Raw genomic sequence first — 72,089 nt, forward strand, 5'->3', positions numbered from 1 at the left:
CAAATCTACCATGTACAACTTGCCATTCCTTCCAAATACACAACAAATGATCATGAAAATTTCTTTTTTTTCCCTTATTTTTTCTTCCCTCCCCCCTTACTTTGCTATGAGATGAAGTGTGAATAATCTGTAAATGGTTATAACGTAAAACCAAAACACATTAATAAAGATTACATACATGTGTATGTATATGCACATGTCTATATACATGCATATAGTATATATGTATGTGTATATGTGTTTGTGCATGAATTTGACTTTTCCCTATTTAAAATAAAAGCAACAGAATCCAGCTCAGGGAAAGGGCAGAAATAATGAGTACTAAAGCAATTCAAATGAGTACAAGGATAGCGGCCGCCCGCCCCCCCCCCCCGCCCCCCATGGTTCCCTTTGGTTTCTAGTAGGGGCCTCTGGCTTCAGAGTGCAAGTGAAAAGTGAGAGGCTCCCAGCACCTTTCCCTCCACCCCACCACTACACACACACACATACACACACACACACAAACCCTTTTTCACCCAGAGCCTCTCATCCTCGTACAGCATAAGAGGCTCTCCACATAGAATTTAAAGAGACTGCTCTGGGCTTTGTTTGAAATTTTTCCCTTGCTATTTGCTTTGGAGGAGATAAAGCATCATCCTACAGCTTTTTTTTCAAAGGTGGGGATGGGGAGAGTACCTCCTACCCCTTACTAAAAGCCTGTGGAATCTCTGGCCTCTGGCAGCATCTCAGTCTCTAGCCCTTTGCTGGTATCTTTGGTTCCAGGGCAGCCTGACAGTCTTCCCCTTTTGGACGGACTCAGCATCCTAAGGCCCTGACCTGGAGGTACCTCAGAGGTCATGTAGTCTAACCCTGTCACTTTACAGAAGAGGAAAGTAAGACTCATCCAGTTTGGGTGACTTGCCCAACGTCCCCTAAAGGAAGGAGGAAAGCTGGGATTGGAAGCCAAGTCATCTGACTCTGCATCTAATGTTTTGCCAAATAAGTTTGCTTATCTCCTCCCTCAGAGTCATAGGGAAATAGGAGCACAGCTGTGGAGCCAGAAGGAATTTTATGGGCTATATAAGTCAACCCTCTAATATTATAGGGGTGGGGGAGAAATACTGAAGCTCGAAAGGCTAATTGACTTTTCCCAGGTTGCATAGACACCAAGTATCAGAGAGAAGGTTCATAGCAATCAGAACTGGAAGGGTAATCCAAATAATCCAATATCTTAATTTTAATAGAGGAGAAAAGTGAGACCTTGAAAGGAGAAAGCTTTTGCCTAAAATCACAGATGTGACAGAACTGGGGTTTAATCGCAACTCCTCTGGCTCTAAAACCAACAGTTTTCCATGAATGCTGATGCCTCCACAAGCTTTTTGCTTCCTGCTGACAGTTGACCATGTGGTATAGTGGAAGGAGTACCAGATTGGGTGTTAAAGGACCTGATTTCAATCCTGGTGTGTGAATTTAGACAGTGAACATCCCCTCTCGCCTTCTCCATTTTTTCCCTCCTTCAAAATGGATTGGGGGAGTTCTTCTCTGAGTTCCCATCTTTCCGGCTCTAAATGTTAGGAGACCTTTCTCACCTCTCAATTACCTGTGCTTAGATGCTATTTAGCCAAATTTGAGGCAACTCAGGGCTCTATGTCATGGAACCCAGAGTCCAGGGACAGGCCCCCATATCAATGGGTGAAGCAAGGTGGCTCCTCACCATTCCAAAGGCAGCTTGAATCTAATTGAAGGAGTTTTGGACATAGAACCAAGAGTTAAGCTGAGGCATTGCTGACTGACACTTACTAGGGGCTGGATCCCAGGAAAGTCTCTGCTGCCTCTTCTGAGCTTTTGTTTTATGGATGTGCTTATGTGTGTGCATGCATGTGTAAATGTGCGTATTTTTTTTAATTTCCATTGCCATTTGGGTCACCTGTAATCATAATTTTTTCTTTTCTTTTTAATTTATAGAATAAAACAAACATTTTCATATCAAAGTACAATAAAAAAGATGATTGTACATGAAATTGCAAATCTACTGTGCACAACTTGCTATTTCTTTCAAATATACAACAAAATTATCACATGAATTTTTTCCTTTGGTTTTTCTCCCCTCCTGCCTTAGAGATGGCTACCATTAGATACAATACACATATACACATACATATATGTGTATGTATTTGTAAAATTATTCTATACATAGTTCCATTTATCAGTTCTTTCTCTGGATGCAGATAGTGTCTTTCTTCCTAAGTCCTTTAAAGTTAATTTGGGTATTTTTACTAGACAAAATAACTTATTCCCTCAAAATCATTCTTAAAAAATATGGCTGTTACTGTATACAATGTTCTCTCGGTTCTGCTCATTTCACTCTTCATGATTTTGTGCAAATCTTTTCATGTCTTTTTCTAAAATCATTGAGTTTATCATTTCTTATGGCATAGTAGTATTCCATCATAATCATACACCACAGCTTGTTCAGTAATTCCCCAATTGATAGGCATCCCTTCAATTTCTAGTTCTTTGCCACCACAAAGAGAGCTACTATAAACATTTTAGAACCTATAGATTCTTTTCTTTTTTCCTTACTCATCTCTGGAAATAGATCAAGCAGTGATACTGCTGCATCAAAGAGTAAAGGTAGTTTAATAAATCTTTGAGCATAATTCCAGATTGCTCTCCAAAATGATTGGATCATTTCACAATTCTACAAATAATGAATTAGTATCCCATTTTTTCCTACATCCTCTCTAACATCCGTTGCTTTTCCCTTCTATCATTTTAGCCAATCTAGTAGGAGTAAAATGACATTTCAAGGTGGCTTTTAATCTACATTTCTCTAACCAATAATGACTTAGAGCATTTTTATGATTATAAGTTGTTAAGATTTCTTCATTGGAAAACTGCCTGTCATATCCCTTGACCATTTATCAATTGGGGAATGACTCATATTCTTATAGATTTGACAAAGTTCTAATTACTATTTTTGAATTTCCCTCCATCTCATTTTTACTATTTTCCTTCTCAGCCTCTCTTTTTATTCAATCCCTGTTACCTTATCTTTTCTCCTTATTCTCTTATTCCTTATTTTACTCACCCCTCTAAAATTCTCTCCCTTATCTCCTCACCCTTCTAATCTTATTCTATTCTTTTAAAAGGCCCTTCCTCACCCCATCCCCTAGTTTTCTCACCTCTCTAGAATTTCAGAAGACTTTCAGACCTCTTCAGATGTACATCATTTCTTCTTCAACCCTGATGAGAGTAAGTTTCCAACCTTATCAGCCCTCCACCCCATCTGTTTCCTCTGTATTAGTTCTTCCTTTCCCTCCCCTTTTTTTAATAATTTGTTTGTTTTTAGCTTTCAACATTCACTTCCATAAGATTCTGAGTTTTAGATTTTCTCTCCCTCCCTCTCCTCCCTCCTCCACAAGATAGCATGCAATCTGATATAGGCTGTACATACACATTCATATTAAACACATTTTCACATTAGTCATGATGTAAAAAATAATTAGAACTAATGGGAGGAACCATGAGAATTAAGAAACAAAAGAAAAGAAAAGGAGAGCAAATAGTATGTTTCCATCTGCATTCAGACTCCACAGTTCTTTCTCTGGATGTGGATAGCGTTTTCCATCATGAGTCTTTTGGAATTGTCTTAGATCAGTGCATTGCTGAGAAGAGCTAAATCTATCAAAGTTGGTCATTGCACAATGTGGCTGTTGCTGTGTAAAATGTTCTCCTGGTTCTGCTCATTTCACTCAGCATCAGCTCTTCACACCTTATTTTTATAAGATAATTGCTCCTTTATACCTTTTCTTGCTCAATTTTGTTTTTTAGAATTACCTCATCATACACAACTTGGCCAAAACCTTTCTTTCAAACCACCTTAAGAATGATAAAAGTTTTAAGAATACTGATAACATTTTCATATTATCATAAGTAAAATGTTTGACCTTTATTAGTATCTTGTAATTAGTCTTTAATGATTTCTTTATATTTCTTCTGGATCTTTTATATCAAATTTTTCATTGAGTTCTGGTCTTCTTGTTACAGATACCTGATTGTGTGTGTGTGTGTGTGTGTGTGTGTGTGTGTGTGTGTGTGTGTGTGCGCGTGCACATGGCAGTGAGTGGACTAGGAAGTTATTTCAAGATTTCAGCACTTAGTAGATCTATGATTTCCTCTGTGTGGGAATACCCTCCTCCATTAGAGCATGGGACGGCAATCTCTAGGTAAATGGTAGATACACTGACAACATTTGTTAAGTCCTTACTGTATGCCAGGTACCACACCAAAGTGCAGAGAATACAAATGCATGCAAACAGAACAGTTCCTGACTTCAGGAAGCTTACACTCTAATTGGAGACAACACAGAAAGGGAAGCTGGGAAAGGGAGAGGTAGGAGAGGGTCCTTGTGTGGGGACAAGCTACTGTTGAGAAGGAGAAATACTGAGCTTCAACTGAGCTGAGAGTGAAATGAGCAAGGTCTGGGGCCCCTCATAAAATGACAGTCCCGCCAGGCTGGGAGCCCTGTACTGAGCTGAGAGTGAAGTGAGTATGGCTATGGCTAAACAATTCTCTCTCCTATGGCTAACCTGCAGATGAACCCCTCTGAACTACCCTGGGTTGACTCTTGAACAACAAAGACATCAGACATATACTCTGAACCTCTGCAGTTTGGTCTTCAGCTTCTGGATCTTCAGCTCTGTTGGCATTGCCTTCCAGCACCCAAAGTCACCTTGACACTATGACACATCAGAGGAGGCTTTTGTGGAGTTGGGATCCTAAATGCTTGGACAATTCAGAAGCAGGAAGGAAATAAACTTTTATTTGGCATCTACTATATGCCAGGCACTGGGCTGAGCACTTTACAAATATTATCTCATTTGAGCCTTACAACAACCCTGGGAAGTAGGTGCTATTATTATCTTATTTAAAATGAGGCAAACAGAGGTTAAGTGGCTTTCCCAGTATCATCCAACTAGTAAATATCTGAGGCTGGATTTGAACTCAGGTCTTCCTGACTCCGGTTCTGACATTCATCCATTGAGCCACCTGGCTGCCTTTCATCCAGTCTTATTTTGTGACCAAATCCTCATTTTACAATGGAGAAAACTGAGGCAGTTAGAGGTGAAATAATTTGCTCAGAGTCACATGGCAACTAAATATCTGAGGCCAGAACTGAACTCAGATCTGCCTAATCCCAGGCATAGTACTCTATTCGCTAATCACCTAGATGTTTCTAAGCAGTGACCCTCTCAGTCTGACGGACACCACCCAGGTCAGAGAAGTGAGGTGTGTATTCATAGACCATAATGATAATTACTCCTCTTTTTATAGCATTTTAGGGTCTAATGCTTAATTCCCTTTAGTCCTGGGAGGGAGGTAATATAAGTGTGTTCTTCATTTTACAGATGAGAACATTGAAGCCCCAAGAGTAAGATACCTTGCCCAAGGTCACAAAGCTAGTTTATCTGAGAGCCAGGGAGCACCACAGTGGACAAGCTGACTCCTTGTATCTTCCTGTTCTTTCCCATTGCGCGTTGGTTGTTCTCCTCATGAGCCTTATTACACTCTCCCTTGTATCATTGTGGTATGTGCTTTATTTAGCAGTTTTTCAGTCATGACCTATTCTTTGTGACCCCTTTTGGAGTTTTCTTAAAAAAAGATACTGGAGTGGTTTGCCATTTCTTTTTCCAGATCTTTTTGCAGATGAGAAAACTGAGGCAAATAGGGTTAAGTGACTTGACCAGGGTCACGCAGCTAGTAAGTGTCTGAGACCAGATTTCAACTCATCCCGGCCTGGCCCTCTATCCTAGCTGCCACTAGCTGCCCTCATGAGGTCCTTAATTGTCTTACTTCAACTAGACTGTGAGTTTTTCAATCAATTAATTAATCAATCGACATTTACTAAGAACCTACTATGTGTCAAGCACTGTGCTAAGCTCTGGGGTTACCAAAAGAGGAAAAAGAGACCTTGACCTCAAGGAGCTTACAAATCTAATGGGTGAATAGAGTACAATCTTTGAGGGGATCCATGCCTTATCCATACTTATATCTCTAGTTCTTGCATGAGCTAGTGTCTACCCTAGATATTCAATAAATATATGTTGAAATATAAATATAAAACCCAAGTCAAATGCAGTCTACTCCAGAAAGCTTTCTTTGCTTTGATTCTCCTGGGCAGTTAACAACCTTAACTATTATATCTTACATAGTACATTTTTTAACCTTTCTTTTTCACACTTACTATATAATACTGTGTAGCATAACTATATTGGACTATGAGCTCCTTACTGTCCATGGGGTTTTCTTGGCAAAGATACAGCAGTGGTTTGCCACTTCCTTCTCCAATGAATTAAAGCAAACAGTGGTTAAGTAAATTGCCCAGGGTCATAAAGCTAGTAAGTCTCTGAGGCTGGATTTGAACTTGACCCCAGGTAAGTCACTTAACCCTATTTCCCTCAGTTTCCTCATCTATAAAATGACCTGGAGAAGGAAATGGCAAACCACTCCTCAATCTTTATCAAGAAAACTACAAATGAGGTCGCAGAGTTGTACTCGACTGAAAACTACTGAACAACTTCCTGACTCCAAGCCCAGTGCTCAATCCACTGGGTCATCTAGCTGCCTCATAGTAGTAGTAGTAGTAGTGGTGGTGGTGGTGGTGGTGGTGGTGGTAGTGTTCTTATTTTTCAAATAATGACAATGAGGCTTACAGAAATAGAAAAGGTGAAAAAAGATACAGTGACAGAAAGTGGTTATAGTCACATTTCTCTAATGATAGAAGTGAAACCTCAGAGCCTAAGGTTAGAGACCCTCTGGGCATAAGAACAGCACTGAGCTGTACCCATGACCCCTCAGATTCTTACTTTCAAGTTCTTACTTTGCTAAGGGAGTGGCAGAAATGAAAGATCAATTTTAGCTGGGCCAGTTTTTCCCCCCCAGATGTGGTGGACAGAGAGGTGCCAACTCGGACTTTTATCAACATAAGCAATAATCTGGTGGCTGAATATCAGTATTCTTTTCTAAGTAGTCCTTGGAAAAAGTAGGAAAAGAAAGGTAGTCCAGAATCAGTGTATTTCATTGAGTCATGTAATGAAAGAACAAGAAGAAAATGGCATTCACTAGCTTACTTTTATCACAGTATCTTGGGCAGACCAGAAAACAATGAATTTTATCTGCATTTCAGAAATAGTGAATATCTAAGGTACCTAAACTGTCTAGACATTAAGATCCCTGCTCTGAAGCTGTCTCGAAGTCATAGTGCTGACACATGTTATTGGCCCCATTCACAGCCTAAGGCTCCTGGGGAAGCATTTTGACAACAACCGAAGTGCTAAGACATTTCATAGGATCATAGATTTTGAGCTGGCAGAAACCTTGAAGGTCATTACATCCAACCTCATTTTCTGGATGAGGAAACTGAATCTTAGAGAGGTTACATTATTTGCCCAGTCACATAGCTCATGAGTGTCTGAGTTGAGATTTGAACCCAAGGCTTCTTCACTCCAGATTAGCCACTGTGCCCCCCTATTCCATGCTGGGCCTCTAGCAGCTCAAAGGAAAGCAGGCAAGCCTAAGGGGTTGTATTGCTATTCAGAAAATCCAGCATTTACCTGTCAGTTTGCTGTGAGAGCTTTGCCAGTCTCATCATCTTTTCTTCCTTGCAAAGTGTGTTTCATCTCTATAAAGGGAATTGGTGAGGAAGTCTTCCACTGAAACGTTCCTGAAATATCTTTTCATGGAGTACAGAGGACTCTGAATTCTATAATGCTATATGCCCTTTGTACTGAGCTTGGGCAAGTCCCCTTAAAATGGAGAGGCTTTGAATATGGAGCTAATAATGAACTAGTATCCAAGAACTAAATTAGCTAAAAGCATAGGGCTTTATCCCTGGAAGGTTGGACAAGAGGAACTTCATCATCATCATCATCATCATCATCATCATCATCATCATCATCATTGCTGTTGTTATTATTGCGTTGTTTTGCCATGGAAGCTACACACTAAGTCAACTCAGGCTTAAGTGAACTCACAAATAACAGTATGACTTGGCAGTCAAACAATGTCTAATGAGTTCTTAGGCTGCATTAAGAGAGGGATGGTGTCCAGTACAAAGGAGGTGATGGTCCTGTTGAACTCTGCCCTTGTTATATGAAATATTGTGTGCAGTTCTGAGCATTAGCACATCTAGAAGAAGACATTTATGATGATAAAGAGTCTTAGCACCATATTTCAAATGAATTAATTAGCAGATAGAGCACCAGCCCTGGAGTCAAGAGGACCTGAATTCAAGTCCAACCTCAGACACTTACTAGCTATGTGACCAGGCAAGTCACGTACCCATGTGTTTGCCTCAGAAAAAAGGGGGGGGGGAGTGGAGAGAATGAGTTGAAGGAAGTAGGGCTGTTTAACTTGGAGAAGAGGAGTTTTGATTGGGAGGGAGTCATCACAGGGGAGTCGTGGTTACTGGCTTTGGGTTCTTAAAGGGCTTTCTTCTGGAAGAAGAATGAATGAATGAATGAATGAATGAATGAATGAATGAATGAATGAAGAGATATTTATTACATGCTTATGACATATCCAGCACTGTATTAAGTACTAAAGATATAAAAAGACAAAGCAAGATGGTCCCTGTACTCAAGGAGCTCATGCTCTAATTGGAGAAGGAAACATATAAAAGAATATTCCACTGCAATGCTGGCAGAAAGGTCTAGAAGTCCCAAAGGATCAGAAGTAGGGTAGATGGCAAGTCCAAAGTCATTAGGTTACATGAGTAGGTTGGAAGTTAGGGTCAGAGGATGGCAAAGCATGGAGGCAACGTAAATAGGAAGACATGGTGGTACCACATCTTATCCAAAGGAATGGAATTTTTGATTTTCATCTTGTTCAAGGAGTATAAACAGTCAAGTGACCAGGTTGAAGGAAAGAGGTAGGGAAGGAAAGTATCCTTATAGTGCCACGTCTTCCCACTGCCCAGCTGACTCATATGGATTCTGAGATGACAGTAGGCCATGGGAGATATGAGAGGAGAAGGTAAGTGCGTGAGGGCACTCATGGTGGGGATAGATCATTCCACTATTCAGCTATTTCACTTGGTCCCATAGCAACTGAACTAGGAGTAATAGTGAGAAGGCACAGAGAAGCAATTTCAAGCTTGAAATAAAGAAAACCCTCTTTACAATAAGAGCTAGAGCAAAGAAGAATGGGTTGCCTTGGGGGGGAATGGGTTGTCCCTCACTTGGGATCTTCATGTGAAGGCTGAGCATTCCTCAGGTGATATTGTCAAGAAAATTTCTGTTTAGGTTCAAGTTGGATGAGAAGCCCTCCAAATTCCACACCCTCCTCTATCTTGTTTTTCTTCTATGTCCTCTGGAACCCATGTCTATTTAAAAAAAAAAATTCCATCTTGTCCTGGATCTCTTGATATACCATTTTTCCCACCTGCTTTTTAAAATAGGAATCTGGATTTTCCCAGGAAACCCTGTAACCTTGGCCACTCTCTCCGGTTCTGATTGCTTCTCTCATACCCCTGAAAACCAGAATGAGAAGGCATACTACATGCCTGTCACTTTTGTTTCCAGACTGTCACTTTGCCATTGTATTCAGGAACCTCTTTTCTTTCGAGGTTTACTCCACCCTTCTATGTCACTTGGTCCAAATCCTTATTGCAGTTATGTACCAGTCTCTAGGTCATTCTTCCTCTTTTCTCAAGGAGTTTAGCACCTGACTCCTAAACTCCATCTCCAACCCAACCCCAACTCCATCCTTGAATACTCCACCAGGCATACGGTTGGTTTTTCCAACACCCTGCACTTGTTCCAGGGAGAAATGGTTAAACACAGCTTGATCAATGGGGAGGCACACAAGATGCCTAGCTCTGTGACCTTTCAGTAAAGGCTGAGGAGGGCTTGCCTGCCTGTCTCCCATGATGACCTACCCACTTACCTGGTGGATGATTTTACCAATGACAATATGGCAACAGCCATCTCATCCAAGGGCTTAAACTTCACAAAATCATAGACGCTCCAAGCTGAAAGACACTTCAAAGGTTATCTAACCCCTTTTTTTCTTGAGCCAGAATCCCCTTTTTAACATTCAGGACACATGACTATTTAGTCTCTACTTGGAAGTGACTTCAAGCAATCCCTTGCATTACTACCTCAGGCCATGTTTAGACAACTCCCATTCCTTTCTCAATGGGAATCTTTGCAAAATATTCAAGTTCTAGGCTCTATATGCTGTCCTCTTTTCCTTCAGTGGTAACTATAGGATGGCATTTTCGTGAGCCAAGAGACTAAACTAGATTACAGAGACCTCAAACTTTCAGTCTGGGTGTGGCTAAAGTGCCAGGAGAATCCATCCTAGATGGGCTGGAGTGAACTGGCAGGTATAATAAAATCTGATCCTGGGTGGGCCAAGCTTGAATTTCAAAAAACCCCAACATGTTTTGTAATAGGAAAGCTTGAATCAGAAGCCCAAGGTCCTTGCTGTGTTATTATGTTAAGGCTAGGGGATCCCACAGTTGAGTCCTCCTATAATCTTTCTCTTTTGCCCTTTCTCTCACCCCCGCCCAGCTGGCTTGGCCCTGGCCCCAGTCCCTGATTCTGTTTAAGAGCTGCCTCATCAAATGTGAATCATGGCATTAGGCAAACTGCAGCAGTGCCCTTCTCCTGAAATTTATGGCAACAGGACCATGGATAGCACAAATAGGACTTTCCAAAGAGATGGGGAAAGGTTGTGAAGGAAATCCCTGCTTGGATATAGACAGTGTCCATGGCTGGATGGCCCAGGAGATTTCTGTTTAATTTCAGGCAGTTTAGAAACTTCTGGGAACTTAGTGTATTCCCCTGAGTTCTTAGAAGATTTATTTGCAATAGACTTATGTAAATAAAATTCTTTTTATCTTTTGTTTTTTGAGAGAATACTATGTTCTTCATATGTTTTGGTAAAATAAAATAAAAGTAAGGAATGGGGAGAAGAGGAAGCAAGATAAAGAATGAGGGGAAAGAAGAAGGAGGGAGGGAAGGAGAAAGGGGGGAGAAAGAAAAGGAGAAAAAAGGAAGGGAGGATAAAGAAAAGGAAAAAAGTGAAAGAAAAAAGGGAGAGGAGGAGAAAGAGGGAGAGAGGAGGGAAAGAATGGTCAAGAAGGAAGAGGAGAAAAAGGAAAGGAGGGAAAGAATTAGGAGGAAGAAGTAAATGGGGGGAAAGGGGAGAGAGACTAGACATTCTACAAATTTTGGAAGGATTTCCTGGAATTCTCACTCTCTTTGCTCCTCAGCTAGTACTGAACATTAACCTTAGGTGATGATATACATGGCTAGGCCATGTAAGACAACTTTAATGTTCCATATTGTTGTTAACCACAAATATTTGGGGCTTGTACAATCTAAATTATAAGGAGAGGCTGCCAAGTTAAAAAAAAAATCAGACATACAAATCTCTGAGTAAACTACCTTAAGAATCCTAAGCTGAAAAAGCCAGAGCTGTTTTCAAAGCAATCCCTCACTGAGGCTGTGGGTCTTTCCATGTTCTGGAACAGAATTCCACTAGGGCTTAAATTTTCCTACAGAGAGTATGAGCCAAGCTCGCTGCATGCCACACTTTTCATGGGTCATGCCTTTGAATAGAGTAAAGCTTGTGTTCCCTAAGAGAATATGAGCTCCTCAATGGCAGGTCTTTTCATTTTTTTTTTTTGCATCTCCAGTGCCTGGCACATAGTAGACACAGAGTACATTTGTTGTCATTCAATTATTCAGTCATGCCCAACTCTATGTGACCCCAAAGATATTGTCCATAGAGTTTTCTTAGCAAAGTCTTGAGGGGTTTGCCATTTCTTTCTCCAGTGTTTCCCTACTTTACAGATGAGGAACTAAGACAAATAAGGGTTAAATGACTTACCCAGCATCACACTCAGATCTTCCTGCCTTTAGGTCTATCCACTGCACCCTCCAGGAGCCCACTGAATATCTACTTATTGAATTGATTTGACTTGCATTGAAATGAATGAATACTGTAATGGTTAAATTAAATTCTTGTGTTTCTCTGTCTTTTCCACAGCCCAAAAGTAGTTCATTAAAAATCATAGTTACTTTGCTGTGTATTCTGTGATTGCTCCAGAAAAAAAAAATATGTACACACACACAGTCTGTTGATGATGATAAATGATTTTCCCTGTTCATTGGTGGGAAGACCAAGAACATCAAGTAAATGGAACCCTTCTGTAAGCAATGACCCCCCCCCCAAAAAAAAAAGTCTTCGGGATTAGGCTAATGGAAGGAAACCTTAGTAGCTGATTGATACATATGTGTGTGTGTGTGTGTGTGTGTGTGTAAATATGTATATATATATATGTACATATATACACATATATACATATACACACATAATATCATATACATATACATAAACATATACATATACAGTATAAACATACACACATACACAATACATCTATTCGCACACTCTCAGGAGGGTCCCTGACTCTTAAAAGCACCAAGAAGCTGTTGCCTCCCAGTATGTTTTCCCTTCAGGCAGGCTTAGCAGTCAGTGTAGGATCGTAGATGTAGAACTGGAATGAGCCATTGGAGCCACATTTAGTTCAACCACTCACTTTATAGAAAAGGCAACTGAGGTCCATAGAGGTTAAATCACTTGTCCAACCAGGGTCACACAAATATTAAATAACAAAGGGAGGATTTGGATTCCAGTTCTCTGACCTCAAAGTCTACCTTTCCAGTCTTTGGATACCACATACCAGTCTCCCTTCAGTCTGATTACTCTGGCAAATAAAACCCTCCACCTCTCCATTTGGGGTATTTTCCTGGACTCTCCTCCATGCCTAGAATGCTCTCTCTTCATCTCCCACTTTTGCTTCCCTGGCTTCCTTCAAGGCCCAGTTAAAACCTCACCTTCTACAGGAATCCTTTCACAATCCTTCTTAATTCTAATGCCTTTCCTGTGTTCATTATTTTCTAGTTAGCCTGCATATAGATTATTTGGGTAAGCTAGGTGGCACAGTAGATAGAGTGCCAGACCTGGAGTCAAGAAGACTCATCTTCCTGAGTTCAAATCTGGCCTCAACACTTACTATCTGTGTGACCCTGGGCAAGTCACTTAACCTCTGTCTGCTTCCGTTTCCTCATTGGAGTAAATTGGAGGAGAAAATGGCAAACCTCTTTAGTAGCTTTGCCAAGAAAACGCCAAAAGAAGTTATGAAGAATCAGAAATGACTGAACAGCAACAGCAGCTTATTTGTACATGTTTTTGCTTGTTGTCTCCTCATTAGATTGTGAGGTCCTTGAGGGCAGGGACTACCATTTGCCTTACTCCGTTTCCACAGTACTTAGCACAGTGCCTAGCACATAATTGGAGCTTAATTAATGCTTATTGACTGACTGATTATTCCTTGTGAGTAGTATTATTTTAACAACTAGACTGGTCCGATTGAGTTTATATCAGGAACACAGGTTAGTTCAATATAAGGAAGACTATAAAAATAATTAACAATGCTAATGATGTAAATGGCCATGGTTATCTAGTCATAAGGAAGGCAGCTGATATATACATTTGCCATGTGCTTTCTTAAGAGTCACAATTTAGAAGTGTGTGTGTGTGTCTCTCTATGTTGGGCTACCATATGCTTGGGGGACACTCATGTAGAACAGTGTGGAGTAGTGGATAGAGAGCTGAATTTGGTGTCAATAAAAACTGGATTCAAAACTTGTTCCAGAAGGAGAGACAAAGCAGAGAAAGAAGTCTTTTGTTCAATATTCCTGGTAAATATTGATGCAAGAATTGAAAATAAAATATAAGCAACAACATATTAGAAAGATTATACACTATGATCAAGATGATAGTAAAAATATATTAAAAATCAGAACCCAATAATACACTGTTTACAAGAAACAAACAAAATGAAAATTCAAGCAGAGTTGAAATGAAGAGTTTGGAGAGAATCTATTATCTGTCTATGATCTAAGACAAGGTAACAATAAAAATTGTTCAGTCATGTCCAGCTCTTTGTGGTCCCATTTGGGGTTTCTTGGCAAAGATGCTGGAGTGGTTTGCCATTTCCTTCTCCATATCATTTTACATATGAAGAGACTGAGGTAAACAGGGTTAAGTGACTTGCCCAGGGTCACATAGTTAGTACGTGTCTGAGGCCAGATTTGAACTGAAGTCTTCCTGACTCTAGGCCCAGTGCTCTATCCATAGTATCACCAACTTGCCTGGCCACAATAAAAACAGACATGGCTAAAAGAGATAAATACGAAAGCTACATTATACTCAACAGCACTCTAAGTAATGATATAAATATTAAATATGTATGCACTCAATAGCATCCTACCTAAGTATTTAAGGTAAACTCAATTGGATTATAGGAGAAATAGAAACTGTTGGAGATTTTAGTTTGACCCTTTTAGGCCTAAACAATTCATCAGAAATTCAAGTAAGAAGTTAAGGGCCTAAATAATTTTTTTAGGAGTAGATATTACAGAACTTCAGTGATAACTAAATGAACATCATAGGGAGCATACACATTTTTCTCTGACACTTTTATAAAAACTGATCATGTTTAGGGCATAAAGAACTTATAAATAAATACAGAGAAGCTGAAATATGAAATAAATACCTTACAGGCCAAAACATCGTCAAAATTAGAATAGAAAATGACTATTTGAAGTAAGGGTTCAGATTTTAATAGGTACTGTAGTAGTAGGTATTGGGGATATAATGACAAAAATGGTAGTCTTTACTCTCAAAAAACTTACATTCTATCAGGGAAAACAACATTTATACATATGGATGTATGTATAAATATGCTATATTACAATAAATAAATATCAATATATTCAAGGTAAATACAAAACAGTTTCTGTCAGGGAGAATTAATGGCTGCGGAAATCAGGAAAAGAATTCTTGCAAGATGTAGTACTTGAGATAAACTTTCATGGGGGCTAAGGATTTTAATAGGAAAAGGCAAGGAGAGAATGAACTCAATGAAAGGACAGCCAGGGAAAAGGCACAGAGATGGGAAATGGAGCCCTGTGTTCTAGTCACAGCAACTAGGCCAGTGTGCTTGGGAGGCAGAATGCATGGAAAAGAGTAAAATGTAATAAGCCTGTCAAAGGAAAGCAGGTTCAGCCAGATTAAGAAGGGTTTTAGATGCCAGAAAAGTACAGATCCCCTGGAGATTGTGAGCAGGGTGCTTGGCATATAGTAGGTAATTAATAAATGCTAGTCAACTTGAAGATGAATGATCTGATCAGAGCTGTGCTTTAGGAATATCACTTTTAAAACTTAGAAGTATGGATTGAAGAAGGAAGATACTTGAGGCAGAGAGACTCATTAGGCTATTGAGGAAGTTCAGATAGAAGGTTATGAGTGTCAGAATCATATAGAATAAGAGAAAAGGGGGAATTAGGGGAGACATGCTATGGAAATGGAATCAACAAGGCTTGGAAACTAATTTTATACTGGGGTTGAGAGAGAAAAAAGATTATATGCCTGGCTCTGAGACTGCCAAAGGCAGTGACTAGAAAGATGATGGTGTCCTCAACCAAATTAGGAATAGTAGGGAAAAATCATAGAAATCAATTATTTCGTTTTTAAAAATGAGAGACTATTCCAAATCTTTATTGACACATACAAATCAGTCCTTAAAGAAACATTTATACCACTAAACACTTGTCCAAAAATAGAAAAAAATAGCCATCAATAAATTGAGCACCAAAACTAAAAAAGGAAAACAAAAAAAAATGCTACAATCAATTTAATAATAAAAATCTGGAAAATAAAAGAAGAGATTAAACAAAACTGAAAACAATGGAAAAATTTTTGAGTTGATAAAAGCCAATAATTGTTATTTTTGAAAAAGCTAATGAGATAGACAAACCATTAGCCAATTTGATTAAAGAGAGAGAAAGCTAAATCAAATTACCAAAATCAAAAGTTAAAAGTGGGAATTTACAATTGATAAAAAGGAAATAAAGGAAATTGTTAGGAACTATTCAACCTAATTATATGGAAATAAAACTTAAAATTTTAATGATGTGGATAAGTATCTACAAAAATAAAACATTGAGATTAATAGAATAAAAATAGAAACTTTAAAAATTCAATTTCAGAAACTTAAGTACTTTGTAAATGAATTTTCAAAAGAGAAAAAAAATCTTGGGTCCATATGGATTTACAAGTATATATTGTCAAACATTTTAGGAACTATTTAACAGTTTTACTTTTTTGGGGGGGTGATATAAGATGGAAGATAACTTAGAATATACTTTTGGGGGGAGAGATAGAATACACCTTAGTAGATTCTTTCTATAAAAGTAATAACAACAATAGTAGTTTTTGGATACCGCTTTTTACAGTCATGTCCATATGTTATCTCATTTGAGCCTCACAACAATCCTTGAGACAAATATGATCCTGGGACCCAAACCAGGGGGAGATAAAATATCGAAAGAAAACTGTAGGCTAATTTGATTACTCAATATCTATGCAAAATACTTAATGAAATATTAGCAAAGAGGCTTCAGCAGCATTTCCAAAAGATTATTCATTTGACCTGACTAGTTTTATAACAGGAATTGTTAGAATTGTTGAACATTTGTAACACTATATACTTTTCTGATCTTAACACAAAAAGAGCATCTCCATACACAGTAGAACAAAAAAAGCCCAACTGAAACTGTGAATATTCCCTACATTCTGTTTACTTTTCAAAAGAGTATATGATAAATTCTACATGTTACTTTACAAACTATCCTGTTTATCTTTGCTTTTAAAGAAGGAGGAGGAGGAGGAGGAGGAGGAAAAGGAGAAGAAACAGAAGAAGAAGAAGAAGAAGAAGAAGAAGAAGAAGAAGAAGAAGAAGAAGAAGAAGAAGAAGAAGAAGAAGAAGAAGAAGAGTACTTTGTAACAAATAAGCATAGTCAAGCAAAATGAATCCATATAATGGTCATGTACATATTTGTATGTCTCTTTTTTACCTTGTGTCAATCACTTCTCTGTCAAGAGGTGGGTAATATGTTTCATCATAAGTCCTCTGGAGACATGGTGGGTCACTGCATTGATCAGAGTTATTATAGCTTTTAAAGTTTGTGTTTCTTTACAACATTGTTAACCTTATTTAAACTTTTTTTCATAGTTCTGCTCGTTTCACTATGTGTCAGTTCGTAATATACAGGATTCTCTGAAATCATCTTTCATCATTCTTCATGATACAGTAGGGAACACTATAACCTTATAGAGCACATAAATAACAAAATAAATAAAAACATGTGATTATATTAATAAATACAAAACAGCTTTGAGAAAACACATCACTCATTTATATTAAAAGAACAAAAAATTGAAAGAATTGGACATTTGCTGAGCATGATTAATAGCATCTGTAATTGAGAAACACCAACAACCATTGCAATAAGATAATAGGTCAAGTAAAGGTGTCCATCGTCATCACTGTTGTTTGATATATATCTAAAAAATGTTAAGTGTAGCAATATGATGAGAAGAAGAAATTGAGGAAATAAACAAAACAAAGAGGAGGCAATGCTATCTCTATTCCCTGATGATATATGATTCTTCACTTAGAGAAGCATAAAGATCAATGAAAAATTAATAAAAGCAATTAATAAAAAGCAAATTAATAAACAAAAAACCATTTATTAAGCTCCTACTGTGTGTTAAGCACTGGAGAAAGACAAAAATAAAAGAGTTCCTGCCCTCAGTGAGCTACACTCTATCAGGGAGGCAACCTGTACATATCTAAGTAAGTAAATACAAAATAAATAAAAGGTAAGTTGGGGGTAGAAGGCACTAGTAACTAGGCAGATGAGGAATGGTGAAGGTGGTATTTAGAGTTTTGAGGGAAACAAATGATCACAGCAGAAGTAATGAAGGGATGCATCCAGGATTGGAGTACAGCTGGTGTGAAAACAGGGATGGAAGTTAGAGTACCATGTGAGGAACAGCTCAGGAACTTGGCTGAATTGTAGAGTGTGCAAAGGGGAGTAATGCATAATAAAAGAAATGTAAGTTGGAGCCAGCTTGGGAAGGGTTTTAAAAGCCAAATAGAGATGTTAATATTGTTTGCTAGAACAATGGGGAGTCACCAGAGTTTATTGAGTAGGAAGGTAATATAATCAGACCCACACAGACCTATGTAAAGTACTTAGAAAGTCAGATAGAAAATTATAACTTATTAAAAATAGCTACAAAGTGAATTGAACATAGTGAAGGCAACCTACCAAGACCCAGTGAGGACTTGTATGAATACAACTATAAGATATTCTTCAGAGAAATAAAGGAAGATGAATAATTAGAGAAGCATTTGTTATTCACATTTGATCTGTGCCAAAATACTAAAATGATGATACTATCTTCCTTAATTTAGCAATTTAGTGTCTCTCACTATTTAAATTACATTGGGTTATTGTTCAATTGTTTCTGACTCCTTGGTACCCCATTTGGAGTTTTCTTGGCAAAGATGCTGGAATGGTTTGCCATTTACTTCCCCAATTCATTTAACAGATGAAGAAAATGAGGCAAACAGGGTTAAGTGACTTGCCCAGGGTCATACAGCTAGTAAGTGTCTGGGGCTTGATTTGAACTCTGGTCTTCTTGACCCTATGCCTGTCACTATATCCACTAACATCCCCTCACTGTCCAGTATTACTTTATAGAATGAGACCAAACAATAAAAGTTAGTGAAACAAAAGTTCAAAGATCTCAAGAGAAATTATAGGGAAAAAAAGAGAATGGAAGAGGAGGACAAGCATGAAAATTCTTGAGGAACTGTGGGTAGAACTAAATTAGAGAAATATGATGTAATGTAATGTAATCTACAGTGCAGGAAGCACTGGAATTGTACCCTATCTGTGGTATATTTGAGTTTTAGAGACTAAAGGACAGAAACCCAAAAAGATAGAAACCCCAATTCATTGGGAGGGAGTTGGCAGCCCAACTAGATTTGGGATAAATCTAGCCTCAAGAATTTGTAATAGATCTTCAGGCTGACCATGAATAGAATGTCAAAAAGAAATAAGTAGACAAAAAGCTGCCCCACTCCCATGTGAGTTTTTCCCAAGAGTTCTCCCTGTCTCCCCATCCCTCCACCTACTTGGGAGACATAGAAGATTGCATTAATGTATATATGGAACACCAAGACTTGTTCTATTTGTGATTCATTTGTAACACCAACTTCACATGGTTGTTGTGAAGATCAGTTGAGATAATATTGGTAAAGCACTTAGCATATTGCCTGACACATAGCTGGCATTACATAAATATTTATTCCTTTCTCGCCCCCCACTCTATCTCATTCAGGGTGGAGTTCACTGGTGGGAACTCCATCTGTTATTTGCAAAACTGATTTTTCACAAATGGAACACATGGAACCTTGGGGAAAGTAGCACCCACTTCCAGAGCTTGAGATCTCCTGAGATCTTCAAGAAAATCTTATTATTTTATAATAACAAAAGTAGTCATTAATATTATAAGTGTCATTGTTTTATTGCAGTCATAGAAAAATTGGATCAGGTGTCTATATAGATTACTTGGTGAATGTAGTAAAACCTTGGCAATCAGTCAGAATAATTATGATTCCGAAGACCCAGATCTCCTTTTCCTCTTGTTTTTTTTTCTCTTTTCCTTCTCCTGTTTCTCTTGACATCCCCCCCACCCCTGCCAATTTCCTCCTCCATTTTCTCTTTTCTCTCCACTTCTACCACTTCTTCAGACAATCCCGGGATATTACAGTCAAAAAGGAAGGGGTCCAATATCCTCGTTTTAGAGCTAAGAAAACTAAAGTCAAATGAGACAGAGTGACCTACCTCAGGTCACACAGGGATGTATGTCTTCTAATGCCAAGTTCAGTTCTCTTCCTATTGTGTCTCCTTTTTCATTCTCCCCCTCTTCCTCCTTTATAAAGAAGCCCTAAAAATAATAATGGAGAACCTCTATAAGTATTTACTTTATACCACCCACCCACCTCGCCCCCAGACATACACCTGTCCAACAATCTCCACTTCCTCTGAAACCAGATGAGTTCTGGTAGACATGCTTGAGAAAGGCTAATTAAATTACAAAAATGGCCCAAACAAATGATTTGTCCACCCAAAGGGTGCATTTGTTTGGCTGCATACAGACGACCTCTGTAGCTTATAGATATTTCAGACAGGAAAGCCCCTTACAGATCATTGACTCCAATCATCGTCCCTTATTTTCTAGGTGAAGAAAGTAAAGCCCATTAGGTTAAATGACTGGCTCAAGGCTGTGCTGGTAGTAAACAGGCATCCTTGTGGACCCTGAGTTGGTATACAGTGTCTGAGATGGTTTTCTTGAAAAGACCTGAAAGTTGTTATTTTGCTGATGGGTACGCAATTAGAGTCCTTTGCACTCTACTGTTTTCCAGGGTGTACTTCTATTTTCTTATTTATTTATTTGAACCGCTAAATTATCTAATTAGCGACATAGATTGTTGACACATGAGCAACTATGAATATTTACTGCATACTTGTTCAGGCATTTATCTAAATAGGTGGCATGCCAGAGCCATGTAATAAGGAATAATGATTCTTCAGAAGAGTTACAGGAAATTACAGAAGGGGGAAAAGTTTTGCACAGGAGGCCCTAGCTTCCAACCACAGACATCAATTCTTCCCACGATAGAGCAATTGCCAAGTGATGACAAAAAATTTATCGTAATGAATAAATCAATACTCAGCTCAACGGCAGTTTCAGATGTTACTTTTATAGGTCTTCCCATGTCTATTATATATCCCTTAGTGCAGTGGCTGAGCGAGTGGGGTGAATGCCAACTGCAGAGGGGAAAGCAGGAGCCACTGTGCCTTCTAAGGTCTCCTACCATTAATCACCATCCCATTGCGTGGGGATCCATTTGTATCACTGTAGCTGTGGAGTCGAGTGGCTCACATTGATCAACTACACCACACACAAAGTGTTTGTTTTAAGGACGGCCACTGTCACCAAGTGTTGAGCAAAATGGAAACTCCAAAAGCATATAGAGGGAGAGGGAGAGGGAAAAGGAAAAGGAAAAGGAAGAGGAAAAGGAAAAGGAAAAGGAAAAGGAAAAAGAAAAAAATACAGTGAAAGGAAATCCACAGTATGCCTTTCAAGGCCAGGCACTGTTCTATATAATCATTTCTGCATGGTCATGTTAAAAAAAAAAGTCAGTATCTTGGGCCTTTTATGAGGTGGTCACAGGAGCTGTATTTTTAATGTCCAGTTAAATCCCTCTCATTTTATGGATGAAAACAAAGAAACATAGGAAGTTAGGTGACTTTTCCAAGGTCATCTAGGTAGTGAGTAGTCATAGAATGATTGGTTTAAGGGAATAGCAATGTTTAGACTAGACAAGAGTTGGATTAGTGGGGCCAGAACAGCTGCCTTCACAGCCCTGAAGGGCTATATGTGGTTAATCATAGTAATTCCTTCACATAACACCTGAAAGTTTGAGAAGCCCTCTGCATGTATCACCTCATCTGGTCCTCACTACAACCCTGTGTGGGAGATATTAGTATTATCTTACATGTTACAGATTGAGGAAAATTCATGAGAGAATGACTTCTTCTGCTCCAGCTCCAGAAAACAAAACTAGGAGCAATTATTAGAAATTATGGGAGGCAGTGTTAGAAAGGAAGGGGGAAAATAAGCATTTATCAAGAGCTTACTGTGTGCTAGGTGCTGTGCTAAGCACTTTATAGATCTTATCTCATTTGATCCTCAAAATTCTGGGAAGTAGGTGCTGTTATTATCCTCAATTTACAGTTGAGGAAACTGAGGCAGATAGCGGTTAAATGACTTGCCTAGGATCACACAGCTATTAAGTGTCTAAAGCTGGATTTGAACTCAGGTCCAGGCCCAATGATCTCTATGCATTTTGCCTCCTAGGTCCATTGATCCATTCTACATTAGCATAAGGAAAAGTAAAACAAAACAAATTCTTACAGACTGTTAGAGCTCTGGGTTGATTTGGCAGGTAATATGTTTTCCCCTCACTGAAGAGTTTTAGCCAGAGTCAAATCAAAATTGATCAACAAGCATTTATTAAGCTCCTACTATGTGCCTAGGAGTGTTGCTAAGCACTAGGTATACAAAGAAAAGCAAAAACAGTCCCTGCTCTCCAGGAGCTCACACATCAGTGGGGAAGACGGCATGCAAACAACTATGTGCAGATAAGAATTATATCCAGGCTAAAATGGAGATAATCAGCAGAGGCTGACTGCCTGCTGGCTAATGGTGCAGAGAGCATTGCTGCTCCAGGCCAGGTTGGACTTGCTAACCAGAGAACCCTTTCCATTCGGGATTCTCCAGCAGAACCAGGGCAAAACAAGCTCCTCTGCCTGAATCCAATGCTCTTTGCACTGTCCTTTGCCATACATTCCCCTTCCCCCCACCCCAACTCCTTCTCAGTCTTTTTGAATTTGGAGGACTTTTCACTGGACACTAGACAGGAATGCCTCCCAACGCTTCACCTAGACTGTTCCCTAGGTATACTAACTGCATTTACCTTTGGCTTTTAGTGTATATTCTGAATTCTGAAGTTGGTCTGGCTTTAAGAAAGGCTTACAGTGATAAATAGCCAAGCTAGCATATCGATGGGCATCCTTTTCCCTAATATTTTAATTCATAAGCCAGATGATTTAAAATCACTTACCTACTTCCTAGCATACATAAAGATGAGAATGGTATGGCCAGTCATCTAGATAAGGTGAGCACGACCACTCTCCCACTCTCCTTTATGGGAGAAGAGGCTATATGGCATTCTGCCTACTTAGAAGCCCATTCAATAAATAGACAGCAAGTATTTATTAAGCACCTGCTATATACAAAACACAGTTCTGGGTTGTTCTTAGTAGACCTTGGCTCTTTTACTGACTTACTGTGAGGTCTTAGGCAAATCATAGTGCTAGTAAGTATTACTTATTAACCAACTGATTGGTTGGTACTTCCTCTCTCTGCGACTTGGTTTCCCCATCTATACAGCAGAAAGTAAGAGTGATCTCTTATCCTGATGAGGCAAGCAACTAGATCAAAGTGGCTTCAAGGATTCTGAAAGACAGAGTGATATCAAATCTAGAAATGGCTGGAACAGGGAAGAGTGAACCGAGGACACGCATTTTCCATCACAGTGGCTAAGTGAGATAAGGGATAAGAGAACACTCATATAGTATCTACTATGTGACAGGCACTGTGCTAAACACTTGCAAATATCTAATCTGATCCTTACTCCAATCCTGAGAGATAGGTACCATTATTATTTCCATTGTATAGTTGAGAAAACTGAGACAGAGATGAGGTAACTTGCCCAGGGTGACCCAGCTAGGAAGTGTCTGAGGCTGGATTTGAACCTAGATCTTCCTTACTCTAAGTGCAACATTCTTATCCACTGACCAGCTATTTCTCCCAAGAGCTTGGTGTACTAAAGGCAGGTTCATAATCAGCTTATTACTCGGTTTTCAATTAGGAGCAAATCAATAAAAATTGAAGTTGGAAATTGTCAGGGTACTACATTCTACTTAGGTGTTATATTTACTGAAGTTCTTAAACTATAGAGAGAACATTGAGATTGTAGTTAGCAGATTTCAGTTCTGTTCTGCTCTTCTACTAATTGGCTAAGTGACCTTGAGCAAGTCATTTAATTTTTGTACGCCCATTTTCTCGCCAGAATGAAAGGATTGAGTGAGACGATGCTTTACAAAAGAAGAAAATGACTCTCCTGTTTTATTAATGGAAGTAACATATATAATGTGCTTTATAAACCTTAGTTATACAGATGCTAGCTATCATTAATGGCAGCAATGTTGGTCAGTGAATAGAAAGTTGGATTTAAGAGTCAGAAAGACTTGTGCTTGAATGCTGTCTAAGACACTTGCTAGTGGGGTGACACCAAGCCATGCATTTAATCTTGCTTGGCCTCCATTTCCTCATCTGTAAAATGGGGATAATAATAACACCTAGCTCTCAATGTTGTCATAAGAAATAAATGAGATGAGATGATATGTGGAAAGTCTTTCTAAACCTTAAAGCACTTATACATGAATGATGGCTCTAATTATTTCACAGAGATGAAAACTGAGGGCCAGAGCAGAAAAAAGGAGTTTCTGAAGTTCACACACTACTTATTAGGAGAAAAACCAACCTTACAAACACCACCCAAGTCCAGGTCTGAGGCTCTTTCCACTAAGACCTGTCAATGCAACTCAAATGTATGGAAAGGTTGCATTTTCTTTTAATACTGCTGGCAAAAACAAACAAACAAATAAACAAATGGACACACACAAAAATAAATAAATAAATAAACAAACAACAAACTAAATAAATAAATAAATGGATGGATGAGTGAGTGAGTAAGTAAATAAATAAATGAATAAATAAATAAATGAGAATAAGAATAAAAATAAAAAGTTCTCTGATTCAGGCCTGAATTGGGGGGAAGGGGGGGGCAGGGGGAAGGAAAACACAGGCCTTCAAGCCAGTGATTTATTCTAGAGCAGGAATGCATTTACCTGCCTTATTTTGCTGAACAGAAAGCCCTCCAGTTCACTTATTCAATCTGAATATTTCCATAAAGATTAGTTGTACATGGCCTGAAGTGGAAACAGCCTGGCTTGGCTTCTAAGTTCTATAGCAAAAGAAAGAGCCCGTGAGAGGTGGATCTCTATTTAAAGCTCTTTCATGGTTCAGAAGCTGCTGCCGAGAGTTCTAAAGGTGCAAACAACAAAAAGAAAAAGTTTATTGATTAGTTTACAAATAACTTTTGTATGAAGAGATATTGAATCAGAGGCAAGTTTACTGATGGCTTGTCTCCTATAGACCCTTTCATTTTGGAACATTTGGAAACAGCCTCAGAGAGAAGGGGGAAAAAAGAAGCAAATGTGTTATCTGAGTAAATAGGATTTGTACCCAGGAGAAGACAGAAGCCCTTCTGTTGTTATTGGGTGACAAACAAGCTTTTTGAGGAATAGTTCTGTTCTTACTGAAGAACTTTGTTTCTAGCCTGAAAGTTGAAAGTTTAACTACACTGGAATTCATGCTGTACATAACATGAGATTTGGACAACAGAGACTGATGCCCCAAACCTGGACCTTATTGATAGGTCTCCCAGTTCATTCATCTTTGAATCTGTCATCCCTTTGCTCAACTGAAAAAGATCCAAGGTCACCTAGCATCAAACAAGATGATTGTCCACTCACCTTGTCCATCTTTGTCCAAACTTCCAGCATATTGGCTTGTCTTCCTGAGTTTTTTGTCTTCTAACTGGCCACAGGATCTAATTTGTTGGTCAGATGCATTCTTTGTCCATAGTCTGTGCTATATACATATCCACCAGGATGTAGTAGAAGGAGCAGTATTGTCCTTCTAAAAAGAAGGGGATTGATGTAGATCAGAAGTTATTAACCTCAGGATGGATTTCAGGGAGAAGTGTGAATTTGAATAGGAAAAAAAAGTCATGTCTTTATTTTTGTTAACCTCTGAATAAAATTGAGCATTTCCTCAAATTATGAAATAAAGATTAGTTTGAGAAAGTGTCCACAGATTTTCCTTGTCATACTTGCTTGTATTTTTATCTCCAGCATTCAGCACAGTGCCTGGCACTTAGAAAGTTCTTAATAATACTTTATCATCATTCTGATCACCATCATCACTCTTCAGTTCCACCCACTAGCTTGAAAATGCCTGGGGATTGGCTATAGTCTAATACATCTTCCTTCATGAATAACCCTCTCCCTCTGATTCAGAAATGACTTTGTACCTATCTAATGCATTTATTATGATATCACACATTATAATTAGCAGTGTATGTATCTTGTAATGTTCTAATGCTTCAACATAGGATATTCTGAGTAGTCAAGGTCTATGCCCCTAGATAGCAAAAGATGTGACAATTTCTACCATACCAAAAAGACTTCGAGTGTGGTTCTGGTGATAGGAATGTTTGCTTTTCATGACCCAGCCTTCATAAGGATACAAAGGCTCATAAGCCTGTCCACTAGGTAGTGAATACATTGGGATGTCAACTTAAGTAACAAAAAAAAAATTCTCTCAGTTCTGTGAATCCTCCCTTCTTTTTATCTAGTGATGATAAGTAGAGTGGTAGAAAATGGAGTGTGAAGAGTCACAATAGATTAGATGGTCTATAAATGTGAACTTAAATGTTGTTATCCTAAATTTTATATCCTTCTCCAATGACCAACAAATCACTGGAGGAACTAAATCATATCAATATTAACATTTGTATTACAAATGAAACCAGAAGACAGAAGGAAGATGTATCTAAATGAAAGGTTGGCTCAGGCAATCTCTTTGCATAGGCAAACAAAGGAATTGATAGTATTGGTTTTATCAAAGAAGCATCATTGCATGGGATGGTTGGTCATTGAAAATTATTATGATCTAGATAAACATCAAGAAACAAGAACATTTCCCTGTTCAAAAAAGATCAGGAAAAGTGGATTGAATATGAAATCATGACTGTTACATATAGCTTGTTTGTTTGTGTGTGTGTGTGTGTGTGTGTTTGTGTGTATGGTTCTAAAAGTCTTAATGTAGTTAAAGCTTTAAGAACTCTGTGTGTGAAGCAGGGAAGGGTGGGGGGAAGGGTAGTACTTTTTTATAATGTTTCATTCATCATCTTTTCTCTTTACTAGGTCATCTTCATTGGTGTTCTAATGATTAATATAAGCAAAAAGTCCACCTTGAAGGTAACTACCCTAATGTATCAATACTTGCTGTAGAATTCTATGAAGAACTTGATAAACCTTTTGAGGTTCAATAAACATATATATTTATTATTTAGTGATTTTAATTTAAAAGTAGATAAAAGGGAGATGCCCTTTACAACCCTCAAATTTGGAAAATGTGGTTCAAGATCAAGAAATGAAAACAAGCAAAGCATAGCCCAGAAGTTTCACGTTCACATTCCACTAATTTTTTGTTTTTGTTTTTTAAAGGAAAGAATTGGAGCAGCAAAGATCATTATAAATGAAATTGGACATATCTTGATAGGCAGAAAACAACTGACTTCCAGTGTGGGTGTTTTTTCAAAATCAGCCGTCTTTATAGGCAGGACGTTGACAATCAAAACACCAAATTATGGGAAATAATAGAAACGGAATGATAAGATATGCAATCAGAACCACTTCAATTTGACATAATTAAGTGAACTATTGATGCAGAAAGAAAATTTTCATACATAAGAGAAATTGATATGGATCATCACTTTTTCCTATAGAGGTACAGCACATGTAAGGAAATCACCAAAAGAAGAAAGCCAAAAGACCTTAGAATTCACTTGAGTCAGCAAATACTTAATCTTCCTTACAAAATGAGAACTATAACAGTAAAAAGCAACACAGGTTTACAATATAAAATCATTTGTAGAGTAATATAGTGGAGGATAATGGAAAATTATGAATACTATTGCTTCATTAAAACAGTATGAAACCATGGAAAGAAAAGTGAGCTTTCTACAATCTTGGTGTGAGACCTAATTAAATCATGACATTCTGAGTTCATTTAAGTATGAAACTGGAAGGATAACAAACAGGTGAAACATGAATGAGATCTGCCAACATTTCTAGGACATCCCATTTTTCTTCTGAATGATAGCAGAAGCAGTAAATTTGGACTCTACCATCACAGTCACAACATGATCTTAGGGATAAAGAGAAAAGGGAATGAAAAGGAAATGAAGGTAAGAAAAATAATTAAAGATCAAAGAGTTCAGTGATGCAGGGGGCAAAACTTTAAGGACATAATCAGCTTTCAAGCTACCTGAGAGTAAAGGATACTAGATGATACTGAAAAAGCAATTCAGTTTTTCAATGAATGCTTACTCATGCCTAATTTCTCCCCTCTACCAAGTTTTTATGAGAATAGTTTGCATAATCACTAAAGGTATCCTTGATGAAAATATTATAAGAGAACAGGTAGGCTTTTTCAGAGACACTGTATTATTGCAGATGCTATTATAGTGGCATAATTGACTGGAAGGTTTGGGAATCATTCCACTATTGTTTGTTGACTGTACAAAAACACTTTATTTGGCAAAGTAAAACACTGCATTAAAGACTCTCTTTCTACTAGCTAGCTTTCATCTATTTTTGGATCTCCCTTAGAAGCCTTTGCAGTGCTACTCAGCTTGATGTCCTCAGCAAAATGTCATCATTGAGCCAGAGCACTGGGTGGATTTCAATATCCCTAGTTAATCCCTCTTCAATTTGGACTCTCTGCTGGACATCCTCTGCTATAGTGATTGAACACACACATATGTAACATATGTGTATATATATATATACACACACACACACACACATATAGAAATATATATAACACATATATTTTTACATATTATTACATTGTTATAATATGTTATTTCCTAGCAAGATAGCATATATACATGTGTGTATACATATTTTTTTCCTTGAGAAAGGAGTCATATTCTGACAGAAGGTTTCCCCAGCATCCCAGGAAAGTTCAACATCCAACTATGTAGTGCTTAGAACATGGTCACAAAGATGCCAAAGTCATCTCCCTCATCCCAGGCTACCACCAGTTATCCTGACTTTCATTCTACCCCTGGAATTGGATGACTGTGGAAGAGAGCATGAGGTTGATAACTTCATGCAACTCTGCCTCACTTATATCACAACTCTGCCTCACTTATATCACAGCTCTGCCTCACTTATATCACAGCTCTGCCTCACTTGTATCACAGCTCTGCCTCACTTATATCCAATTCACTCATGAGTCAAGACATCACCCTATGGTATCTTTGTCCACTTTGAAAAGAAGGACAAACAACAACAACTATTTGCCAGGCACTGTGCTAGGTGCTTTACAATTATTATTTCATTTGATCCTTACAAAAACCCTGGGAGGGAGGTGCTATTATTATCCCTATTTTGCAGATGAGGAAACTAAGGCAAATGGAGTGGAATTAAGTGGCTTACCCAAGACCACACAACTAGTAAGTGTCTGAGGCTGGATTGAATTCAAGTCTTTCTGATGCCAGGCCTAGCACTCTATCCATTATGTCACCTGGAGCTACTGATGCAAACAATGGGAAGTTGGATTCAGACCCTTGCTCATTTTTTAAGAAAGCCTGCATCTTCACAGTATCATAGAATTCAAGAGGAATTTCAGAGCTGGAAGGGATCTCAGAGGTCTCTTGAACCACATGAGCCTTTCTCTTAAAATATGAATGCCCTGATGGAAAAAGTCACTACTTACAAAAAAAATCTCATTCCACTTATGGACAGCTTCAATGGTTAGGAACTGATTTCTTAGACTGTTCCTAAGTCTAATGGTCTTCAAATTCCAGTTATTCTGCCTAGTTCTATAGTTGGGGCTCCAAATGAACCAGCCTAATGCCTCTTCCACATGAGATACTTTGGAGCATGTGAAGACAGCTATGGGGGAAGCAGAGATGTCCTCTGGATTGCTGAAGAACACATTACACTGAGCATTGTGAAGGTAGGATGCCTCAGCTTTCAGAGATACTTCCTGGTGCTATCGCTCTAAGGAAGGGCATTTGAGCTGAGGATACAGAAAAGTAACTCCTTCTATTGTCAGTAGCCCTGGAAAAGGCATCAACATTGACCCAGCTTTCACCCATTACAATCAAATCAGAAAGAAGTAGTACTATATTGCTAGTGTTTAAAGGCTAGAAAAATGTGTGTGTGTGTGTGTGTGAGAGAGAGAGAGAGAGACAGACAGACAGACAGACAGACAGACAGAGGAGAGTCACCAGAACTCCCTAGTTTCACTGCAACAATTTGCTACCTTTTCCTCTTTCTCTCTCCCTCTCCCTCTCCTTCTCTGTCTCTCTTTCTATCCCTTTATGTGCATTTCTGTCTCTCTCTCTCTGTGTGTCTCTCTCTGTCTCCCTGTCTCTCTCTGTACCATACCCCTGCCTTTTTTCAAGTTCATGTTGTCCAATATAATTTTCCATATTCTGTGCCAGGCTTCTTGGGAGAGTCCCTCATCTTGAATTTTTCTCCACTGAAGAGCAATCCCCTTGAATCATAACAATGGATAGCCGAAACCTGTTTGAGAACATTCATTAAGGGTAGAGGTCATCTCTGCCCATGTTACATTAGTTCAGAATTCACACCAACCTGAAACATGGTTTTATGATCCTCTCTTTATCCAACAAATATCTAGTAAGTGTTTGATATGGTCAACACACTGGCCTCTGAACAACATGGTACAAGGTAGATGTCCAGAGGTTGATCCTGACTGAGAACTCTGAACGCAAGGCAGCTATGAGGGCCCCCATCACTAGGGAGGGCAATTTTTCCAAAGGCCAGGAGGTGAGTGACAGGATGCACATCCATAAACTGACTCTGGAAATAAATGTCCAGAATACCACAGCTCCCCAGAGTGAAGCTGCCACCTCTGGCTTATAGAGTTCATGCTAGATAATCAAACACCACATGAAATTGAGTTCCTCAGCATTCTTACTGGGTCCATTTCTGGTTCTAGTAACATCTGGTGTTTTAGTTCCATCTCCCCTTGCACCTGGATGGGAACAGAGCCCATTATCTCCAGCTGTTCTCACAGATGTACTCCTTGCTACTGATTCCTGTGAGAAAGGCTTCTCTCCCATCTCCCCAGTCTCCCTCCTCCTCTTCCTCATTCCCATCCTCGGCTGTTAGGGATGGGGCTAGCAAACACCTGGAAACCATAAATAGGGCAACAGACACAGAACTCAAAGATAGGAGAGAACAAAATTGTGACAAAGAAATCCCATTGGAATATGCATACACTTGGGAATCTTAACTATTTTATTCCATGGTTAAAATTTCTATGTGCTGGATATGGTAACAAGAATGTATGGAAACAAGAAAGTGTAGGATAGTGTTCAAAAGTAAGAATATAGTTAAATGGATTTGACAAACTGATCTTTGCTCTTCTTCCAGAGGCATTCTCCCCTAATCAAGCAACAAATAATCAAGAGGCACATCTTTGTTTTAGGCAATCCAGGTTAAGTGATTTGCCCCAGGTCACATAGCTAGCAAGTGTCTGAGGCCATATTTGAACTCAGGTCCCCCTGACTCCAAGTCTGGTGCTTTATCCACTGCACCACCTAGCTGCCTCCCAAGAGGTATTTATTAACCACTGCCTATGTTCTTGTGACTACTGGGTGCTTCAGATACAGATGCAAAAGTAATACAGTGCCTAACCTCAAAGAACTGCCATTTTTCCCGAGAGAACATTTTTATAGATAAGCAAACACAAGATTGCCTAACATAAAGATAAAGTAATTTGACAGGTGCTAACAACTGGGGGGATTAAGAATGGACTTGAAGAAGGTAATGGTCAAACTGAGCCTTTTATGGGTGCCAATCAATCACACAATCAAAAATGAACAAGCATTTGTTCAAAGTCTACTATATACCATGCTCTGGAGAAGATAATGGCATGCCACTCCAGTGTCTTTGCCAAGAAAACCCAAAATGAGGTCACAAAGAGTCAGACAGGATTGAAATGACTGAACAACAATAACAACAAATATACCATGCTGGTGCTAGATGCTGGGTATACAAGGATAAAGATGAAACAGTCCCTGCCTTCAATGGGCTTACATTTTATGAATTCATTAATGAATGTATCATTTATTAAGAGCTTACTATGTGCAAGTTAAGCTCTGGGAAGACTAGTGCAGTTGTGGTGTGAGTAGAGAGAAGTTGTGATCATGTGGAGGTAGAGTAGGTAACTGATATGAGTGGGGGAAGGAGCAGTGATGAGATTGAAAAGGTAAGAATGACTCAGTTGGAAAATCTGGGTGGCTGGAAAAGAATGAAGATGCTCTCAACAGAAGGGAGGAGGATGAGTGAGTTTATTGGGGAAAGAAGAGGAGCTCTTGTTGAGTTAGAGGTGCTTATGGGATATCAGAAAGAGGGGTTCAGCAGACAGTCGGATATACAGGACTGGAGCTCAGGAGAGAGATAAGGACTAGATGTGTGGATCTGACAGTTGTCTTTGTGGAGATGATATTGAACACAGAAGTTTTAATGGGATCATTAAGATTGGTTGATTGTTGTCCTGGAAGAGGAGCAAAATGATAGCACCATGTTGGACTCAAGGTGTCTGACTGTGGCTGCTCAGACCAATACAAGCTTGGAAGGCTCTACCACAGGTGGGGCACAAATAGTGCATATAAATATTTGGAGCAGAGATGTCTCTGAATTTGCAAATCTTGTGTTTCTTTCGAGCTACTACAATTCTGTTTCACTCATAAAGCATAGAGCCTTCTTTGATGAGGGCATAACCTGCTGGGCAGTCCTTTGCCAGTGTCTCTCATGTCTCAAAATTGATTCCAAGTTCTTCAGAGAAACCTTGAGAGTGTCCTTGTATTGTTTGTTCTGAACACCATGACACTTGCCTTGTGTAAATTCTCCATAAAATAGTCTTTTAGGCAAACATACCTTTGGCATTTGAACATCAAAGTTGTGTTCTTTGCTGCAGCATTTGAATGCTTGGCAGTTTAGTTCTATAAAAGACCTCAATATTTGGCATCTTATCCTGCCAAGTGATCTTCAGAATCTTCCTAAGACAAATCAAATAAAAAATGCAGAGAGAGAAAAGCGTACCAAAATGAGACTAAACCTGAACTCACCATCTCATCTCTTTTGAGTTCTAGTGAGACTTTTCTCCAGCAGTCTTCTTTTCTTTCTTATCATTATCTCTAACATCTCCCTCTCTACTGGCTACTTTCCCATCCACCTTCATCTATGCTCAAGACTACTCAATGTGGAAATGCCCCCCTCCCCAAGTCTTTATCTAGTACACTCTAAATGCTGGCTTCTCACTTTTCATTCACTACCAAACTCCTGGGAAAAGTAGTCTGAATCCCATTGTTTCTTTCTGTTTCCTCACCATCTCCTCTTTCCTTTCCTCCTGGAAATCTTACTTTCATTTCATCATTCTCCTCAGACAGCATTCTTGAGTTTATCAAAAGCATTCTAATTATTCAATCCAATGGCCTTTTCTCAGTCCTCATCTTCCTTCTCCTTGACCTCCTTGGCCTGTCATTCAAGGCCCTTCATGTTATGGGGAATTTCCTATGCCCCACTCCCCCTTCTTTTACTTATCTCTCAAGTTTAATGTCAAATCCCTCTTCCATGAAGGCTTCCAGCCCACTGTGATATCTTCCCTCATCACTTTAAGACCATATTCACATTTAACTAGCTTTTATCTCACCTTCCCTATTAAGCCCCCTTTGGATTCCTATGCCCAATTCCCTAGCTGGGATTTCTTGCTACGCACAAAACTGCTGTATGTATTTCTCACCTTCAGAAAAATTTCATTTGTCCCAGGAGCTCCTGACCTTACTTAGAGTAGGGAAAATAGGTCATAATATAGGACGTCCCCAATGTCCCCCACTTCATAGGTACAAATTCCCAACTTACAAGAATATCACTTGAAAGTTAATTGCTCCAACATATTTTATGCCATTTAGTTTTGTGAATTTTAAATATATATTTTTAATCTTAAATTTCACAACAGAGGACCCCTGATGTTCTGCATTCATTGCACATGTGATAATTTCTAGATGACAGTTTCCCAGACTTGTAGATCAATAGAGGAAGTCTTCTTGCTTGGCCATCTAGGTCACCTGATCCATCTCTGTTAGATTTTTCTCTTGTGTGGTCACATCAAACCTGTTATGTAGGCACTTAAGGCCTCAATCTTTGGATTATTTTAAGGCTAGGATTATCCATGCAAGCCTTTCTGCCACTGAGTAGCAGATGCTAAGGTTTTCACAAAGTTTAAAAGTGATAGAGCTATCAAAGTTTTAAAAAATTAAATCATTAACCATTTTTGGGTAAATTTGGAACACTTAAACGTTGGAAATTATTAAAGCTGAAAAATTCCACTAAGACTTTGGTAATGCCCTGTGTATCCCTATCTATTGTGATCCAAGCACCAAAGTCTTCCCAGGCCAGCAAATGAGGACTATGATCTGGGAGAAAAGGACCAAAAAATACTTGTAGTGGGGAGGGGGGAGAATGTTTTTCATCTTCAAGTATTTGAAAGGTTGTTACATGGAAGAAAGATTACAAGCTTAATCTGCTTCGCCTCAGAGGGCAGAACAAGCAAAAAGGCATAGAAGCTTCACATCCCATCCAAAACTGAAAAGGGCTATCACAGGAGGTAATGAACTCCCTGTCACTGGAGGTCTGGAAGCAGAAACTAAATGAACACATTGAGGATTTTATAGAAAAGCTAGACTCAAAGGAATACTTGCATTGCTTCTGGAAAGGGTACATCAATAGATTGTTCAGTTGTTCTACTCACCATATCTGTGACTCCCCAGTCCGAAATACCCTTTCTTGCCTACCACTCCCTTATTTGTATTATCTCCCCCCTATTAGAATGGATGGCCCCTAAGTATAGGAACTGTCTGGCTTCTGTGTAACTCTTTCTTTCTATCTATCTATCCATCTATCTATCTATCTATCTATCTATCTATCTATCTATCTATCTATCTATCCATCTATCCTTCAGGGCTTAGCCCATAATAACATATTTTTCATTTGTTCACTGAGCAATTGTTTATTAAGCACCTACTATGTGCTAAGTACTCACAGACACAAAAGCAGCAATAAAATAATCTCAAATTGGCAAAAAATGACAATAGATAAGAATGATCAATGTTTGATGGGACAGGCACAGGACAGAACAGCAGCCACACTAATGCAATGTGAGGGGAGCTATGGAATGGTCTCACCAATCTGGAAAGCAATTTGAAATTGTGCTTTAAAACATGATTAAGCTGTCCATGTCCTTTGACCCAGGGTTCCCTCTGCCAGGTAAATATCCCAAGGAGGTTAGAGACAGAAAGAAATGCCCCAATCATATTGCAGTATTTATTGAAGTACTTTCTGTAGGAGCAAAGAACTAGAAATCAGGTAAATGTCCTTCAATTAAGGAAGGCTATATGAATCCTGTTACTGGAATATAATGGACAATAATTGCACCACAAGCATCGATGTCAATGAAGACTTCAGTGAAATGTGTGAATGGACAGAGAATGAAGTAGGCAGAACCAGGGAGACATCATACTGAAGTGATGTAAATGGAAGGAACAAGAAGATGGGGTATTTATGATGAACACTATATTTATGAGCACCAAATATAGTACCGGAGAAGAGATGAGAAAATATACCTGTCTTTTATTTGCAGAGGTGTGAGACTCACCGTGTGGAACATGGCATAGGTTGTCAGACTCGATGAATGTGTTGGTAAGGTTTGCCAAATTGTTTTTGACCTCTCACTTTTTCATTCTTGGTTATAAGTGATGGCTGGATGTACAGGGAAGTAGGAAAAGATCTATTTGCAAATGAAAGTGGTGTGGAAGCTAAAGATATCAACAATATTTAAATGCTGACCACAATCTTGTGAAGTGGGTAGTACCAGACTTTTACAGATGCAAAGACCAAGGCTATGAGGTTAAGAAATGTCTTCTTGATTCTACAAATGGTAAATATTGAGGCAGGATTAGAAGTCAGGTTTCATGACTACAGGCAATGCACATAAATCACTATAGAATGGTTCCCCTAGAAACAATTAGTTACAAGATCATTGAGTCCTAAAGGGCCACCTTCTAAATGAAACCTTTCTAGCCTTCTCCCTTAGCTATTGAGATCTTATCCTCTTTCCCAATCATCCTTGGATGTCAATTGGGGTTAATTGACTTTCTACCCAGGTCATATAGCTAGTAAGTATCTGAGGCCACATTTGAACTCAGGTCCTCCTGACCTCAGGGCCAGTGCTCTAACCACTGTGCAAGTCTCTGTATTCCCAATTTCCAGAAGAGTGCCCAGCCCATAGGTATTTAATAAATACTTATTGATTGATTAATATTTGACTTTTGAGAAACCATTGGTCTTAAGTCCATGCTCCCACAGAATTTGAGATTATGTGATTCTATGACCAGTAGAAGAGGGGAAGATGATTGGACAGGAAAGTGTCTCCCAGGCCTTGGTGGCCGGAGACTAAGTTAAATGCCACTTATCACCTATTTTTCCTCTGAAGCACTGTATCACATGAATTTGTTTACTGCTGGCGAGAGCATTTGCAAATCACTCTGGCATTTCTAGGGCTCCTGCCAAAGCTTCAAAGCAAAGCTAAGCTTACCCTGTCAGCCTGGGCCCCCTGGCTTTGTGTCAGCTTGCACAGGGAGCCCTGCTCTGTCTGGGACCTATGACCTTTGTGGTCCATGGGCAGTCCTCTATCAATCCTCCCTTCCTCCTTTGCAGTAGATCCTCACTCATTTTCTTTTCCAAACCGTGCATATAAAAGCAATATCTGCATATGTCACTTCTTTTGTATGCATCCTTTGTGTTTCCCAATGGCATAGAGTCAGAAGGACCCACTATTGAGGTTGTTTCCATAGTGAGGACTTCTGGGAAGACCATCCATGCTGCCTGCTAGTCTCCTGACAACACGGCTGCATGGGGAACCTGTCTGGAGGTCAAGGTCAGAGGAAGTGGTGGTGTGTGGCAGTTCATCAATAGTGTCCCTCTGTTTCCTTCCAACAAGCCGATGGGGGACTTATTTCTTGAACCTGGCTTTCATATTGTCATATGTGTGCAATATCATAGGGATGAACTCAATCAATACTAGGCTGAAATTGGAGGACACCTTTATTATTACTTAACTCCCCTTCTCCTGTCCCATAGGTGGCACAGTGGAGATAGCTCAAGGACTTGGAAGTAGGAGGACCTGAATTCAAATACCACCCAAGATACCCCCTAGCTGTGTGACCCTGGGCAAGCCATTTAACTCCATTTACCTCGGTTTCCTTATCTGCAAAACAGGGATAACAATAGCACCTACCTCCCAGAGTTGTTATAATGATAAAATGAGTTATCATACATAAAGCACTTTGTAAGTCTTAGAGTGCTATATAAATGCTAGCTATTATAATTAATTAGACTCTATATTCTGATCAACTCACTCTATACTTTCCTGCTTCTGTGCCTTTCTTTGCTGATATTTTTCCCTATGCTCCCTCCTTCTTCCTCCCAACACAAACCTATTTTTAGCCACTGAATAGTCCTAACTCTCTCTGGAGGCCTCAATCAAATGCTAACTCCACTGGGAAGCTGTTATTATTCTCTGGATCAGTAATGACTTTACCTCCCAGGTGTCACATAGAACTTCAGTTTGCTCTTCTCTAAAGCACTTATCAGGCAATATAGTAATGATAATAATAACTGATATTAATGTAGCGCCTATTAGGTTCCAGACACTGTGCTAAGCACTTCACAAATAACATCTCATTTGATTCTCACAACAACCTGGGGAGGAAAGTGCTATTATTATCTCCATTTTACAGATGGTGAAACCAAGGCAAATAGAGTTTAAGTGCCCGAGGTCACACAGTTATTGAGTGTCTGAAGCTGGGTTTGAATTCAGGTCTTCCTGACTCCAGGTCTGGTGTTCTATCCACTGTACCTCCTAGTGTGTATTGTCCCTGTATTTGTGTCTCATTGCCCTCCTAGACAGGAAGCTCTATGACAACAGGTACCATGTCATATTTAAATTGTGCAAACAATTTAAAGTACCTAACACAGGAATTACAATATAATATATGTTTAGTAAATGTTTAATGAATGCATGAATGAAACTTGTTCTAATAATCATTCTCCTCCAGTCTTCCACCCGGTCTTCCATTTCCCTTCCATTCCCTTTTCACACAAACTCTTTGTGCTTATCACACAGGGTGGTTTAAGTGAAGATAAAACAACTCTATCCCTCTACCTCAGTGGTGTCAAATTTGAAAAGAAAAGGGAAGAGGGGACACTATACTGTAGATAAGAATCCCTGTGGATGCATATTGACTTAGAAAACCACATATAAACATTATCTATGGTTTATTATATATTTGTTTATCTTGTTAAATTTTTCTCAATTATATTTTAATCTGATTTGGCCTACTATGGGGAGTGTTATGGGCTGCACATGCATTTGGCACCTTTGTTCTAATTACCCTAATACAAACTAAATACCCAAGTGAAAAAAGCCCATGAAATTAGCCTGTTAGCGTTTATGGTCCTTTAATAGAATAAATAGAACCTAGCACTTAGTAAGCAAAAGTAATTATTTAAGACATGAAGCTACCAAGTAGTAGACTTGGGGGATTTCTTCCTTCACTCTGCTCTGCTGCTCTTTACTACAATACTACTCCTGCCCCAGCCCACTATCTGAACTGAGACCATGCTTTGTGCTACTTTGCCCCCCAAATAGTTTATAAATAGTTTATAATATGTGTGCAAGGGTTAAAACTTGCTAGTTATGGCTAGGGTAGAAGCTTATCGTTGTTCCATAGTTTTCAACTCTTTGTGACCCCATTTGGGGTTTTCTTGGCAAAGAGATTGGAGTGATTTGCCATTTTCTTCTCTAGCTCATTTTACAGATGAGGAAACTGAGGAAAGGAGGATTAAGTGACTTGCCAAGGTTCACATAACTATCTGAGGCTGAATTTGAATTCAGATCCTCCTAACTCCAAGCCCAACCCTCGATCTACTGAGCCATCTAGCTGTCCAGGGCAGAAGCTAGTCCAGGGGAAAGAGATTTGGAGTGAGAAAATCTGGGTTCAAATCCTGCCTCTTATACTTACTACCTGTGTGACCTTGGATAAGTCACTGTACCTCTGCTGAAATTGATTAAATTATATGTAAAATGAAGCACTTGGATTATGTGACTTCTAAGGATCTTTGCAATCCTAAATCTGTGATCCTGTTGGGCACCCTGGAAGACTTTCCATTTAAAGCAATGGTTCTCAAATTCTCTTTTTTTCTTTTTGCCCTGGCATAGTATTATTCTTTACCATGAGGAATCAAAACCCATTATAGGGGAGTTGAGTGACCTGGGCATCCATGTGCTCTTTTGGATATGTGTCCCATCCCATTGAAGGCACATCTTTTCTTTTATTTCCTTTTCTTTTCTTTTCTTTTTGTTGTTGTTGAGGCATCACACAGCTAGTAAGTATCAAGTGTCTTAGGTCAGATTTGAACTCAGGTCCTCCTGACTCCAAGGCCAGAGCTCTATCTACTGTGCCACCTAGCTGCCCCTGAAGGCACGTCTTGCTGAAATTCAAACGCCCTTTGAGAAGCACTCTCCTCTAGCATGCTCCAGCCCTGTAGTCCATGTGCAATTTAACTTAGTGGTTACCCATTGTTCACTGTACTGACACTATAGCCTCCTCAGCTGAGCCAAGTGGAAAGAGCCCTGCCTCCCTGTGGCATGAGGCCATTCTCTGACTCCCTGGGAGCCAGAATGAAGCACATGGATTACTTGAACAGACTCAATCTGCTCTTATGTAATAAACATGAGTCATGTCACAGAATGAGTCACCTCCCCACCAGGCTCACAGCCAGAGTTGCCCAGCCTTTGTCCCTCAGTGAATAGAGAGAGGATGATTCAGCCTTAGGAAGGAGGGAGGGAGACTCTTCCTGTCTTAACCCACCTTGCCATTGCTATGGGAGAATCTGTGGCAAGGCAGACCATGAGAAAGCTGTCCTGTTAAGTGCCAAGAGGAGGAAACAGAATAATAGAATCTCAACAGCTCAGAGTTGGGTCATCGGTCCGGCACCTTTTGAACAGAAATCCCATCTGCATTGTCCCTAGTAAGTTGCCTTTTATCCTTCACCTGAAGACCTCCACTGGTGGCAGTCTATTGGCTCCTGACTCCAAAAGTGGTTTGACAAGGGTAGAAAAGAGAAGGATTCTAACCTCCTTTCTTTGGAACACCCTGCGTCTCTTTATGTAAGCTAAGATTACGGTAGAGAGGCAGGAGGATGTCATACAAAGCAACTGGCCTTGGTGTCCAGAAGTCATGAGTTCAAATTCTGTTGCTGACAGATACTGGAAATCTGATCTTGGGCACTTCCCTTGACCTCTCAGTGAGCTAGGCAGTCCACCAAAACTCTAGGCTGGGAGGTGTCATTCTGTATTGGTAGAGATATTTCTTTAATGGGAACTCTGAATACTGAGGAAATTAAGTCTAGGTTAAAAATAAAACATAAAGCAGTTAACTTTTTGGTTTTTTGGCCTCTCGATTCAGAAAGGTTCCTCTCTTTGGGTACAAGGAATACGATTTTTTTTTTTCTGGAAGCTATGTTCTTATAGCCCCAAGGGAAGACACAAGGTAAATTGTAGAAGATCATGTTAGGGGCTATCTGCATTTGGGATTTCTGTTTTTTGTCATTTCAGGGCTACCTCTGCATCCTGAGAGTTATCTGTCCTTCCATGTCCCTACTGTTTGACCGCTACTGGTTGATACCTCAGATCTGCTTTCAGCATAAGACTTTGGTCCATGTAGTCTCAAGAGGTTGTCATCGAGTTGGGAGGTCCCTTTTGGAAGCACCCTTCTTAGCCTTTGTACTAAGTTATGCCAAGAGACAACAGGTTGTAGCAGAAACAGCAAAAGCCTGCTCTGTATGACCACCTGAACAACCTTCCTAATCCATTGCTTGGGTCATTTGAATTCTTCCACTCAACAGCTTTAGGTTCCCCCTATTGCCTACTTAACAAAGTACCAACTCCTGATTCCGTCCTTCAAGACCTTCCATAATAAAGCTCTCAATTGCCTTTGCAGCCTTGCTTCATACCCACCCCTTGCCATAGTCTAATTTCCAGCCACACTGGCCTCTGTTCCACATCTTGTTCTAACACTGTACTTTCCTGTCTTTGGTTACAGTGGCTCCCCGTGGCCCGGGCTGGCCCCTTTCCCTCCTACCTCTCATCTCTGCTTGTAGATGTCTCTCCTAATTCAAGGCCCCACCTTTCCCATGAAGACTTCGCTGTCACATTCAGGTGTTAGAGATTTCTTCCTCCTCACATTTCTCATGTCCCCTGGCTGGCATTTTCTTTTTTTATCTATCTCATTCTCCCACCTAGTTTTGTGTTGTTTACTTTTCTTCTCATTTTATTGTAAGATCTTTGAGGACAGGACCAATGACATATCTATCTCGGTATCTCTAGTACCTAGCACAGTGCTTTGAGCGTACGTATTTTCTGAACTGAACTGGAATTAGGAGACCTTTGCTTCTGACTCATCTGTGTCACCTTGGGCATTTTAATTCATCCAGCCTCAGTTTCATCAGCGGTGAAATGGGGACAATAATTCTTGTACTACCTCTTTCAGAGATTTGTAAGCTGTAAACTCTGGTGGACCTAACTTCTCCAAAATTTAATTTTCCCATCTGTAAAATGAGGATAATAATACTTACATTATTTTTATTATTGAACAATCCTATAAAACAAAATAATTTAAGTAAAGTGTTTTGTAATTTGAAATATACAGGATTATGGTTATTAGCCAGGAGCCCCTCCCCCTCACTTGATGGAAAGAAAAACTGTTGAACAATCAGAACTATTCAAAAGTAGGATGAATGCTTGGGAAGTAGTTGCTTCTCCCCCCCACCCCCATGCAACTTTTCAAGCAATTGCTGAGAGACCACTTGTCTGATAAGGACAGTGTCTGAAAGGATGCTTTTGAGTTCCCCTTTCCAACTCTGAAATTCTGAGATCTTATCCCATTCTCACCGGATTCTAGCTTCCTCCGACTTGTCTGAGAGAGTTCTGAGCTATGAGCTTCCCCTTCCTCACACCTGCTCCTGCCTCCCCCAAAGTTAGGGGAGCAGTGAATATAAGGAAGAAGGTACAGAGAGGTGGGAGAAGCATCTGCCTTTTATCTGGTCTTTACCCAGAAAATTTCCCAGAAAAGCCTGACTCACATGGGGCTACTCTCCCCTTCTTCCATTCTTCCTCCTTTCTTTCTCTCTTCTTTCCCAGTCCTTATTCCCTCTCCCTTTGCTCTCCTTTTGCCCCTCTTGCAGCTTCTATAGCTTTCAGCTAATTGGGAGATTTCTGCTCCCTCATAGAAGCTGAGGGAAGCAGACTGCTGCTTTGTGGTTGGGATGATCACCTGAGGATGATGATTACCTGAGATGACCCTGGGAATAATCACCAGATCATGGATTTAGCCCTAACAGCAGGGGTGTGCTGAAGCTAGTTGGAACCAGCCTGAGCACAAACACAGAAGCTACAAATCAGGGCTTGAGAAATTGTTTACCTGAAAGCCAAGGCTTAAGAAAGCGATGCCAAAAAATGTTAGTAAGGCACATTATACTTAAAAGTGAATTTTCAGAGAGCTGCTTGTTAAACATTTGCCAGCACACCCCTGCCTGAGAGAGGCCTTGGAGACCATCTTGATTCACCAGTCCATTTCACAGATGAAGAAACAAAGACTGAGGAGTACCTTATTCTGCATAGAGAACAATGAAACTCAGTGTCCTTTCTATCACCATTTACAAGGTTGGATGGATGCTTGTGGCAATGCCTGAAGAACCAAGGCCTGTGGTTACTGCTGTTTGGGTTTCATACATTGCACAAATTGTTAAGAATCTCAGAGACATCCTGGGAGGAGGGGTGCATTCCTTAACCTTTTTAGTGCCATGGACACCATTAGCCGTCTAGTAAAGTCTATGGACCCCCTTCTCAAAACAATGTTTTTAAATGCATAAAACAAAATGTATAGGATTACAAAGGAAACCAAATATGTTGAAATATAGTAATTAAAGTAAGTATTATAATTGTTACAATGCAATACATTGTGTATTTGTCATATATGATATATATTTGCTATATATAATATGTATTATATAGTTGTGTATCTATTATGTAACAAATATATATCTTATATAATATATACTTTTTATTACATATATCTATATTATATACAGTTACATATTTATGTAACAAATGTGTATACATTATAATATAGACATATATACATTCTTATATATATGCTAACATATACACATATCGATATATGCACATATATGGAGTCATTTCACTTGTGTCTGACTCTTTGTGACCCCATTTGGGGTTTTCCTGGCAAAGATACTGGAGTGATTTGCATTTCCTTCTCCAGCTCATTTTATAGATGAGGAAACTGAGGAAAACAGGTTTAAGTGACTTGCCCAGGGTCACACAGCTAGTAAATGTCTGAGGCTAGATTTAAAGTCATGAAGATTAGTCTTCCTCACTCTGATCCTGGCACTTTACACACTGTGCCACCTAGCTGCCTCTCCTTATCCTTAGCTAATGTATAAGACCAATTGAGCAATTGATGAATATTTGCAAACATCAGAATTTATAGATCTGTCCATGGTCTATATGCTTCAACCTTGATGCTAAACTATGTTGAAATTGAATAGAAATGAATGCTTCAACAAGTTCATGGTGATAGAAAGTCATTGTACTAACTTGACTTTGTTATAAAATGTATGGCCATGGGCAAATCACTTCATTTCCCTTGGTCTCAGTTTGTTCATCTATAAAATGGGGATAGATAGCATCTACTTCACAGGTTAATTCACTGGATCAAATGAGATATATACATCTATATAATATATAATTATACATACCCGCACACATATATATATATATACATATATAATTTTGCAAAGCTCTGTATATGTATGTATGCATGTATGTGTGAAGAAGGCTACATGTAGCAAGAGCTACAAGTAACTATTGTTACTGAGTCATTTCAGATTCTCTCTGATCCCATTTGGGGTTTTCTTGACAAAGATACTGAAATGGTTTGACATTTCCTGCTCCAGTTCATTTTTACAGATGAAGAACTGAGACAATCACACAGCTAGCAAGTATCTGAGACTGGATTTGAACTCAGATCCTCTTGACTCCATGGCTGGTGCTCTATCCACTGTGCTACCTAGCTGCCCAAATAGAACTAACCTGCCTCCAAATATAAAATGGCCCTTTCTTGGTTAGATGAAATAAGACATGATGCCAATATGATATGAGATTCTGAATGAGATCTAAGCTAGGTCTGGGTTAGGTCTCATGTGACTTCATGCCTCATGCATCTTAACAATGAGCAAAAAAAAAAAAACTCAAGGCAAAACGAAATGGTGCCAACTGACCAGAGGGTATTGAACATTATTTGGAGGGCATGCACAGTTCTCAGCATGCCTTCTGCTCTTCTTGCTCCTGGAGCCAGGTAGATCAGGGAGTCATAGATTGAGAGAAATAGAAGGAATCTTGAAGACCAGCTAGTTCAGGAGTTTTTAACCCTTGAGAGTCTATGAAGAGATTTTAGGGGTCTATGAACTTAGATGGAGAAAAAAAAACATATCTTTATTTCAACATAATTTATTGCCTTTGTAATTCTATATATTGTGTTTTATTTAATACGTTTATAAATATCGTTCTGAGGAAGGGTTCGTAGGTCTCATTAGATTGCCAAAAATAGTCTGTGGGGGGAAAAAAGGATGAGACCTCTTGATCTGGTCTAATGACTTCATTTTACAGATAAAGAATGTGCTTCCAGAGAGGGGTAGGGATTTGTTGAAGCAGGGCTACTTAATAATCTATTCAATGGGTATTATATTTGAAAAAAAAATCCCCTTTGGCTACTTCACAACTCTATTTTTCTTCAGAAATTCATAGAAAAAATTAAAAATAAAAAGAACTGGCTTCCTCAGTGACTAAAAAAGCAACCCTATCTTCCTCCTTCCCCCCTGCCCACCACCACACAGGCACACTCTCTCTTCCCTTAATCTGCCATCATCACATAACACTGTACTCCATCCAGGCAATGAGGGGAAGAAGAAACAAACTATTGGTGTAGAGTTTTAGGTGAAGGCCTTAGAGCTTCTGAAGGGATGTGTGTCCAAAGGTAAAAAAAAAAAAATACAGGATAAAAGTGGATGAGACAATTGAACTAGGGCCAGAAATGACCAAGAATGAGCCAGCCAGGCCAATGTGGGGGGAAAAAAAAGTTCAATGATTATAGGAAGGAATGATCAGCCTGGAGGAAGGGAATCTCCCTCAGTTGGGCCCGACCACTCCAATGCTTCTTTAACAGTGAACAGGCATCAAAGGATCATCTGGATCCTAAGCTGCCTGGCCAATGAGCTAGCCATGCTAGGGCACATTTGGAGGACTTGATCAGTCAGTTGGTCCCAGTCAGTGGTAAAATGCAAGTCAAGGAGGAAAAGAAGCAAGGGGGTGGGGATTAGTGCCCTGGATCCTGAGTTCCCGATTGATTGGACATCAACCCTATGAGAAGCTATTAAAGGAAAAGCAACCAGGGGGATGCTTACTAGCTCTGAGGTGGGAATCACTAATGGGGATGAAACTCCTCCTAGGTTGGGGAAGTGTCCATCAATAGACTGATTAATGGATGCCTAAGTCTGTGGGAAATTAAATGTTTAGTTTTATTCATTTTGTTTCAGTGAGTTTGGGTAAAGAACTATATATAGTCAAACCTGTTTGTGTGATGGGCTCTTTTTTTTTAAGTAACTTATTTTCAGGTTTCAATATTCACATCCATAAGCTTTTGAGTTTTAAGTTTTCTCCCCCTCCCTCCTTGTTTCACTCCCCAAGGTGGTGTTTAATGTGATATAAGCTCTACATATACATTCCTATTAAACATATTTTCACATTAGCCATGTTGTAAAGAAGAATTAGAACCAATAGGAGGAACCACAAGAAAAAAGAAACAAAACAAAACAGAAGGAAAAAAAAACAGCAAATAGCATGCTTCCATCTGCATTCAGACTCCATAGTTCTTTCTCTGGATGTGGATAGAATTTTCTATCATGAGACTTTTGGAGATGTCTTAGATCCTTGCATTGCTGAGGAGAGTTAAGTCTATCAAAGTTAGTCATTGTACAATGAGGCTGTTACCGTGTAAAGTGTTCTCCTGGTTCTGCTTACTTCACTCAGCATCAGTTCATATAAGTCTTTCCAGGTTTTTCTGAAGTCTGCCTGCTCATCATTTCTTACAGCACAATAGTATTCCATTACATTCATATACCACAACTTGTTCAGCCATTCTCCAATTGATGGGCATCCCCTCAATTTCCAATTCTTTGTCACCACAGAAAGAGCTACTATAAATACTTTTGTATATATGGGTCCTTTTCCCGTTTTTATGATCTCTTTGGGATACAGCCCTAGAAGTGGTATTACTAGGTCAAGGGGTATGCACATTTTTATAGCCCTTTGGGCATAGTTCCAAATTGTTCTCCAAAATGGTTGGGATCAGTGCACAACTCCACTAACAATGCATTGGTGTTCCAATTTTCCCACATCTTCTTCAACATTTATCATTTTCCTGTTTTGTCATATTAGCCAATCTGATAGGTGTGATATGGTAACTCACAGTCATTTTGATTAGCATTTCTCTAATCAATAGTGATTTAGAGCATTTTTTCATAAGCTTTAGTTTCTTCATCTGAAAACTGCTTGTTTATATCCTTTGACCATTTATGATGAGCTCTCTTATGTCATGCTTGTAATTGAAGTCTATTGAAATGCAGCACGGAAGGGAGGATGGGTTTCCTACCTGTGGGGAAGGAGATGAACTGCAGACTATTTCTGTTTATATAGATACACACACCTCATCCCATAAACTAAAGCAATAACACTTCCACCCATGAAAGTGGTTTGGAATTTAGAAGACAGAAGGAACCAAATTCTAGAGAATTGTAGAGAACTTAATATTTTCCCCAACTGCCCTCTGGTGTTATTTTGGGCACACAATCCCTGGGGTGAGTGTAAAATGCCTATACCTGGTTCTTATTATTGAACAAGAGTAAGCAAGTAGCCAGTAGATTTCATGGTGATAAGAGCAGTTCCCTCTGGACATGTGGTTTCGTAGAGCTGAGAACAATATCTCAATATTGAAATTTCTTAAAATCATAGAATCTCAGAACTGGGAGCGATGTCAGAGATCATTTGGTCCAATCCTTTATGTAAAACAGAAAGCCCCTGGACCACGTCTCTATTAAGTGATCATTCGTTCTCTGCTTGAAGACCTCCAGTGATGGGGAATTCAGTGTCTCTCAAATTAGTCTATTCTATTTTGGGAAAACTCTGATTCTTAGGAAGTCTGTTGGACACAGGTCCAACAATTTACTTCTGTATTTTTTCCCTAAGAGTTGTTGATGAATAAGAACAAGTCTAACATCCCTCCCATATGACAGCTCTTCAGATCCATGAAGGCAAAGATCATTCCCCTCCTCCCTCCAATTCTATTTTTTCCCTAGGTTCAATATTCCCCTTGTCTTCCGCACACACCCCTCTAGCCTAGTCTTCAGCCCTCTCACCACCTTGGTTGTCCAGAGCTGTTACTCAATGTCCTACATAAAATGTAGCCTTGCCAATGGAACAGGGGACTCTAGCTGTGGCCTTCCCAGGTCAATGGATAACAACGCCATTGCCTGCTGCTCTAGTTTTGATTACTGTTCCTCAGTTAATGCAGCTTAGAAAATCACATTAGCATCTTTGGTTCACATGTCATACCACTGACTCACATTGAGTTTCTAGTCCCCTAAAGCCTCTAGATTTTTTTTTTCCCAAGAGCTCTTGTCCAGGCATGCCTCACCCATCCTGTATGTGTACAATCTTTTCCTCTGTATTGGTAAAAGGGGTGTGAACAAAGGGATGACTGAGTTTCACCACTTCCATAGGTTTCTCTTTCTGGCCCTGGCCCCTGGGAACAACCTTCTCAATGGCAGCTGGTCAGGAGATCTCTTCTGCCTGGCCATGTTTACCCACCCAAACCAGTTTCCAAGGGGAAACACCCTGGCCCTGAATCATACACAGGCTGAAAGTTTACCCCTAGCCTGTCTGGGCCTGGAGAAATTGAAGTGCTATTGACCTTGTAAGATACTTTGATATCTTATGCTAATCTTTGTCTGGGCAAAGAAAGATACCTGGGTCATCTGAGGATGCCTACGTTCTGTGTCAAATAGGTGGGGTAGGCAGAGTTGGAAAGAAAATCAAGGCATTTAGATAAATTCTGGGTTTGGGAAAAATGAGGAAACACGCTGATTATAGCCAGGGGCAGAGTCACTGACCGAGAAGGCTTTAGAACAGGGGCAAGTTAGAAGAGATGGCCAGGGAACTGTGTGCCCAGAGATTAGTAATAGCTTGCATGTATAAATCATTTTGTGCTTTTCTGAGTGCTTTGTATATATCTCATTTGATCCTCTCAACAAGCCTGGGAGGTAGCTACCATTATTATCCCCACTTTACAGATGAGGATATTGAAGGTAAGATAAGTTAAATGACTTGCTCATGGTCATACATCTACTAGGAAATAGAATGTTGGACCCAAAGTCAGGAAGATCTGAGTCCAAATCTTGTCTCAGACACTTATTAGTTGTGTGACATTGGACAAATACTCAACTCTTCTCTCTGACTCAGTTTCACCATCTAAAATGGGACTCCTAATAACACCTACTTCTCAGGGTTGCTGTGAGAATCAATTCAGCTAACATATGTAAAGCACTTTGCTTTAAAGTACTATATAAATGCAAGTTATCATTAAGTGTCTGTATCATTTAGCCGCAGTCAGCAGAATCCAGGGAAACTATAGAGTTAGGGCTAAGGAGGCCTTGGAGGTGTGTGAGAAAAATAGTTTGGGACTGCATCTTAAATAAGACGGAATTTATTTGCTCGGACACCAAAGAGGTTGGACCATTCGCTAGTACCATGATGGGTTGAGATTCCAGAAGACCTAAGGAAGAAACCTTCAAAATGACTGTCAAGGGCTGAATAATTTGTGCCCTGGTAAATTCCTTAGCCAGATCTTTCACATGGCAATAAACAGAGATGCTGGCCTACCTGGGTTATTGAGAGATGATGAACATTGAATCTGGGTTCAAATATTAGCTTTGACATTTACAAGCTATGTGACCATTAGCAAGCCCCCTCATGTTCTCTGGCTTTCATCTTGAAAATGAGGCAGTTGGACTCAATGACCTCTGAGGTACTTTTCATCTCTAAATTCTTTGCTCAAATAAATGGGAGCAAATTGAGACTGGAAGGCTCCTGTTTAGAGGCTGCATGGCTTGGGTTTCATTAGTTCAGGAAAGAAAATTAAGAGCAAAATTCAAAGAAAGTGGTTTAATTCAGTAAGATAGTGGGGCAGTGCCTATTCATTAACATTATTATTTCTAAGTATTAGCGTTATAACAGATTATTTTAAAATTAAAATTTGAGTCCCTTTTACTCTCAATTTTCTCAGAAGATTGATGTTAGGTTCGAGCAATCTCACAGTTTGGGATAGAACAAATATATACTCCTATTTCTTTGGAAAAAAAAGAAATTTTTTTAGAAATTCTTTTCCAAAGAGGAGACCTGGAGTAATAGGTACACTAGTGGGCTGGGAGTCAGGAAGGTCTGAGCTCAAAGCTTTCTTCGGATACTTACCAGGCTGTGTGAGCATTTGCTGTCTCAGTTTTGTCATCTGTGAAAAGGGTATACTAATACCTAATACCCCCACAGGGCTGATGTGAAGCTCAAATTAAATGATTTCCATTAAGTACTTTGAAAACTTTGGAGTGTCATATAAATGACATATGTTGTTATTAATAGGAACAATTATATAAATAATAATAATATTAATAATCATCTTTCCAGAAAAGAAATAGCCAATTACACCCCAAAGAGCAGTGATTCACTTTATTCAGAAGCTCCAAAGATAATCACTAAGCCCTGGTCCAGACATCCTCAGGCTCTTGCCCTTGACCTGGCGTGTCCCTGTGAGAAGGTGATGATGGAAGCCTGCTGCCTTTTTACAGACGCTGAGAAAGTGCTGAAAACCGGGCTTCCCTCTGTGGTTAAAGCCCATTTCTAATTCCAGGGTGAGCCTGGGGATAGGTTCACAGAAAGGACACCTGCCGTGGCTTTGGATGCATGCAAATGGCAGACACCATTAACACCTGTGGCCTCATGATTCACATCTGCTCAGCCACTGAAACACATCTGGGAACTCTACCCTGAGCTCTCATGCCTCTCAAATACAAGTCAGTCCGAGGAGGTATTGTCTAAACCAGTGCTTCCATCACATTGTCAAGGTGATGTGCTGCTGGATGGAATGGTGATAATTACTTTTCTTGGCTCTATTTACAGCAAGGGGAAACTCACAGAGAAGAGACCACAGTTTTCCTGGCTGTCCCTATTGCCTGGAATGCTCCCCCTCCTCACCTCTGCCTCCTGGCTTCCCTGGCTTCCTTCAAGTCCCAGCTGCAAAGGAAGCCTCCCATGAATAGCAGTGCCCTCCCTCTGCTGAGCATCTCTGATTTATCTTGTCCATAGCTTGTTTGGACATAATTGTTTGCGTGTTGAATCCACCATTAATCTGTGAACTTCTTGAAGGCAGGGACCATCTTTTACTTTCTTCTACAGACAAAATGAGTAGCTACATGGTACAGTGGAAATCCAGCCTCAGAGACTTGTGCAACCCTGGGCAAATCATGTAACCCTGTTTGCCTCAGTTTTCTCATCTGCAAAATGAGATAGAAATGGCAAAGCATTGTAGTATCTTTGCCAAGAAGGGTCATGCAAAGTCAGACACGACTCAACAACAACAGTAACAACAGTAGCAGCAGCAGCCACGACTACCACCAATAACAACAACAACATCACATCCCTAAAGCTTAGCATAGTTCTTGGTACATAGCAGGTACTTAATCACTCAGACGATAAATATTTATTAAGCAAGTACTACATACCAGGAACAGTGCTAAGTAGTGGGGATATAAAAGCAGGCAAAAGACAGTTCCTGCCCTCAAGGAGCTCACATTCTAATGAACTGGTCACCGTAGCCAAAATATTTCAATTCAGGTAACTTCAAATTAGCTGGAAAGGAGAGCAAAGGAAGAAAGAAGTGAAAGATGGACAGAACATGAGCCCAAGCAAATATATATTTTTTAAAGTTAACATGATAACTTCATTATGCATTTAAAAGGAATAGCAAGTTGTATATAATAGGTTTACAATTTCATGTGCAATTCTCTTGGTTTTCTTCTATTCTACTGTGTTTTAGAAATACTTGTTTTATTTCTTAAGTTCAGAATAAAATTAATATAATTTAAAAAAAAAAGATAAATGTGCTGTGGCAAAGAATGATAGGTTTGGAATCTGGGGCCTGGGTTCAAATTCTACCTCATTTCCTGACCACATCTATGATCTTGAACTAATCACTTCTCTTTGATGTGTTTTCTCCGCTGTAAAATGAGAGGAAGCAGGTAATCTTTAAGGTCCTTTTCCAGATCTTGATCACATGAGCCACTTAAATCTGCCTTACATTAGGGCTCTTCTTTCCAGTGCCTACTTCCTCTTTCTTAGTTCCTCTCTCTCCCTTGTTTCCAGCTTGCTTTATAGTTAATCCCTGTACCAATGCAGATTTTCTTCTTTTTTCTTCTTGCCTTTTAAAATCCCAATTGCTGCTATCTTCTGTACCCTTCCTGTCTGACCTGTTCCTTTGCCTCCCAGCCTCCCAGTGCATGGCATGCACTGACTCCCTCTTATTGTCTTCTGCTTTTCCCTTCAACTGGAACCATCAGAGGACCATAGGTTAGACCTAGAAAAGAACTGAAAGTACATTTAGCCTTCCCTCCTCATGCTGTTGTAAAAAAGAATGAAGCCTAAAGAAGTGACTTGTTCAAGGGCACCCAAGTAGTGGCAGAGTCAGGATCAGAGCCCAGAACCTTTTCAACTGAAGCCATGACATACTGAATAGAGCACTGCTAGACTTGGAGTCAGGAATACCTGAGTTCAGATGCAGTCTCAGACACTTGTTAGCTGTGTAAGCTTGGCCAAATCATTTTACTGTTCTCTTCCTCAGATTCCTTATCTGCAAAATGGGTATAATAATGACACCTACCTTACGGAGTTGTTGTTAGGATCAAATGAGATAATATATATAAAACTTGCAATATAAATGTTTATTGTTATTAATTATTTTCAGATTGTGGGGTGCTGTAGTGTGTCAAGTACTAGATTTGGAGTCAGGAAGACCTCAGTTTGAATCCTGCTTCAGATACCTTTTAGCTGTGTGACCCTGGGCAAATCACTTCCTTTCTGTGCCTCAGTTTCCTCATCATAAAAAATGAAGATAATAATAGTACCTACCACACAGGGTTGTGAAGATCAAGTGGGATAACATAGGAAAAATGCTTTGCAAACATTAAAGTGCTCTACAGATGGTGGTGATTATTACAGTGAGCTGACCTTATAGCTGGGGAGATTGGTATTTGTGTCATTTCCGACACAAAATGGCCCTGTGATCCCGAGCAAATTGCTTGACTTTTCAGTGCTCTATGAAACTCTCTAAGGTCATAAATTTCAGACCAAGGACTGACCTTCACTGCTAAAGAGAGTTCCCTCTATTAGTGAAATCACAGGTTCAACTAGGTAGATTGACTCAATAACTGGAGTTATTGAAAGTTGGAAATCTGGCCTTGGACATCTACTAGCTGTGTGACCCCGGGTGAGTCATTTAACCTTTGTTAGTTTCAGTTAGATCAATCTGTAAAATAAGGGTAATAATAGCACCTGGCTCCCAGTATTTTAGTAAGGATCAAATAAAATAATATTTGTAAAGCACTTAGCACAGTGCCTGGCACATAGCATGTACTTAATAAATGTTTGTTTCTTTTTATTCTAGTCATTGTACTATACCACGTTGCTATTGTCATAAATGTTTCTAATGGCCTCACAAGGCCAGCAGAGAAAGGTTTCTTAGCGTCCACCTCTCTTTCATATCAATGCCTATTTGTCCATGGTGGAAACAGAATAGGATATGGAGGAGCCAAATGTCTCTAGTTTGAATCCTGTCTCTGCCAGTTATTATTTCATGAACAAATCACTTTGGATCATGGACTCTCGAAGTGAAATAGACTTTAGAGATCATTTAGTGATAGAGTACAAGCTTCTTGAGGGCAGGAAACAGTTAATTTTTTTTTCTTGTACCCTTAGCACCTGGCACATAGTAGGTGCTTAATAAATGCATGCAGAGGAGCAACTATATGGCACAGTGGATAGAGTACTAGTCCTGGAGCCAGGAGGACCTGAGGTCAACTCTGGCATCAGATAATTACTAGCTATGTGACCTTGGGTAAGCCACTTAACCCTGATTGCCTTCCCCCTCCCTAAATAAATACATGCTAACTGATTTTGTCCAAAATGACTAATATAGAGATGTTTTACATGATTGTACATGTATAACCTATATCTGCTTGCTTACCTTCTCAGGGATGAGTAAGGGGATGAATGGATAGAATTTGGGACTCAAAAATTAAAAAAAAACCACAAATGTTAAAAATGTTTTTAACAATTAATTGGTGAAAAATAAAACAGTTATTAACATAAAAAAAAATGAAGAATTGGAAGACAGGCTTGTACCAGGGTGCCTGGCTTATAAATAGCAGAGTTGGAACTCAAATCCAGATTTCCTGATCGATGTCACCATCCCCTTCAGGCCCTCAATGTTCTCCTCTTTAAAATGGGTAGGTTAGCATAAAGGGTCTCAAAGTTATCTTCCAGCTCTGCTACTAGGAAAGAAAGAAAAGGGGAATAAACATTTATTAAGCATCAGCTGTATATTTCATTTAATTTTAAACACACCTCTGCAAGGTAGGAACTGTTTTATCTCCATTTTGCAGTTGAGGAAATGAAGGCAGGCAGAGGTTAAATGACTTGTTCAGGATCACACAGTCAGTCTTTGAGGGCACATTGAATCCAGATCTTCCTTACTCATGACTCAGGGCCCTCTCCATTTAACACAGCTACCTCAAGGGGAGGCTGCAGTGAATTTCAGGTTAGAAGTAGGCTACCCACGGAACTTAATGGATTTTTAGTGCAGGGCCTCTTAAACTTTTTTTTCCACTCTCCACCCCTTCAGCGCTTCTTAAACTGTGGGTCACGACCCCACATTTCTCAGCCTCAGCAATGTTCAGCCACCTCTTGAGAGCCAAAGGCCCACTAAGGAAGTAGCATGATAGCAGGGAGAGGAGGGGAGGGTTCAGCTTAATTAAAACCCTTCTCCATTTATCCCTCCATATCCTTCATGGACCTAAAATGTATGCACATTTCGGGGGTGGGGGTGGGAAGCCACCCTCCAGCCCAGCACTGCAGCCAGCAGCCCTCCTGCTTGGCCAATGGATCCTATCCATAGCATATGCCCTGGGAAATCATAACGGGCTTAATCGCTTAAGCAATAGGCCCTGAAAAATTGGTCATTACTGGAAGTGATCAACCATTTGGTAGCAACAGCCTGAAACAAAATTGTTTGCAGTGAATCTGAAAGGGATTATTATTTTAGTAAATAGTAGTTTAGAATACTGGCTGAAGAAATACAGGGGGGAAATTTTCCAGGCTCAGTCTAGGAAATACAAAGAAATCAAGTTACAGTCAGAGTCAATTTCCAGCACTCCAAACTCTGCCAGTGAACCCGATTCTTTCCCTGCTTGGAAATGAAGAACATAAAGTGAGTGAGGGAGATATCCACACCCATGTCCAACAACAAAGATGAGGATCCCTAAGTAGAAATTCTCCCTACAATGGTATAGTAGAAAAAAATAATGCATATGGAGAGGAAGTAGAGAAAAAGAAAAATGGAAGGAAAGAAGGAAGGAAGGAAGGAAGGAAGGAAGGAAGGAAGGAAGGAAGGAAGGAAGGAAGGAAGGAAGGAAGGAAGGAAAAGAAAGAAGGAAGGAAAGGAAGGAAGGATGGGAAGGAGGAAGTGAGGAAGGGAGGGAGGAAGAAAAAGCAAGAAGGAAGGAAGGAAGGAAAGGAGAATGGAAGTAAAGAAACAAGCATTTATTTTGCACCTATGTTCCAGACACAGGGTTCATTTCTTTACAAATATTATCTCATCTTCACAGCCCTGGGAGGTAGGCACTATTATTATTACTCACATTTTATAGTTTAGGAAATTGAAATGGGCAAAGCTTAAGTGACCTGCCTATGGTCATATAACTAGTAAGTGGCTGAGGCTGAATTTGAACTCAAGTCTTGCTGACTTTAGGCCCAATGCTCTGTGCACTATGACACCACCTAGCTGCCTTGAGGATCCTATTTTTAATTTTTACTCTCATTAACTTGATGTCTCCTTGGGCAAGTCATTTACGTATTCTGGGCTTCAGTTTCCCAATCTATAAAATAAGGAAGTTAGACTGCATGATTATTAGAGTCTGTTCCATGGTGGTAGATTCAGAGAAGCAGATTAAACCTTGAGAACTACTCATCAAAATGTGACCAGATTGCTTTTGGAAATAGTGGTGTCCTCTAACAGAGACTTCCAAGTGAAAGTTGGAGGATAACTCATGAGGTTTGTCACCTAGTGGATAATTTCCCAGAGTAGGTTGGAATAAATGGCCTTTTGGATCTCTTCTGAGTTTCTGTGATCCTGTGTGATGATGATGACGATGCTAAAAATAATGAACAACCAGCATTTATATTGTACTTTTGGTTTGCGAATCACCTTAAATCATCTCATTTGACCCTCACAGCAAACCTATTACCCACATTTTAGAAATGAGGAAACAGACAAAGAGAGGTCAAGTGAATTGCCCAGGTTCACAGAGGTTGTAACTATCTGAGGCTGGATTTGAACTCAGGTCTTCCTAACTCCAGGCCCTCTGCTCTATCCACTGAGCCATCTGGCTGTGTCTGGTAACACTAAGGACAGGAGCAGGGTTGGCATGAGGGGAGGAAGTGGAGAGAGAGAGAGAGAGAATGCAGCCCTGAGATTTCATTTCAGATTACCCTTTCCTTTTATCAGAGAACCTACAGGCCACAATATATTCCTAGACGAAGTATCACTGTGAAAGACTCTCATCATTTGAGCAATCCTCCCAAGTTTATGTTGGTGGGGTAGATATTTATGGATGAGCTGAGCCACTTCTGGATCATAACGCTTTCAGCATAGGCTGTATGTCAATTCAAGACATCAACCCATGATGCCACATAGAGAGTGAAATTCTGCCGTAATGATAAACTCTGCTTGGTACTGTTTTCACTGGGAACTGAAAGGTTGGCCCTATTCACATGCCACAGACCAAGGGGCTACCTATGGGATGTTGTTGGAGTTATTCTACTGAAAAATTAATTCCTACCAAACCCAAGACCTACCATGGAACCTGCTATTCCTACTCATATTTGGGGATTAAAAGGTTGTGTCTTCTGCAAGTGCCCATTTAAAGAAAAAAATACATATCCACACACAGATACGAGAGAGAGAGAGAGAGAGAAATTCCAGGAAAGTATCATACACAGAATACAGAACTGCAGGGTTATGGAGACACCACATATTTTTCTCTTTTTATAATTAAAAAAATCAAATAAGTTTTTATTAATATCTTCTTCTCATGTCACCACAATTATCCTAAGTATCCCTCTCCCATCCATTCCTAAAAAGCTATCCCATTTATCACACAATATTTTTTTTTCTAGAGAGGAAAAAAGTCACCACGACTGATTGATATCTTAAAAATGTCTCAAAACATGCAATGTGTAATACCTGTGGGCCTTTCCTCTCTATGAAGGGATAAGATGAGAATGTCTTTTTGTATCTCTTCACTCCAGTCTTGCTTGATCTTTATAGTCTTGTTACAAATACTTTTGATATTTTTTGGAGATAGGGTTGTAGCTTTCCTTTCTATCTACATTGTTACAGGTACCATGTATATTGTTGTTTTGTCTCTGTTGATTTCATTCCCTATAGGTTCATGCAGATCTTTTCATGCTTCTCTATGTTTATTGCATGCATTATTTCTAACAGCATAAAAATGTTCCATTACATTCATGTACCTAGTGATTCCCCAACTTACGGACATCTATTTTGTTTCCTATTCTTAGCTCTCAAAAAAAAGTGCTGCTATAAATATTTGGAAACAAATGGGGACTTTCTTAGCTTGTTTCTTGACTTAATGATGACTTTCTTGGAGATAAGCCTAGTAAAATGGAGTCTTTGGACCAAACAGTATAGACATTTTAGTCACTTTATTTGTATGATTCCAAATCGGTTTCCAAAATATTTGTACTGTTTCACAGCTCCAGCAACAACGTATTAGTGTACTTATCATTCTATAATCTCTTCAATACTATCAACTTTTTTGGTCATTTTTTTTACCAATTTTTCAGGACATAAGGTAAAACTTCAAGGTTACTTTTATTTGTATTAGTGATTTGGAACACCTTTTATATGGTTATGAATGCAACTATTTTGAGAATTGTTTGGTCCTGTCCTTTGGCCAGTTATCTATTGGAAAATGACTTATAGTCTTATGCATATTGATTAATTGGTTACATATCCTGGATTCCAAAGCCTTATCAGAGAAATTTGATACAAACATTTTTTCCCCATTCAACCACTTCTTACGCTAGATGCATTAGTGCTGTCTGTGCAGAAAGTTTTTGGTTTCAAGTAATCAAAGTTATCTATTTTATCTTTTGTAATTACCTCTATCTCTTGTTTGGTTAAGAATTATTTCTTAACCATATATGTGAGAGGTATATGATATTTCTCTTCTAATTTTTTTAAATGGACAAAAGTCTTGAATCCTTTTAGAATATGTTGTGTAATATGGTGTAAAGTATTGATCTAAGCCTAATTTCTGACAGATTGCTCTTGAGTTTATCTAGTAGGTTTGTTGTTATTCAAATAAGGAGTTGTTTTCTTAAGCAATCAATGTTTTATGCTTTGTCAAACAATGGTTGAATTCTATTGTTTCTGATTCTTCCTTATTTAACCTGTTCCGTTGACACACACTTCTATTTTTTTTAAACCAATGCCAGATGGTTTTGATGACTGCTGCTTTATGATATAGTAGGAGGTCCAGAAGTGTTATTCCCCCTTTACTCTTACTTCTTTTAATCCTTTTTCTTTGTATTCTAGAACTTTTGTTTTTCAAAATGAATTTTGTTATTACTTTATGAAGTTCTGTAAAATACCATTTTGTTAATTTTATTGGCATAGCACTAAAAGTGTAAATTAATTTTGATGGTACTGTCATTTTTTATTTTGTTGGCACAGCCTAAATATACACACTGAATATTCCTCTAGCTATGTAAGTTTTTCTTTAATTCTTCAAGGAACACTTGAATCTATACAATCTTTTGTGTGCCTAGATATGTTATGAATTTTGAAGTTTTTTGGATTGGGATTTCCCTTTTTGTTATTGCTTCTTGTGTTTTGTTATCACATGAAAATGTTGTTGATTTCTGAGGATTTATTTTGTAGCCTGCAACTTTGCTGAAGCTATTGTCTCAAACAGTATCTTTGCTGATTCCTTGGACTTTCCAAAAACATCATATTATCAGCAAATGGGGATAATTTTGTATTTTCTTTACTTACCCTTATGCCTTCATTTTCTTTCTCTTGTCACATTGCTACTTCTAGCCTTTCCAGAATTATATAAAATAATAGTGGGAAGAGTGGACATCCTTGCTTCACTCTCATATTTACTGGAAAAGGTTCTAGTATATCCCCATTCTATATAAGGATTGCTTTGGTTTCACATAGATACTTTTAATGATGTTAAAAAAGTTTCCTCTATTCCTGTGCTTTTTAGGATTTTTAACATAAAAGAGTGTTATACCTTGTCAAAAGCATTTTCTGCATCTATTCAGATGATCATATGCTGTTTGATGTTTGGGGCTTCAATATGACTAATTTTGTTGATTATTTTCTTAATGTGAACCATCCCTATATCTATTATATAAATCTCATTTGGCCACAATTAATGATTTCTTGGATAAATCACTGTAGTGTATTTGACATGATTTTGTTTAAAATTTTTGATCAATTAATTTGATATTGGCCTCTGGTTTTCTTTCTGTGTTGCTTCTTTCCTTAGATTAAGTATTAAGGCTATAGTTGTCTCATAAAAGAATTCTGTTAGGGTGCTTTCTTTCTCAATTTTTGAGCATAATTGTTGAAGTATAGATAATAGTTGTTGTTTAAATGTTTGATGGAACTCTTTTGTAAATCCAACAGGACCGGATTTTTTTTCTCCTTTGGTTGTTTCTTTACAGTTAGATGCATTTCCTTTTCTGAGACTAGGTTAGTTAAGATCTGGTCTTCTGATAGTTTGGACTTTTCTGTATTTTTGAAGATATTTCTCTCTGGTGACCATATTTTGTGAATCAAAAATAGATGTGACAATAGATGTGCCCCTTTTTCAAAACCTTATCAAAGTTTAATTTCTTTTCTTTAAAATTAGACTGATTGAGAAGCTGTATGCTGGATGGTCACCACAATTATTCTTTGACTCAACCAAATCTTTCATTTTATTGATGAGAAAACAATAGGTTTCACAGGCCTAAGGTCTGGATTTGGAGCCAAAAGAACAGGGCTCATATCCTGACTCTGACATTTACCACCTATGTGACCTTGGGTTAGTCATTTCAATTCTCAGAACCTTAATAATAAAAAGGTTGGGCTAGATGACACCTAAGCCCTCCCATAACCTCCCGCACCTCTAGTTCTATGATCCTACCAGCCCTAGAGAATAGAAATGCCTTAAGGTCACAAAGAGAGAATTCATGGCATAACCAACACAAAAACTAGGGACTGTTCACTCCTGTTCCAATGTTCCTATCACTGTATAATGATGCTTTTGGGGTTACTCCACATTTCTACAGTTTTCTGAGTTTACAAAAGACTGCTGCTCTTACAATAACTGAAGTAGGAAGCATTATTATCATCACCTCCATTTTACAAAAGAGAAACTGGGGTTCAGAAAGGTTTAGAAGGGACCTGTCCAAGGTCACCACATAGGCATTGTAATATAAGAGATTTGGACCCAGGATTTCTTTGACTCTAAATCTGAACAGTTGTCACTAAACCACCTATCCCTGCTATATTAATACAATGACATTTTTTTTCCAAAGTGGATTTATTTATCAGATGAGCTGATTTCAGATGGCAGGACCTGGGTTCTTTGTAATAGGTGGATCTCCATGTCTCTCCCTCCAACCTCAACCCCTGAAATGTCAACCACTGTTTTGGAAGGATGCACAGGAGAGAGGGACCATTAGCACTACAGTGTTCATGCCTCTTTATCTATGGGCCTGGATAAATTTTATGTATGACGGTGAGATGACCAATAGCCTTCTTTACAACTCACAGCTAATTGTAGGAAATCCCTTCTACAATTACACCCTATGCCCAACACTCCTAGGGCATCCTTTACTACATTGCTGTCAAGGGGATTTTCATAAAATGAAGGTTTGACCACATCACTCTTCTATTCAGCAAACTTCAATGTCCCTGAGATCAAATTTATAAGCTTCCCTATTTAGCTTTTAAAGTCCTTCAAAACCTGGTCCCAATCTACCTTTTCAATTTTATCATATTACACTCCTCTCTATATTCCCATACTCCATGGTTTAATATAGTAGTAGTAGTAGTAGTAGCAGTAGTAGTAGTAGTAGTAGTAGTAGTAGTAGTAGTAGTAGTAGTAGTAGTAGTAGTAACCAACATTTATGTAGTGCCTGCTATGTGCCAGTCATTATACTAGGCCTTTTTAAAAAATATGTAAATATTATCTCATTTAATTTGAGAGTTTAGCCAGACTGACCCTCATGCTGTACTCTCATATGTATGCTCCATCTTCTATCTCTCCACCTTTACACTGGCTTTGCTCATTCTTGAAACATACTCCTCCTAGAATCCCTTAGTTCTTTCAAAATTTTGTTCATATCAACCTAAAGTCTTTTCTGATTTTTCATCAATTTCTGGTGCCCTTCCCAGACAAAGAAACAGTATCTGATATTTATTTCATGTTTGTAGAATCCCCTCTGGATTACCTTTCCCCCTCCCCCGCCAACTTGCACCTACAAATTGTAGGTGGCTTCCCTCAGGACTCTGTGAGTCCACATTATTAAAACCATAGTTCATGAACCCACACTGATGTGCCTACTTTTAATAGTTGGCCAGTAGACACAATTAGCTCAAAGCAAAGGCATTTACTGAGATGGCATTAAAAGAAAAATAGATGCAAAATGTCTCTTCTATCAGTCTAGGTTGTTCTGTCCCTTCAATACACACAGAATTTGGAGAAAAGGGACATAGAGTACACTGGTAATAAAGCACACATGTGGTGAGCATATGTGGTCAGAGAAATACATACCTCTGGTACTGCAGGGCCCTGTGGTATCCTTTCTCTTTGTGTGTTAACCTTATATTGCTCCCCAATGGGCATAGCATTTCTGCAGGGCAGGTTGTCTACCCTGGCTCCTGGGGACTGATCAGTAGCTCATCTCTCAAATGCTGGGACTAGTTCTCTCTTGAATCCATACTTGGCTCACTTCTCTACTCTCAGAAATCATACTATAAGGAGCTGCTTTGCCTTTCTTGCTTTCTGGTATGGCATTCCTTATGAGTATCTTGTGACTGATACTGAGAAGAGAAGATAGAAGTCCATTTCTCCCCAAGAAGAGAAGAATGACTCTCTCTTAAGGGCAAGGGTATTCTTCCAAAGATGATTCTCATTGCTGCCAGGGGTCATCCGCCTTGAAATTGCCTCCAATGCTTGATTTTAAGGCCACAAAGGATGTGGCTGATCTTTGACCAAGCAATGGTAAGTCATCCTACACTTCCACCGGGGAGAACTTCATACCTCATACAAGGATGATTAAGCAAAAACCTTTCTTTAGACGTCATTAACACCTCGTTGTTTGTTACCTTGCCCTTCTGAGCTCTTTTATATGCATATTTTGTTTATCAAGTCAAGACAATTAAAGTCAACAAATATTTATTAAGCACCTACTATGTGCCAGGTACTGTGCAAAATTCCAACAATACTTGTTGAGTCATTTCAGTTGTATCCTACTCTTTGGGACCCCATTTGAGATTTTGAGATACAAGAGTGGTTTGCCATTTCCTTCTCCTGCTCATTTTACAGATAAGAAAACTAAAGCAAATAAGGTTAGGTGACTTGCTTAGGGTCATGCAGCTAGTAAGTGTCTGTGGCCAGATTTGCACTCAGGACGATGAGCTAGGAATACAAAGAAAGTGAAAAAAAAAGCATCTGCTTTTAAAATGTTCAGTCCAATGGGAAAGACAATATAAATATGTAAATAGGACAGATTAGAAATAATTTCAGAGGGAAAACACTAATGTTAAGGAAGACTGTGGAAAGCCTCTTGCATGAGGCAGGCCTTTGGTTGAAACTTGGAAGAAACTAGGGAAGCCAGGGGTCAAGATGATGAGGGAGAAAGTTTCAGGCATGGGGGAGAGCCAGTGAAAATGCCTGGAGTCCAGGGATGGAATATTGTGTGCAAAGAACAGTATATATTATGTACATGTAGCTTTCGAAATAGAATGTGAGCTCATTCACTTTTGACTCTATGTCTGTAGTGCCTAGCACAGACTGTTGCATGTGTTTAATAAATTCTTGTCAATTGATCAATTGATATCGCATGACCTTTTCAGAGGACTTATACTGACATTAACTCCTCCTCAACCATAACATATGGTTTCATGACCTCCTATCATACCTGAGTAGCTACTTACACAGTCCCCTTTTCTATTCTGCTTTAGTGTTTACCAAGTTATTTCCTTAGACCAGTCCAGTGTGACGGCAGCTAGGTGGCACAGTGGATAGAAGCCAGGCCTACAGTCCAGAAGACTCATTTTCCTGAGTTCAAATCTGGCCCCAGATACTTACTAGTTGTGTGACCCTAAATGAGTCACTTACTTAACACTGTTTGCCTCAATTTCCTCATCTGTAAAATGAACTGGAGAAGGAAATGGCAAACCACTCCACTATCTTTGCCAAGAAAACCCCAAATAGAGTCATGAAGAGTCGGGAACAATTGAAAAGGCTGAACAAAAGCCCTATGATGCATAGAGTCTGAATATTATCATCCCCAATTTTTCAAATGAGAAACTTGAGGCCTAAGTGATATCAAGTTGCTCAAAGTCTTAGTATCCTAGGATAATAGTTCCAAAACTGGAAGTGACCTCAGATATCAAGATGACTCACTTCGGAATCTCACAGCTAGTGTCAGAAGTGGCATTTGAGCCTAGAGCCTCTGACTTCAGAAGATTGCCATATCTGTCCTCTTATCTCAGAGCCACATCTATGAACTCCATGAGGGAAATGACCATGCCTTATCTAAACTTTGCATATTTCCACCCTCCCCTGGCCCCATCTAATGCCAAGCACTCAGTAGGTGTTTAATAAATGTTTATTGAATGTAGATGAATGATTTAACTGCAGGGAGCTATTATGACATGTACTCAGGTTCCCAATGAGCCTATGGGACAGGCTTCCCAGGACAAAACCCAAGGGGGCAGTTCCATATAAGCCATGCCAGGCGGGTTTCTTTTGCAAAGTGCAAACATAAATTGATGAGACTCTCTCTGCCACAGTCAGTGCAAGCTTGTTCTTTTATTTAATTGGATTTAATCTTCATTCCATTTAGTGTAATACCAGGGAAAAACAATTAAACTCATTTGCAGAGCAGTTCATCAAACTTAAAGCAGAACCCTGCAAAGGGCTACAGCCAAATTCCTGGTGAGTGAGCGGGGGAGAATCACAGCAACCCTAGTATTTATTTCCATAAAGTCCCTTTCAAAGTTCTCTGAGGAAAGTAGGTCAAGAAAGTGTATTTATGTGATCATACATGTGCCCCATCAGAGACAGTACCGAAAGGATAGCAGAAGGGGATGAATTTCTTTGGCTACAGCATCTCATGAGACCATGTACCAGCATGTGTAGAGACTTCAGAGGCATAGATTGTGTGAGGACCCATAGGAATGAAGTCACAGATTCTGGATGGATTGCAGTGTGCATTTGATCAGGTATCTCTGCAATGTTAGGGTTTGAGGAAGTCATGAAGAAGACTTAGAAGTGATTTACCAATACATAGTCACCACTGGTGCATCCACAACTTTCTAAGTCTATCAATCAATCAATCAATAAGTAAGCATTTATTAAGCACTGGGTTTATACCTACTGTGCTAAGTTCTGGGGATACAAAAAGAGGCCTGACAGTCCTTGCCCTCAAAAAACTTACAATCTAATGAGAGACACAAGGAAACATATATTTACAAATAAGCTATATACAAGATGAATAGGAGATAATTAAAAGAAGGAAGGGGTTGGAATTAAGAACAGTTAGGAAAGACATACTGTAGAAGATGAGATTTCAGCTGGACTTAAAGAAGTCAGGAAGGTCAGTAACTTCACAATGAGACTAGGGTTTATATAGAGCAAGTTCTGTTATCTCCATTTTAGTGATGAATCTTTTAGAATTCTAGAATCTCAACATTGTAAGAGCCACTAGTAGTCATATATTCCTACCTATATCTGAAAAAGAAGAGCCTCTATAGTTTATATACTCCAGTTCTTCGGTAGATAATAATAATACCAAAGACAACAACAACAACAACAATAATAATAGCTAGAATTTATATAGTGTTTACTATGTGCCAGGTAGCTGCATCCTCTGCTTGGAGCCTTCCAATGAGGGGCTCCCTACTCCTTCTCAAGGTAGATCATTTGACTTTCAAGATGGCTCAAATTTTTAGGAAGTTTTTTTCTTCCCAATCCCAAGATTCAATTCACCTCTTTTTATTCATGCCCTCTGCTCCTAATTCTTCCCTCTGGGGAGTAAACTCCACACTTTTTTTCAGAAGATGGCCCTCCAAATAATTGAAGATAGCTATCAAGCCCCTCCCTGTCCTTCAGTCTTCTTTTTTCTAAGCTAAACTTCTCTAGCTTGCACCTTCAACTGATCTTCCTGTGGGCCTTTCACCACTAAAAGTGCTCTCTTTCTTGGATATACTCCATTGATGATAAAAGGAAATCTCTGAGAGGGAAAAGGTCATGCCCATGATCACATAGCTACTCCTTGTTAGAGCTGAGACTCAGGCCAAGGTCCTAGAAGTCATATCCAGAGCCCTTTCCCCCTGTGCCATGTGGCATCCTTTTAAGATGTTTGATCCATTAAGATAAAATGTCTGCAAAGACCCTTGGGATTTCTGATTGGCATGAAGGGAGACAATAGTCACTTAGCATTCATGTGTGTTCATGTTATATAAAATTATGTCTTATATATGTATATGTACATTGGGTATACATATATAACTACCTATAATATTATATATAATAAATTTGTAAATATATGCATATATGATATAAATGTCTATATACATTTATGTATGTATTATATATGTATGTATGTATGTATGTATGTATGTATGTATGTATGTATGTATGCCTGTATAAGACAAATCACCATTGTCTTTTACAACTGGCCTGTGGACAGACTGAGGGTGTCATTCCTGAAAGTCTCTTCCCCTGTGAAGATAGTGAATCCCATCAGGGGATAATTCTTTCTTTCTTTTTTTTTTTCTTCAGCTTCAGCAACTCATCAGACCATCTATTAAAGTATGGAAGGACTGTGATCTCCTTTGTTTCAAAGAAGATCCAGGGCAAGAAAGCCAGAGGTCCTAGACTATTTGATTATGAGATGAGGCAGAAATGAAGCAACTATGATCATTCAGAGGAAAATTGACTTCCCAGTCTTGTGCCTACAAGAAGCAAATATATGAGGTTACAAAACTGGAAAGCAATATCATGTTCCTTCTTCCTTCCCACTCTCCCATTTTTCTTGGTTACACAGAATTTAGGGAATGGAGTAAACCAGGCAATGAAGACTATGGCTATCTTTGTGATTTGGGCTGAGCTGAGAAGTGGGTATGACAAAGGGCACAGCCTAGTTAATCAGAGGCTTCCTCATAGAAGAGAGGCTACATGGTGCCCTGGAAGGCCACATGGTACAGAGGGAAATAATGGATTTAGAGTCACAGGACCTGGTTCGGTCACTTGCTACTTCTGTGACCTTGGGTCCCTTGTTTATTTTGGTCCACAAATTCTGGTCCATGGTTTCTTCAGCTATACAATAAAAAAGGTAGGTTTAAATGACCTTGGTGGTCTCTTTTCTCTCTAAATCTATGATTTCTTGTTCCTAACATAAGCCAATGCGGTACAGGGGGATACCCCCTTGATCCAGTCTCAGAAAACCTGGATTGGAATCATTGAACTGTCATCTATTGCATGACCTTGGGCAAGTCTCTCATCCATTGTGGAAATCAGCTTCCTCCTCAGTAAACGTAAGGGGTTTGAACTCCAGCTCCCAAAAGTCTCTTCTAGCTCTGATATTCTTTGATTGTATCAAGTCACTATTCATCTGTGCCTCAGCTTACTTATCTGCAAAATGAGTTTGGATTAACTTTTAGGGATAATAGTTTTAGACTTAGAAGGGACCCCAGAGGTCATCTAGAGGCAACTCCCTCATTTCACAAATGAAGAGCCTGAGGCTAAGGAACTCTGTCAAGGTCCTTTTCTCCTTTGCATCCTATGCATGTAACTAGCAAAAGGCCTGACATGAGGCAATGAACTCAAGCCTACTTGTTCATAAATATAATAAAGAGAGAGCCCAGCCTCCCCCCCGTCCTCAGAAGTGCATCGGCTGTACTGGAAACAGATGAAGTCTTTCTGTTTGCATTAATCGTATGACTATTTGGTCCAATTATTCTCAGCACTCCAGCAATCATGTCGTGCTTGTTCCCAAAGAAAGCAATAACAACAGCTTATCTTGTGGAGAGCACAGAACAAACAGCAACAAATCAGAGGCTGATCCTGAGGGTTACAGTTGCTGCCATTGTGTGGAAGAGATGATTCATGCTCTCATAGCAACTTGAGGGGAAGTGTCCTGTAAAGGATTCAGTGGCAATGGTTAGCAGCTCTCTCTCCAGCCACAATGGAGACAAAACCCTCTCTATTTTTGTCTCCAAACTCAAAGGAAAATCAAACCCCACTGGATGCTTGTCCACTGCTCTGTATTCATAGGCTTACAGGATTCAATCAAATGAGGTGATACAGGCAAAGCCCTTTGCTAGCCTTAAGCTTTATACAACAGATCATTATTATTATGATCACAATGATTATGTAATTCCTCTAAATTATACAAGCAATGGACTTGGAGTCAGAAGGAACTGGGTTCAACTCTTGCCTCTGACACTTTCTAGCTCTATGACCAAGGGCAAGTGACTCAACCTTAAGTGTCCTTGTCTGTAAAATGGGGATAATTGTAGACCTCACTTCTCATGGTTGTTATGAGACTCAAATAAGACAATTCATGTAAAGGTACTTCGCAAACTCTAAAACACTATATAAATATGTCATCACTATCATCACTGCAATTATCAGTTAAAATATTGGAACCCAGGTCCTGTGACTCTAAATCCAGGACTTCCACAGTACCATCTAGCCTCCCTTCTGTGAGGAAGCCTCTGATAACTAGGCTGTTGTGCCCACTTTTCAGCTCAGATACAGCCACGCTCTTCATTACCTGGTTCTCTCCATTCACTGAATTCTGTGTAATTACTACTCCAGTTCTTTGGTAGATAATAATAACACTGAAGACAACAATAACAATAACAATATTGGCTAGCATTTATATAGTGTTTACTATGTGCCAGGTAGTTGCATGTGTCTGTTTCATAGATAAGGAAAAAGAGCTTCAGCAAAGTGAGGGGAATTGTCCAAGGTTATGAAGATGGTATGTGGCAGTCAGGATTCCAGTAGAGATGGGACTCTAAGTCAACATGTCTTCTGCTATATGTTGCTATCTCCTCCACTAAAAAGGGCATCTACTATGTGCCTGGCATGGAACGAATTACTGAGGAAATGACAAAGAAGTACAAGACATCATCCCATCTCTCACAGAAATCACCATCAAGGTGAAAAGCAAAACTGGGACATGAAACAATGAAGCAACAAGTACAAAGTGTTTCCAAAATCTCGGAGTAGTTTTAAGGATTAATAGCTTGAAGTCTGAAAGGTTTACTAACTTCAAACTGCTCTGAGACTTTTGGGACACATTGTTGATGTTGACCTGGATGGGAAGGACCACAAGTGATAGAAAACATTCCAGGAAGAACTCATTATTGTACTGGAGTATTTCTAAAAGGTTTTATGAATGAAGTGAGCTGTGTGCTAGGTCTTGAAAGATTGGTAGGATTTTTAGAGAAAGAGGGAAGGAAGGCAGCTTGAGTGACAGGGAAGAGCAAAGTTAAAGAGGTGAGAATGAACAGAGTGGGCATGGTGCTCAGGGAAGAGACAGATCTGACCTCAGTGAAGACTAAGTGATCACATATAGCCAAGAATTTCTGTATTACTTTTGTTGTTATGTCCCCCCTTTATGCCTGAGTTTCCTGCCCTATAAAATGAAGAAGTTGTGATGCATGATCTCTAAGGTCTAGATCTAAATGGATGACTTTGTAATATACACCTAGTAAATGGTCTGGGCTCTCTCTTTCAACACCTATTTACATCAGCAAAATGCTTCTACAGAAGGTGATTGCTACTTCTCCCCCTCACTATTTTAAGGCATCCCAAGGGGATTATGGGTGTTGTTCTAATGAACAAGCTCACTAGACTGTGCCAGTGTGATTCCCACCATTATTATCAGGTGATGTCACTTAATGTGCCAGAATTATTGATTTTTAGAAAGGGGTATTTATTAAAGCAATATAGTAAATAGAGTTGGCTAAAATCATCCATCCCAAAAATCAGTGACATTCTCTTCTATAAGTACATAAGGAATCTAGAGAAAAGCAGGCTCAAGTTTAGGGGGAAAAATGTAGCAAAAAGGTGAATATAGTTCCTGGAAGTCCTTTTGATGGTGTTCTCAAAACATTTTCTCTAGGCACGATGTGGCTTCCTTGTGGACTCCTTGGAAAACCTTGTAGAAAGCTGCTTTTTCTTCAATATGTCTACATTTTCCTCATCTCCCAGTAAAGGAAGACACAGCCATGGCAAGGCTACTTCTTGGGCTAAGATGCTGATGGGAAGTCCAGAATCTTCTGACCTCCCAAAATTCATAAAATCTCTAATCAAGAGAGAAGGAAGAACATGAAGGCTAACTCATCTTCTCTAACCTCTGAACCCCTAAGTAATTCCTTCTCAGTGAGGTGGAAGCAAGGCTTGTACCATCATACTGAAATATGCTGGAATCATCCATTCCAAAATAGCTTCCTGGTTTTATGCAACTCTGGGGTGACTTCACCGCCTTCTCCTTTAAACGATTTTTCTCCACCTAAGACATAGATTGAGACTCCCCAAACTCCTTTCTTTTTTAAGCTCCCCTGTAGTAGACTATTTTTGGCACCATATTTGAGAAAGGACATGGATAAGAAGATCCTAAGAGGTCTAGAGACGGTGCCGTTCGAGAATTATGTGAAGATATGTATCCTGGAGAAAAGAATGCCCAAGGAGGAGGTTCTGACTCTCATCAAGAATTTGAAGGGCTGTGATGTGAGATATTAGACAATTTTGTTTGGTCTCAGAGAGCAGAATATGTAGAGAATTTGAATTTGGCTCTAAATGAGTAAAAACCTTTAACAATTAGAATCACCCAATAGAGAAATGGTAATACGAAAAGGTCCATGTGATTATCAGTGAGTAATGAATCTCCCCTCAAGTGGTTGCATATATTCAAAGTTATAATTATGTATAGTCATTGGTTCCAGTGCAATGCAAATATATAGTGCAAATCTGAATAATGTAACACCTTCAGAGGATTCACTATTTGCACTAATCAGGGCCTAGATGTAATAGGATATTGAAGTGTGCAAAGCACTTTAGATACATTACCTTATTTGATCCGTACAATGACACTGGAATGTGGGTGCTATTATTATTCCTATTTTATAGAAGAGCCTGAGGCTCAGAGAAATAAAGCAATTTGTTCAAGGGCATATATTAAGTATCTAAGGTTGAATTTGCACTCAGATCTTCCTAACTCAGTGATTTGCCTTGGAAGGTGTTGAGTTCTGTGTTCTTTGAGGTCTGTACATAAAGGCTGAATGACCACTTGTCAGAGATGATATAGAAAGAATTCCTACTCAGATACATGGGTGGGCTTAGATGGTCTATCAGTTTTCTTCCAGCTGAAATTCTCTGATTCTATATTCTTTTCTAAACCTGTCCTTTGGAGACTCAAAACATCTAGAATGCCCCTTCTCTTTCAGCTGCCTAACTCACCAATGGGCCCTCAGTAATGGGATAGTCTCCTGCTACTATTCCATGGGAATTCCTTTTCTCTGGAAGGCTTGATGTCATTGAGAAAATTTAGAGTTATATAAGCAACTATCTGAGAGATACAAACTGAAGTGAAGGCAATGAGTGAGTAGAAGTACTCTTAGTCACTTTTTCTGATCATTCAGAACAGGAACAAGATATGTCATCTTTACAAGGTCACTTCCAGTAGGCCAGTTACCTTTGGGCCCAGGTTTTTCTGGGTCATAGACTAAATATTGAATCTACCATGTTTGACACTATAGGAAAGCAGCCATGTGGGTTCTGGGATGTCATATGAGTAACAAAGAAACAAAAAAGCTCTACTCTAACTGGTGATTATGATTTGGGTTTGGCCAAAACAGCCAGCTGTTGCCAGAGGCAAAGTGATTTCTCATTGCATTAGGATCCTAGAATATAGAGGAGTGTAGTTCATATTTCCTGCTAGTCGGGTTTTTTCCCCTTGTTGTGGTTTTTCTAAGTATAATAAGGATATAGAATACCAGGTGTTGGACATTTAGACTATTTATTGGCTATTAGGGAATGAGATTCACTCTTGTACCACACCATGCATGTATATACTTTATAATGTGTTGAAGGTTAACTAAGACTTGGTTTGGCTGAGATAAAGATGGAGTAAATCATAAGGAAGGTGAACAGCATGTACATGGAGATAGGTATGTGGATAAAGGACATGGCAGACCATGAGGAAATGGGCCTGGCCACAGTGAAGTCTGAACATTAAATCCAGTATTATCTCTGGCCTATAATCTTAACTTCTTGCCGAACTGTGTCCATGGCTAGCATGGTTCTTTCCCCGTAAATAGGAAAATAGCCTGCTTATTTAGGTCATTTTTAACAAAGAGAATTGTAACCCATTAGAACTAGGAAGAACTCTTAGAACAAAAAATGTCAGCACTTTGGGGAGGGGCAGTTCTTCACTTATAGAATGTGAGTAGGTACTTAATAGATATTCATTGGCTGATTGAGCTGGAATTCTCTTCTCTTTGATCACCTTGGCTTACAGATAAGGAAGCTGAGGGCCCAAGGAGGAGAAGGTAACAGAGACAGTAGGTGGCAGAGCCACTTCATTCTAGTTCTCTTAACTCTCGGTCTACTGCTCACAGAATTACTGAATTCCAGAATTAGAAGGGACATCAACGGCCACCTACTCCATCTGATGCTCAACAAGTGTTCATCCAACCTTTCCTTGAAGACTTCCGAAGAGGAAACCCAGCACCTTCTGAAGCAAACCATTCTCCTTTGGGATAATTTTGACTTTTTGGAGGTTTGTTCCTAACATCATCATCATCATCATTATTATTATCAGTATTATCATTAATTTTATTTTTAGTTCCAAATTCTCTCCCTCCTACAATCACGTCCCACACCCACTGAGATGGTCTTGACAGTAAACCCAAATCTGCCTTTTTGCAACTTCCATTGATTTTTTTTTTTTTTAGTTTTCACAGCTTGGACCAAACAGAATAAGTCTAATTCCACTAGAACATCATAGTTTTTCAGGTCCTTGGAGGCTGATATTATGTCCTCTTCAAGTCCTTCTCTTCTCTAAACTAAATTGATCCTCACATGCATGGGCTTGAGACCCTTCTCCATCCCTGTTACTGCTCTTTGGATGTTCTCCAACTTAACATCTTTTTCTAAAATGGGATACTTAGCACTGACTTCAATACTCCAGATGTACTCTGACCAGGTCATAGTACAGTGGGACATTCAATCCCTTTTCACTGCAGTGCATTGTACCTATGTTTGCTAAGTTTCCTCCCAAAGAAAGCCTGTATCCTAGCAGCTTGACAACATGCCCATTTGCACGTAGGCATCTCTGGCCACTCGGAACCTTTCTGAGAGGTGTCAGTGGAACATGTCAGAGTTGGTGGAAGAGTTAAGAACAGAAGACCCCAGAGGCTGGCAGGAGTCAGCACACAAAAACAGCTGCAACTCCATTTTTTGGACAGTTTGTGTTCATCAGAAACAGACATGTTTTTCCTGTTACTTTGAAACCCATGTGTAGATCAAAGGAAAATCTAATCCTGATGTTACTGATTCCCAGGCACTTGACTCATCAACATTCTCAGTCTGACTTTTCCCGGCAATATACCCTGTAGA

Source organism: Phascolarctos cinereus, unplaced genomic scaffold, assembly GCF_003287225.1.
Source record: "Phascolarctos cinereus isolate Bilbo 61053 unplaced genomic scaffold, phaCin_HiC Scaffold_2;HRSCAF=192, whole genome shotgun sequence".
NCBI lineage: Eukaryota > Metazoa > Chordata > Mammalia > Diprotodontia > Phascolarctidae > Phascolarctos > Phascolarctos cinereus.